We start from the raw sequence: 54099 nt of genomic DNA on the forward strand, positions 1-54099 counted from the left end.
GGGAGGAAATAAAGCTCAGGACCTTGAGCCTAGCTAATAAAAAGATTTAGGTAACTTGGTATAAATTTAGGATGAGTTTAGGATACCTTTTATGGAGTTTATTTTATCACCCTAAACTTAGGTTTCGTGTTTTTTCATTCCCCAAGGGCCTCCTCATACGTCCATATTTCGCGCTTTTGTCTTGATAATAACCATGAAAACCACGCCACGAATGATGCGGACGCTGACGGGTTACGCTGGTACGCCCAGCGCCAAGGTCGTTGGAATCCATCGTCGAAGCTTCAACTCGACCAGCGAGATGAAACCCTCAGTAACACTTGATCCTGAGCTCGCCATTGCTTAATCACGACTCAAAAGCCTTCTAAAAGGATGCGCCTCCGTATTCAGCACAAACTCATCCAGACTGATCAAATCCGGGTCCGAGAAGATCAAGTAGAAATACTTCAACGTCTCCGAGAACCAAAAACTCTCCATGGAATCAGTCTTTGACGTCTCCGTACTCGTAACATCATCAACAGCCGCATTCGCAAGCTCGGTGCTCGAATACTTCACGACCGCCTGAAACATATCCCACGCCATGTCCTGCCACTTCGCATCCCCCGTGAGGCGATACATGATGAAAACGCTCTCTATAGCTTCTGGGCGGAGAATATATCGCGGATCGCGCGCGTGCAGGAATCCAGGAGGGAGTTTTTGGTTATTCTGCGGTCTCCAGAGCGTTTCGTTCCATTCGCAGGGGGAGAGGGTTGGACATGCTACTAGGTCGAAGATCTCGGGCATTATACCAGTTGGAAAAGCGCTGTATGCACATGCACAGCCTCGTGCAAGTCTTTCTCCGATATTAACATGCTGTTCGATATTAAAGAGTTTTCCGGCGAGTGCAAACATTCCTCCTGCGAAACAGGTAAGATGTTGAGACTCTGTGCTCAACTCGATCTTCTCACCGACCCGAGCATCGCCTAGAAACAGCACGTCTTCTTGGTTCGGCAGCATAGGTCTGTAGAGCAAATGCTTTATGATAACAGCCGCTGCCGTGCGATACATAATTTCGTAGTTTTCGTCCAAACCGCCGAGAAGGGCATGCATCTTTGGCAAATACTCATAAAGAGAATCAGCCAGGGCACCAAGCGAAAACGTGTTATCATGCACAGCTTCGTTCTGAAAGTCAAGACACATAGGCCACATCCCCGGCAAAAGAGTGTTATTCTGGACCCTGAGTAAGAACCGCGATACACGATCTGTCGCATCGTAGAATTTGGGGTCGTTGGTTAATTGTGAGAGCTTTGTAAACTCCATGACCAACGAGCTCGGTGACGCTGAAGGGTCGTGAATACCAGCGACTTGTTTACCCTTCAAGGCATCTTCGAAATTGAGCCAAAAACCAGGAAGCCGATTTGGCGTGTCAAAGGCGAGATATAGCATTTCTCCGAGCTCAGTGGCTTTTTGTAATAATGCTGGTTCGCGACTCAGTTCATATGAGCTGAGAAGACCGCCGAGGTGTCGAATTGTCGTTTCGAAGAGATTCACTGCTTTTTCGTCTGATTTCCCCCAATCTATCGCCGCAGCCGCACTCGCAGCTTCGTTGAATTCCACCTTGAGATCCATTATCCAAAGGGTATCCAGCGCATCAACCAACGTAGCAGCCCACCCGCCAAAAGGATCCTTCGCCTGTCCCGTCAGCGGCATAAGCTCATCCCTCCCCCAAGCCTTTAACTTATACGCCTCCCAACCTCTCCTAAATTCCCTGCGCACCGCATCTCTCCTCTTGCCAGTCTCTCCCGTTTTTACAAATTTACGCTTCTCAGCTTGAATTTTTGGCATGCGCTTTGCGTGGCCAACAGGAAGAGGCTTGATGTCCGCCGGCGGATGGACGAGCCCCACGGTGGACCAGTCAAAAGAGCTCTTTACCAAGACCACGCTGCTTTGGTGTGATAATTGACGCCATAGAAAGAGTGTTGTGAGAAAGGCGGCGATTAGCACGACGCGTGAAGGGAGGCGTCTTGAAGCACGGCGACGAAACATGGTGTGCTGAGACAAAGAAAATAAAAACAAAAACAGAAACAAAAAAGGTGTAAGATGTGTTGAAATGGATGACTTCTTTGTTGCAGTTTACGGATTGAGTTAGAGGTCGTGGTAAGCCAGCCGAGGGGAGAAAAGAATACGAGGGACCCCGATCCTAAGGGACAAAAAGACTTAGGTAGTATAGCCTAAGGTTAGGATAACTTATGATGAGTTTAGGTTGTATTTGCAGAATTTATTTTGACACCTAAAATCAAGATCTGATGTTTTCTTGCTCCCTGGAGCCTACTAAGCCCTGTGAGGTGGTGTCTTACTCGATGGGGTTGGTGGTCCCGACGCCCAAAACGAGACTATTTCCGCTTGTGGAAATCCTGGCTTTGACGCTATACATAGTATAAGTGTTCCTTTCGCCTTGCCCGATTCCCGAGAAAATAGGTCATTGGGATGGTGTTCTTTGAGGACTTGGCTTGTGTAAGTGGTTGGCAGGTTGAGGCGTTGTTGTTGGTTAGGATGGGCACGAGCCTTAGCCCTCGTGGACGACAAATAACAATATGCGCTTTCTGCTCGCATTCATGAACATGATTTTCTGAAATACTATTTCATTTCATTTCTTTCTTTCTTTTGTGATGCCATATCCGCGATGTATCGGTTCCTGTTAACATTTCTCTTCGTGCGAGAGGCTTTCTCATCATCATGCGATGCCGAGCCCTTAGTTCTTCCGCTACAAGACGTCCAAGTCCTTTCAGATATCCCCAACTCATTCATGAAAGGAATCCCAGCCAAAATAGGAACACCGTCTCAAAACCTCGTTCTTTTACCATGGGCGTACGTTTCCACTTCAATAACCACTATTTACGACTAACAGAGACAGTGATTTGAACAACACATGGATATACGCCGACCCATTCTGCAAAGACTCAGGCATTCCAAACGACGAATCATGCGAAACCCGAAGAGGAGGAATATTCAACGAAGAAAAGTCGACGAGTTTCAAAGGAGCAAGGGATATCGTCAAAGCAGGCGGTGCACCAGACGAGACATTCTTCAAAGGGGGGCAATATGGCGTTCGTAATCTCGTCAAAAGCGCAAACGGCGCAGTTGACACTTTCAACCTTGAAGGTTCAGCTGATCTCGACGACTTTCCCTTTGGTATACCTACAAGTAAATGGGATGATACATACAGCACTCTAAGTCCCCTTGGCCTGGGCAGAAATTCAACGTATCTCAATGCTCTACGTGAAGCTGGGAAGATTGGTTCGCGAGTATGGTCTATCTTCTGGGGCCGTATGTGGATCAAAGAACCTCTGGACGGCTCTTTGGTACTGGGTGGCTATGATGAGAAGAAAGTTTCTGGGAACAATTACACTGCGCCTCTTGTGTATGGGGATTTCGATGGTTCGGATGGGTGCTGGACTGGTATGAAGGTGACTTTGACTGATATCCAGATCAACTATCTCGGTGGAACGAATGTCAGCATCTTTCCCAAGGGGACGACGCTACAGTGTTGTATCGATCCGGCGAACCACTTGCTTCTTGAAGCGCCGACGCCGTATGTACGAAATTTTGAGTCTATCAGTGGTTTGAAGACGAATTACTCGTCTAGCGGACTTCACTGGAACGCACTTCAGACAGGTCTGGACAAGCAGTACGTTGAACCAATCTCCAGTTATGGTCACACTTACTGACGCTTGTAGATTCTTGGCAGACTTGACCTTCCATTTCGACTCCGGTCTCAAGATCCGCGTCCCGAATAACCAATACATGATTCCCACCGTTGACATCGCCTCCAACGGCTCACGAACTACTGATACATCCAAACGCGACATTCTTATAACAGACGTTGAAGACGAACCGCCGATCCTCGGGCGATATTTCCTCACAGCAACGTATCTCATGGTCAATCATGATGCTGGGACTTTCACGCTCTGGCAAGCGAATGCCACTCGCGAAAGAAGCCTGGTGAGAGTATTTGACGAAGAGACGGGGAAGAAGTGCGAGAATACTACGGGCGTCATACAGCCTTCCGCATCTTACACGGGCTCTACATCCGAGGGTTCAAGACCAGATGGAGGGAGTGGTTCGAATTCGGGTTCACCCTCTGGTGCGGTCATTGGTGGCGCCGTTGTAGGGTCTGTAGCTGGAGCGGTGCTGATAGGGCTGGGAATCACTTACTTTCTGATCCGGAGGAAACAAAAATCTGGTATGTAAACCCTCTAATGTTGTGTCGTTGTGGGAGTACTGACTGAGGTTGTAGACACATACTACTTTTACCCTGCGCACGAGGAGTTGCAAAGAGCGGATATATACGAGATAGATGGAAATCCAAGAGCCGACGACGAGTCCTACATGAAAGCTGGAATACGATAGAAGTGGGCAAAGAGAGCCTGTCGTGTATGAAGCATTAGGAAGCCAGAGCGGGATGCGACAACAATCGTTCAGGATCAGGAGAAATAAACCCGTTAACCTTTAGGGCCTGTCCATTCTAAAGTCTCCTAAAGTCATCTAAGCTGATGCTGTAAAAGAGCGCATCGAGAGAGTGTACGCGCTTCGCTGCATTTGTGTAAAACCAGCCTGGGGTCCATGTGACCTAGGCTCGAGCTTCATGTTTCTTTACCTTCGACGCCAAAATTTCATATTCTTATATCCGATTTCTACGATCTGCACAAAGCTACCTGAGATCCAAACTAACAAACAGTCAAAAACACATATCTCGTGTCTAAAAAGTTGACGCAGCCTCAGATAGCACACTGAGCAAGCTTACCGCAGCGCTGCCAATTCCAACTACACCACCTCGGCCACCCTTATCATAGGCCCTCACACTGTGGTGAAGTCCATCACGCCTTGGGATTTTGGGAGCTCGATTGTAATACCTCCCGTTGAACTTCTCTTGTCTACTACCGGGCTTCTCTTGCTTCTTTTCGGCCCCTCTGCGCGGGGGATGCCACGCGACATCTCTATCACGGTCCTTGACAGCCCTCCTACGATGTGTTCGAACAACTGCATTACCCTTATAATCGCCTTCCATCAAAGGGATGAAGGATATCTCTTCGTCGTCGCGGTTTGAGCAAAAAAGACGTCTCTGTCTGGCAAGGGTTTCTTCAGGATACGGAGGTGGAGGACGGGAGGTGGTTGTCGCTTCACTTTCGCGAACGAGCTTTGCCACTTCTTCCCTGGACAAATCGCCAAGTATTGCCACATAATCTGGCCTTGCTTCGTAGCGCACCCCCGCTCGTTGAAGCGCCTCGACACTGACAAGTTTGCGTGATATCTTGGTCCAAAGGGCATCATCAGCTATTGCTCTACCGTTTTGATCTTGGCTCACAAGCCCAGAAGATTGAGCAGGACCACGCGTGCCATTCTTGCGCCCATATGTGGACAGAGACGAGACATAGTTGGGTGATGTCTCCTTGGCTAGCTGAGAGGTCTTCGTTGACCAACCCTCCAATGACATGTTCTGTTGCAAAGTGTCTGGTCCCTTTGGTGAAAATCTACGCTCGATCTGTCGGATGACTGAATCCTCATTATCTGAGGCAATAATGTCCTCCGTTGTAATGAGATCAATTCGTATACTTGTATCGAACTTGTTATCCACATTTGACTTCTTTTCATCGTGGGGGACGTAGTCCAGGGGTTTGTCGAGTGGTTTGTGAGCATGAGAGAATGTGCTGGCTGCGGTATCGGCAATATATCCAAGGTCGTTGATATACGCTATGAGAACATCCTGTTCCAGGTCAATATTTGATCAAAGGGCTTCAGATATCATATAACTAACTTTCTTCTTGCTTAGGACTTGGGAAGAAAATCCTTCTTTCTCCAGCAGCTCCTGGAAATATCGCCATAAATCATCATTCCCTCCTGAAAAGGATTCGGCATTCCAGTTGGCGAAGAGATGGGCAGCAATGTGGTCGACCTTATCCTTGATCTTTTCGAGGAGGTCAGACTGGTGTTGATCGTAAACTTGAGGCTTTTGTAACTGGATTGAGTCCAGTAGTAGCTCAATAGCCATCCTTTTGCCGGCAAAGATAGGCTCTATGGGTTTCAGTTCACCGCTCTTGGAAGCCTCCTCTCCTGCAAGAATTATCTCATCATCATGATAAGTATCGAGTAAGGATTTGACTCGCTTCATTGCGAAATCCCAATCCTCGACTAGTGAGTGAAGATGATTTGTGTATGATTGTTGGATATGCACAGGCAACTCGTCTTGTTCCTCCGCAACTTCATCTCGCAACCGCCTGAGAGTCATTTCAAGTTTGTACAGTTTAGTAGCCACATTGGAGAAATCGGGGCCATATTTGCCAATGCGTCGATACGAAGCCTGAACCAACTCCCGAATGGCGTCAATCTGAGCGAGATCGTCATTTTCAGTCTTGGTAGGCTCCGAAGAGTCTATGGACATTATGGCTTTCCAGTATCTCTTTCGAGCAGCGATTGCCATTTTATCGCCGACGAAGCGGTCCATGAAAAAGCTGAAGACGGCAAACTCATCTTTCGTCATGATATACGAGTCGGGCTGATCCTGTACCCTGGTCCATATTTCTTCCAGTGCAGATTCAAGGATATCTCTGATCAAAGGATACGAAGCCCCGTCAGGAGTTTCACGAGCGATCTCGAGGCTCTGTGCAATAACTTCTTGTCGAGATGCTACGCGCTTAGACGAAGATGGGGATGATGCAGGTTGGCCTCCCTTCATACCTTCTGGGTGAGTTGTCGATGTACCTTCCTGCTTTTCGTACTCTTCAGTGACCGGTGAAACGTCCAATTTGGCTGGAGTACGACTCCTCGACTCCTCCTGCAACAGTTGCATCTCATCACTATTGGGCAGGAACACTCGTGTGGCATTCATTTGAGCCCTGATACTGTCGAGAGTCGAACGAATAGGCATCACTTGGGCCTCTCCAAAGGCATCAATCGAAACAACATGGCCATATAATACGGAGGTCTTCGCATCGACTACCCATGAGCCGGAGTCACCAGGACTTAAAGCTGAGAGCCCGTTAGTCAGTTCGTTATAGCAGAGTACTCATTATCACTCACAACAGCCATGCTCCATGGTAAGATCGTAAACCTCAACGAACGACGATCCAGGGGATATCAGCACAGAGGAAGTATCAAGAGACATCTCTCCAATCAGCTTGGCACCTCGCTTCAGTACCATGACTTGCCTAGACACTGATACGCAAGGGTTCCCCACTGGAAACATGATGGGTTCAAGGTCGCTTTCCTCCTCAAAATCTGACGAGTCAGATTGTCCATCCAGGACTATTCTATTGGGCAATGTCGCTTGTTGATCCAAATCGATAATAGCCCAGTCATAGTTCTGTGCCATCGGGGCATCGAATGTATTGCAAAGGATGGTGCCGATTTCCAAGGTGTTTTGAGATACAGTGGTATCCAGTCCCTTATCGTTCAAGGGCTCGGGGTGCTGCAGTGAACTTTGAGTCGTGATTGTGGACTCGCCATCAGAGTCGCTTTCGCTTTCGGAAGCGTCTGATGAGGAGGAAGAGAACGGGACGTCTCCCTCATGAGCTGAGAGATGATCAGATGGAGGGCGGTGCAATTTCTTTAGAGAATGGGCAGCCGTTAAGCCAACTAGACGTTTGTGGGTGGCTTCAACCACAATGATACCGCCGAAAGTCGCCACGACAGATGCATTGCCTCGCCTAAGTCTAATCGGCGTGCCGCACCATGTTCTCTCTGGCATAGAGTCTGTCAGAATCTCTATCGCATTGTCATCCGTCAGTCGCATGAGTGCCTTTTCCAGCACAAAGACCCGAAAGTCAGGCAAAAGCTCTTCTTCAACATGACCTTGCACGAAGAATTTCCTCACTCGCTTGGCGATCTTTCTTTCGCACTGAATGACAATATGGAGTTGGGCGCCTAGTGAGCTGAGTCCCAGGTATTTCAGCTTCATAGAGATATCTCCTGGATCCTTCTTCCTTTTGAGGATGTAGTCCAGTAGTGGTTGGGTGTACAGGACTTTTATGTCGAAGAACCGTGCTTTCAGTCGGTCAGAAACAGGCCCGTCGAAGAGTCTGAGGTCTGTGCCGGGCAGTTCCGACCCTAGAGGCTCGTTGTGGCTATCTTGAGATAACGGCGTGGTGATGCCGATACCAGAATCAGACTCCTCATACTGGGGTGTTTTGGGATCTACCTGTTGCGCAGATTTTGATGTGATGGTTGGAGGTGAACGAAAGGGAACAGAAGCTCGCCAGTTTGAGAACTTGTGCCTCAGGCCTTCCGGGCATTCGACATCGGGGCTATCTTGGGTAGCCACCTGGGTTGAACTTCTCTCGCCGCCTCTGAGACGGGACGGCAGTTGCCCCTGCCATCTTTCAACAGTCGTCATTTCGGCATAAGGTAAGTTTATTCTGTACAACTGAATCTCTTGAAAAATGATGGAAGATTCGATTGACCAAGTTCAATACCAATACTGTCGAGGATATCCGCACATGTAAGACGCGACAGATGTGCTTGGGGCTCAGCTTCGAGGGCGGTGGTTAAGCATCAATAATGCATAAGTAGCTGCATGAGCATCAGCAAATCAGACCAATCACTACACAATAACCAAGTCGAGGTCTATTTTCAAGCCTGGATCTGCAATCAGGCTCTTAACACGCGAGGCTTTCTTTCAAGTCGTAATAATGTCGAGGCTCTGCGCTCTGACGTTCGACCTGAAGCTCGCTGATGTTGAGACTCTTCACCATAAATATTTCCCTTGTACGATGGCATCAAGAATTAGTAGCGAACTCAGCCAGGATGCATATCTTAATGTAGCGATGGCCTTATGGTCGTGGGATCTGTCTCAGCCCTGCAATGAACGGCAACCTCATATCTGTATCCACCAACGCTGCATTGGTGGTCGCATTCCCCAGCTTCAACGGTATTTTGCATACTACAAAGCAATCGTCTCGACTTACATGGACGCGACGTCTGCGAATACAAGACCAATAGAAACACACGAGGATCTGTTCCAAGTCGTTTCCATCTTGAAGTCAAATCCCGATGCGACTTTATCAGAGTTGTGCCGACTGGCTCGTTCAAGCTCGGGCTCACAAATGGCCGATGGAGCGAAACAAATCGATGCAGTTGCACTTGGCGTGAAGACACTGTTGATGATTGACCCTTCGGCTCTTCATCATTCTTCCGATAGACTTGAGAAGGGGACATATCGAACTCACTGGAAAGAAGACGTACCTTTCAGCAAATACATCCAAGACTCGTTTCCACTTGGCAATCACAATGTACTTAGCTACAACAATAGTGAGTTGTTTGCGGAGGTCAAGAAGGAGCTCAAAGCTGTCAACCTGAAGAAACGACTGGGTATCACCATTAGGGCGACATCGGATATTCGAAACCACCTGCATTTTGACAGAAAGAACAATTACCTCGAGGTTTATCATTACACCTCTTTTCTGAAAGAGCAGCTGAGAGTGACTCGGGATGTTGGAGATTGTTCCAGTCCGTCTTCTTCACTCAAGAGGTAAAGTTCAAACAAGAAAGGAATTTCACGGCTACTAATATTATGCAGAGGGGTATTACCACGCCAACTAGTCCTTGAAGTATTGGACTCTCTCCAGGGAACTCTGTTCCCGCTTTCAGATCCAAGGTCCAAGAAACTTCTCCGCTCACTCATAATGAAGTGCTCTTTCGATCCAGATGTCCTCAACTTTGAAGTCAGCTCAGTGAGACGAGTAGGAGAAGAGAGCGTTCCATACGTCTATTTAGCCGACAGGCTAGCAGACTTATACAACGAACTCCAGACTCCTCGACCTCGTGGCTGGCTCCAGCAGTCGATGCAGAGAAAGAGTGGTGCGAGGCATGTCATGATGGCTACACTTATCGGCGTCATCTTTGCTGTGCTCTTGGGAATAGCCTCGCTCGCTGTGAGTTCGTACCAGGCCTGGATAGCATATCAGGCGTGGAAGCACCCGGTTCAACCTTCCTAGAGCTTTAAGATCCAGTAAAGAAACATCATGGCCACCGCAACTTCCTCTGCGGCAATTCTCTCTGAAACGAGCCAAGTCGGTGCTTCAGGTGCCACATACGATCACAGCCCGTGGAGAACGCGGGATCCCCACGCCCTTGCTTGGTATGTGCTTATAGAAGCTTAATTGATCCAGCGCAAAGTGATTAGAATAAGAACAGCATTGGTTCATAAACTATCACGGAAGCCTGACACTTGCCGGGTAGATTGACGTAAGTTTAGATAGCCTGGCGAACTTAGAGGCCTTAACCGCCGTTGGAAATCGACCAGCCTCTTCACTGACTGGTGCCTTGGCTTGTCACTATTATCATGTGGTTAGTCGTGTGTAAACAAACTCCCATCAAAACTTATGGAACAAAGGCTGAGAGGCTTCTCATTCACTGTGTGTCTCTAGATTACTGGTATCACAATTCCAATAATATCACGCATCTTGTATGGCAATATCATACGTCGTATCCTAACTTTGCAATCAACTGAAACATCTAACTAAGTAGTTCATCATGATAATGTCGGCATCACTGAGCAAACCAGTGACTCAAAAGTCTTTCCGCATGATATAAATGCTAAAGATGACGAATATAGTCCGCCAAATTGATTATGGCCGAAACTTGTTTCTTGGAGCCCAGAAAGTCAGACACATCACATAGACGATCAAGTGCCTCTCAATGTTCAGGAAAGTGCATGAAGTCATCCCCTTCATGGTCTCGAAAACGTCCATCATTGAGACAGGTTCTATTCTCGCCTAGTATTAAGTACTGGCCTCCATCGCGCAGGATAGAGAGTACCCCATTACCCTCTAGACCCTCAAGCATCTTTTGTACTTCTTCATTCTTAACAGCAGCTAAGCGCCGCGCCGCCCTAGCAAATACATCTTCGCTGTTGCACGAGGTCTCAAACAAGGCTTCAGCACCTGTCATATCAATTTCCTGATTGGCGCTATCGTCAAAGGAGTATTCCATTTCGTTGATCTAGTTCGACATCTCCATGCCCACTCGCGAAGGGAACAATACGGTAAGTGCCGATGAGTGTTTAAGACGCATCGAAGATTTACGGAAGGGACCTGCCAAGCGACGACTTCCTCAAACTACACTATCTTTCGATTATACCCAGGTATGGTATTATAGTACTTAGGTATGTGTATAAGGATTAAGCGGCGTATACGAAAAGAACTGATTATGCTTGCGGGCTGATACCGTTTAGATATCCTGGACAAAAGACGTTATTTATTAAAGCCTCACTGGACTTCCCGGTGTACGTAGTACTCCTTGCTGCTGAGGCCATACTTAAACTTCTCTTCATTTGTATCATTGGGAGTCTAGTCAACACTGACCTATTCTACGTGGCCATGACTGAGAACCCGGAACTGGTCGTCTACCCATACCTTAGCACTAGGTATATGCTTCCTCTTAATGTTAAAACTACCTACGTGCTAATCCTCGGACGACGAGTAATCTGCGAAATACCTCAAGGCAACTTTACTTCTCTTACATCATATTGGGTCAAACAAATGTTAAACTTCAGGGAGGAAGTATGGGTACATCGAGCCAATGAGACACAGAGACCTGCCAAGTTTCCAAGAGCCGCAAGAACGCTTGCAGATCGGATGAACACCTTTGAGGTATTTCTGCTGTGGCTCGGACACCCATAGGTACACAGTAATATAGCATACACCCAGCAAAGAATGTACGCTCTGTTAGCGTGCCCGTTAACATATGACGTTATACTTATCGAGCTATGCTGGACTTTCGTATCGTACTTCCTCCTTCAGTAACGAATCTCGTCCATGAAGCTCGTATCACATGGAAAGCGTCATCAGAGCAGCTAAATTTTGGTACTAGCTTTTCCATGAGGAGTATCATGATTCTTTCTCAAACCCAAGTTTTCCATAACTTGTTTTTCTGTATATTATAGCTAAATGAGTGATGAACACTGCTAAAAATAACCGTTATATAAAACGTGAAACAGGGAACTATACTAAACAATCTGTTAAAGGAGAATGCTTGCTGGAGAGACAGGAATACAAAGAACGACAGAAGGAAAGAACAAACGAGGAACAAATTGAGAGAAACAGAAAGATGAAGACAAAGAAAGAGATTTAGAAGGAAGGAAGGAGAAAGCTCTGACGACTATGCTGGTGTTGATAGGATCGTTCTTAGCCTAGCACATAGCCGCACGGAACTACTTCAATTGCCCTTTTCGGTACCAATACCGCCAGGAAAAGTCTTGGATAAAAAAACAGCAGAGTCTCGTCTCTTCCTCTGTGTAGGGCTGGACCCGCCGTTCTGTCTTGCGTTCTTTCTCGCATTTCTACGTGACATTTCGGTCTCTGCTTCCCTGCATTGTGAACGTGTAATGACATGACCTCTCTGGACAAGTTCTGAGGCTTGATCACCAACATCATCCTCTAGTTGAGAAGATGGAACATGAAATGCTGGCCAAACAACTTGCATGATGTCGTCAAGTTCTATCGGCTGAGACTCGGCACTCGACCGTCGTGTCTGTTGACCCTGGTTTTCTACCCGCGCAGCCAAAGGTTCCCGAGCGGCACTGGGTGGCCCAGCCTTGCTGTTGCGTTGAGGTACCGGCGATGGTAATGGCATCCATTCCTCAGGCATATGAAAAGAGAAGACTGGGCGGACTGGCTCCAGTAGTTGCTGAATAACTAGCCAGGCCTTGCATGCCTCCAAGGAGACCTGGTATAGGCGTGCTTTCAAAGTTTCCTTCTGTGAAGAAGGGACCAAGTCGGCAATGGCGTCGGAAACTTGATCAGCAACCATCTTTGCACCAGCTTCTCTATTTCGGGCTTGCCTTGCTGGCTGGATCTTCAGCAGAACCGCACGCGTGAAAGTTTCATGCACTGGATCCTCTGTCTCTAAGTCCCGTAGAACATCTTCGAAATCACTGTTTCGAATGAGATACGTTGATTTGAAAACATGGTCGGCGAGAGCCATGCTGTAGATTCTGAGACCGGCTGCGACCCTCATTTGCTTAGCGGCTGGAGAGTTCGAAGCGGGCAGAGGGATTGTGCGCTGGATGGAAGCGTGATTTCGAAGCCTTGCCCATACTGATACATCGGCCAGGCATGTATCGTCTAGAGTAATGCCAATAGAAGATTCGACGAAGCTGAGCGCGTTCTTTAATATACTATCCAAAGCATCTCCACTGCTCAAGCATATTAGAAATTGATCGTAGTAGCAATCTGGCTTTAACATACACTTCAGCTCTTCTGGCTTCAAAGTTGTCAAGTTTGACCACAAAGGAATGAAAGGTTGTCAATCTTCCGCGCGCTTCGCCTAAGTTCGTAGTTAGACCATCCACTCGCTCTTGCATAGACTTCTGTTCACTTTGGAACGTTGCCAACTCCTTCTCTGCTTTCAACAAAGTTTCTTTCTGCGAAGCGTTAGTAGCTTCGAGGACATTGATCGTGGACTCTTTTTTCTTGATCTCATTCATTAAACTTTTGGCAGACGAAGATTGCAACTCGAGCTTTTCTTGCAGTGTCGCCAATTCAGCTTGCCGTTTCTTGACGCTTTCGTCGGCTGCTTGTTTTACTTTGAGTATTGCCTCGTTCTGTGCCTTTTGAGAGCCAAGTTGCTTCTCAAAATCAACCTTCTGTCTTTCAAACTCGGTTTGATGACGAGATAGCGCTTCAATATTCGTATCGTATGCGGTTCGGAGCTTCGTCTTTTCTCGCTTGAGTCCTTCGTTCTCTCCGATGATCCCCTTCAAGGCATCGAACCCGCCCTCGGAGCAGTACTGGTGAAGCAAGGTCACCAGTTGGTTGATGGCATCTGACGCGTCCTGGTGAGGCGACAGGTTTTCGACTCCCTGAACTCGCTTTTCGTTATGCGATGGCATTATGGTCTAGGATAAGGTCTGCAGGAGGTTGACGGGACGTTGAATTAGTCTTGAGTATGTAGGAACCGGAGGGGGATAAATTTAAACATCAGAAGCGTAGAAAACAATGGCAGCCTGGTCAGTCGAGAACTTGATCTTTGGGCAAGCTGGATAGCCAGATATGGTTATCTGGTGGGCCTCCTGCCACATCATAGATGCGTGCATATGTGAACAACTGTTGGTTGCGTTGGTCACAGCCTGCTCAACAACAAAGCCCGCCGCGGGTATACAGTGCATTTGAATTGGCCACTGAGATCGCTGACGATACAAGCAGAATCACTTTGATATGTATTGCTTTCCCATCATAAGTTAGGCAATAGATTGACAGATCAAATCATTGATATATATGACAATTTAAGAAATTTTAGGACATCTGATGGCAGGTCTGTGGAAAAGTGCACCAGTCTCCTCGTGGGGCACACTCGCACGTCTGCCAGGTGTCATACCTCCCGCATTTCAGCAAAGATGAAACGCCTGGGCGTAATTGGAAGATACCGTGGGGGTAAAGCACACGTCCCTAGTTCTAGAACAAACAAAGAGCGAGCGGAATTCGGCCACGGTTATTGCTTATTCAATTCAGAAGAAGTAGAAGCGAACAAGTCAATCTTTATGGTCACTCCAGGTTCACGTATGGCATGATTGAAGCAATGTGATGGTAGAGGAAACCGTTGCTGCATTCCTACACCAAGAGTTTAGAGAGATGGCAATAAATCCTGTTGATATCCATAAGCTAGCTTTGGACTGCTACAAAACATATCCTGCCCGCGTACGAGCATGAACATTTACATTTAAAAGCCTGACTGGATAGACTAGGGCGGCAAAGCCAGTTCAGTCAACCAGGATCAAGAGGCAGCTCCAGTGGAGGACAGGGGTGGACGTATCAGATTGGCCAGGAAAACAGGCTGAGACGGGATGTTGATCAGTATCTAAGTGATGCCAAGGGAGGATGAAGCCAATCCCCGCAAAGCCGGAAAGGACAAGACTTGAGATATCCTATCTACGTTGAAGAAACTAAACTTGGCGATCACGGCTGCATGACTCAGGCCTCACAAAAGCGCTTCTCCACTACCGTCCTCGATGAGTTCTGTCTGTAGCCCAGTTCTGCGAACATTTGTCTCACAGGACCAAGAAATACAAGGCCCACGTAGTAGAAAAAGCCAATACATCATACCAGTGCCAAACACTATAAAACAAGTAGAAAGACCACGGTACCATGACACCATGTAGCGAGATCTGCCATGCCAGCGGACTTGAAGTCGATATACCAGGGCCATGTGAGGGTTATTGCAGCACCTGATGAGAGAGAAGAAGTAGAAAAGGATAGTTAAAGGGAAGCTGAAACATGTATGCGTATGTGTACCGATGAAGAGTCTCAACAATGTACTAAGGCGTGGTGTCCCAAACAATCAAGGTGAGAAAGATGGTGGAAAATATTTAGTAAGGAGGGCTTCTGTGGCGGAATGAAAGTCGGCGGACTGATTTGGTTCAAGATATTGACTGAAGAGTCACGACTGATAGCGTCAGCAGTCGGAGATGTCAAAAAATAGTACTCTAAGGACGATCAGCTCGACCAGGAGCAGGATGCTTCGCACAGCATAACCATCATCTCATGCGGGGAACTTCGCACCCCCAGCCCATGTCTAGACTGGATCGGATATGCTCCCCGGAATGGAGTTCGATGCCTCACGCTAAAGCTCGACTGACAAGTTACAGCATTGTGGATGTTGGCTCTCACGACATATTGGTTCGACAAACCTCGATCAGACGAGCAATCAAAATTGCTTTGCTATCCTAATCATGAAGAGTAAGGATGCCGATTCAATGTATGCTGGTCAGCGGCCGTGCATGTCGCTTATTCAGGTCATCATCATACATGATTCGTCCGTGGGCCAATAAGTAAGCTTGAGTACGAGAGCTTTGGAGGCTCCCGAAGGTACCTAGGGGCCTAGAGAGTCAACTCATATTTTTAGCCAGTCGCAGACATCAGCGGGGGGTAATCATTACGTAGCTAGAGCTCTCAAAGCAATCGTTCGATTACTGCCACGGAGACAGCTCCTTCGCCTCTTATCGCTATTCTACTACATGCCATTCTTTTTCTACGACCTGTTGGTCTGGGATTGCAGCTATTGTAAATGGGGCAGGTTTCGAGGGCGGTACTACAGGGGGTATCGCAAGAGTGAGACCTGTAGAACGAGGCTTATGTTTGAAGTTCACTGACGAATTACAAACATATGTAAACAAACCACAAAGAAAACCAAAATGATCGGCAAGATGGCCAAATGAATGGTACAGCTTCGCAAATGAAACTGCTATGTCAATAACGCAAGTTGCGAAGAGGACTTGACAGAACTTGAAGTTTAAATTCAGGGGCTGGACAAGCAACATCTCAGAGGCGCGTGCTGTGAGGTCAACATTGTGTTTACGGTCCGGAAATGCATCTAAATCATACGCAAACATTGTCCATGCAACTTCTCTACACGCGAGTTTCTATGGACGCCGGCGACTCATCAACATGCTCAGCTATCCTCATCCAATCCTTTTACCATTTCATGCTTTACATATACTTAGCGGCTATACATAGCAGCCAAGCTCAATGCAGCTTTCGTTGTGCTGGTCGAGATTGAAAGGAAGCGGCTAGATCTGTCCCGGCATGTTGACACTTTTAGCTGTGAATATTGAAGTACTATGGGCGGAGTGTCTCAGAAGCGCTTGAACACGCCAACCTTCGAAGCCACCTTGGTCAACTATATTTATTATACCAAGCTACAGAAAAAGCGTTTGATATCGAGGTTTGGCAAATTTTGGTGTATGCTAATCTAGTTCGTGCAGTCGGGCACCATGTGTCGTGTTTGTCAGGCGTATCCGCATTGGGGACGTTCCGTCGATACCATGGGGAAAATGATTCTTCAAGCAAGACATGTCTGTGTGTAACTCCGTGATGACTCACTAGTCACTTTGCGCATGTCACTAATTATTGTAAGGCTATTATTTCCCCGGCGTATACCCAAGTTTCAGTATAGCTCAATCGTATTTGGCACCCAACCGTGGCCATTTCTGTCTGTTTATTACTATCCTTTGAATGGCAATGCTTCTCGTTGCAACAGGATTCAGGTGGTAATTCTGGGTTCAGTCGTAATCTTTGCTTCGTGGATTGATGTGTTTTGCGTGTTAAAGCTGCCCGGGGAAACCATGTATCGAGCTTTCTCTCTGCTAATCCCCTCCGTCCGAGCAGGAGGAGTGTTGATAGACATGCCAAACACGTCCTGGGGTCCCAATATCATCGTAATTGAGATGCAACTCGACTGAACTGACAGTGCAGTGCAGTGTTTGTTGATGGGTACTTCGGGTGACCAATTTATGTGAACGAATACAGGGTTCAACCTTGTTGTCCTTTATATGCTTGATGCTGGGAAAGACGATTCAGTTCTACAAGATACCTGTATTCCAAGATAAATGAAGCCAAGTTGAGGGGGGCGGCATCCCTTGCAATCGACTAGCGAGCACGGAGGCCATAACTCGGTATAACAAGGGCTAAGTCTGATACGCGGTGCAGTCAGAAACGAGAATCAATCCCGGTGGTACATTCGAGGAAGGAAGGCAAAAGGGCCTGTATTTACACTAACTCCAGTAATCACCAAAATGAACCTCGGTAAGAGCTTGAGCTGCTCTTCTCCGGGTCTTCTCGATGGAGATGGCCACGCGACAGTCAGCGTCAACATTGCGCTCATCAGGCACGAGCCATTCTAAGTAGCCATGTAATATCTACAGCATGTTATAGCCATCTATACCACTGGTGAGATGACCTGACCAGTTCCCTTCGTGTAACACCCTTCGGCTGATAGTGTGAAGAGTTACTTGGCGGCTCTTGCTTCCCCTATGCCCCCAACACTGGTCCGATGTAATTCGGCGTTTGGCTGCCAAGGTATTGACCGGAAGAATCGCTTTGATTGTGATACGGCCGGTGTTAATTCTTCAGGAAGGCTAAGGCCGAAGGTGGCGCCAAGCTCAGGTCTGCCAAATTCCATTTGTCCTAGCTCTTCTCATGACGGATACACTACTGGATGCAACGGATCTACCGCATGATCGACCGGAATATAAGATTCACGAGGAAAAGCGCGAGGAAACCAGCGGCTGGGCATATTCAGCTGCCTTGATTTATCTTGCTGCCTTCCGAAATCATGCCCGAGCCGGTGATTGCGTGTTGTGGACTTTGACGCCTCTGGACTCTCCACCCGTAAAGCAATGGCCATGGAGACACTCTTGCACAACCCCCATCTAGCTGTCCTCGAAAGAGCGAAACCCGTTGGCATTTTTGTGTAGACGGTGCTGGGAAAGATGAAACCTACCTTAGCGATCTAACGCGCTATTGATGCGAGAGGTATGTCCTGGACAAGGCTGATCTGGCAGCTACGTCACGCAGGATTTGCGAAGTTCATTCGACTTTATGAGAGATTCAGGATCCTAGTTACTAATTACTAAAACTTCATACAAAAATGACATTTAGAGGCCAAAGACTGATCCCCGCTCAAGTCTCGGCACTGCTGAAATTGCCCTCTTATCTTCAACGCTGTCGTGTAGTCTTTGTTCCACTCTTGAATCTCTCATATCTTGAAGAGCAGCCTCCCATGTTGCTGCATGTGTTTGAAGTGGCACCTGGATTTTGGGTAGTTTCAGCTCTGAGGGCCACTGCGAATCAGGATGCCCATAAGGTTTCTCTTGTCTGGGTTGCAGATTCGAATTCGTCATGTTCTGCGAGTTGCAAATCACAACCACACAATATCTTCGACCGTTCATCATGATTGTTATAGATTTCCGTCTGAGATTGGATCGAGTGTCACTCAGAATATCTGTGATGCGAAATCTGGGTCCGGATTCCTCAAAGAATGCGGTTGGGCCAGACACTTGGTCCAGAACTTCAAAGACAAAGACTGCGTTCTGCCATAAGAATTGAGCAGCTTCTCGATTGTCCGGGTCGTGGGTAACCAGCTGTAGATCTCCATTGATACACTGAGTGACAACTGCACAGGCGTCTGCGACTGTGTCAATTGGCATATACCCGGTGGGCATCAAGGCAGAGGCTGGAGGAACCATATCGCCAGTGGTGTCAGGAAGAGTGAAAAAGTGGCCAGGAAAGGGTTGACCAGAATACAAGATAAGCTGGTAAATACACGTCTTGTTCCTTCACTGCGAAGCGGACTCCCTGATTTTAAAGCGCCGCCGACATGTTATCTCACTTCCATTGTCCAGCCGCATCACATTGTTGGTCCCCCTTCCGGACATGATGAACCAACCCGTATTCTAGCATTGCGAAACCATCTAATGGAAAGACCTCACATACAGGTGACCCACATCACATCAGAGTGGATATCCTCAAGAAAGTTAATTTTTGGAGTCAGCCTCAAGATACAGCTCGAGAGCCTCAATAATCACTCCGTGGTTTGGAGCTCTCTATCTTGTCGCTTATCGGCTGTAGTGATTGCAGTGCCCTTCACAGAGAACCAGTGAGTCTCTTTACCTGTATTCTGAGGAAGATCCTTTCTATTAGGTGATCCTGAACCGCCTTCTTGCGGTGGTTTAGACCGACGAAGTTCTACTCTTGTGATATGGACTTGGAGGGTTGGAGAAAACGGGTTGAACAAAAAACGGTGGCACGTGGTTGCAAGGCCCAGGGCCCCTGGCATGTTTAGCGCTTTATCATAACCCTGCGCCCTTCACGGAGAGTGCTAAGCAGATCAGCATCGCCTGGCAGCCCATGGTCCGTAATGTACCCTTGCAATTGCCCACAGTCGCAGCCCTTTCGACGAATGCAGTCCAATGAAGTTTGTCCCTTTTATGGAGATGGTTCGTGAAGCTCGATCCAGGGCGTTCAGCTTTCAACTCTGTTTGTCAAAGTCTGTGCAATGACGAGCTGTGGCGTTGGAGTTAGCCCGGACATCAGTTCATTCTGGATTCTTTGAGAAATTGGCCACTGTCCGATTGGGCAACAACAAGAGGATAAAACCCTGGCTCCTCAGCCTGATGAGAGAACCAACAACACCTCCACTATCATGCGGGGCACGGCTGAATCAACAAACGAGAATCCTAGGAAGCCAAGACATTTGATCGACAGCGAGGTTCACGCTGAGCCGATAGATTCTGGCGATGCGGAAGATGAGTTTATCAACGTCGAGGTTGAAGAGAACGCAACATGGCACACCGCCTTGCCGCTCATTAATTGCTTCGCAAAAAATGTACTAAACTGAGGTCGCTACTCCAGCCAAATGACAAAAGTGGTAGGCCTGAAGAGGCAGAGAGGCTCAGCTTCTTTGCCTGACGCACGGTGTCTCCAGTGCAATCAGGCATTACCTAACGTCTTATTGACAGGTTTAAGCTAGCCCAAATAAGACTGAGAATGTAACCGGGATGCAAGTGAGCATCGCCGCGCTCCACCCTTGTGCAAACCTCCGAAGCCGCACGCCGTCTAAGGCTCCACCTGACTTGTCCGGATCGTCTACGCGAGCATCGGCAATCGACCTTCTTCTAGCCCCGCATGCTTAACTTGATAGGCCTGTTGGAGGACCAAACGTTCAACGTCTTGCCTCCAGCGGGCAGACTTGACTTTGGTCGGGGATCAGCTTTTTTTGGTGTAAGCCATTCCGCTGTTTTCCCCTACCTAAGAGAGCGTCGCCGCGTTGTCCAGGGTCGGGATCGCCTCCACAGCCGGGCCCACTTCACCCCCCCCAAGGCTCCAGTAGCTGAAGAGAGCTTTAGGCACGCTCTGGGGTAGTTATGTAGCCAAAGACAGAGAGCATTTCGGAAATGCAACAAGATCTGAAGCCATAATCGGCCATAACCACTTATACATCTGCCGAGCACTTTAAATAAGTAGTCTCTATAGATAAACCGATTTCGGTATTTGTCTGGCTGGTTCTGCCGCTTATCGTGAAACTGAGTGCCGATATCCCCAGATACGAAAGGATGTGTAGTAGCGCCTCATGAGGACCCTTTGTGCTGAAGAAAGACAAAATAAATGAAAACCACTTTGATAGCGCCGTACAATGGATGACCATTAGTCTTTGTCGTAGGCTCAATACTAGAGGCATGACGGTGTCCTCGACCCTGCAGGGGCGCTGATCCATTTAACGTCGGCGTGCTAATCTGCTTAAAGAAACATCCTATACTATAGGCTGTCAGATGATGAGATCGGATGCTATTGAGCACTCCTGGATCTTGCGTGCACCGCTCCATTGGATTACTAAGATTCTCCGTCAGTCACGAAGAAAAGCGGTTCTTTCTGTTGTCGTGGTCTATTACGGGAGGGATATGTCGCTGAGCCGGTTTCGCTGGACACGTCTTCCTTCGTACCTGCGTATGCTGAAGAAGTCGGCATGGATAAAGTCGTACTGACTGAGTCAAGATACAACAGTTCCTCCTCCAAGGCTGTCTTTTGCCCCCAAAACCCGAATCGTCGAGATAACTCAACTAGAGTACTGATCCAGTCCCGAGGTCGTGTTTGCCATAAGTCTTCGTCCCCCATCAATTTCTCAATGGGTAGAATAGGGATAGTGATGATTCTTTTCATGCAGAGACTTCTCGTGGTTACCGACAAACGATTCCCATCGAGCGACAGCGAGGAACCGGCATTCTTGAGCGACAGTTGCAAAAGCTGGCTAAAACTCACAAGGTTGGGAGAGTTTATGTCCTTGCCATACTTTGAATGATACCATGGAATCGCGTTCCGATAAACATCCTCCACCCGATCCTGGTATCTGACGTCGAAATCTCCAAATTGAAAACCGCTGGGAATTCCAAGAAGACCGTATACCTTGTCTTTAGGATCGCGACACAAGGAGTTGATAGTAATATCCACAACCTTGTGTATTAGCCAGGATCGACTGTTATCCTTTCGTAGTTTGCCCTATCGAAGCGGGAAAGTGTGCGTGATCTCGTTTATAGATGCGCTGACAGCTGGACTGAATTTCCAGTAGCTTGGCATCTGCTCCAAAGAGACTCGGGCTCTAGTGAGTAGATCCCAAGGTTTGGTGGTCTTGGAGTCGTCTCCGAAACACAAAACCAACTCTAATGCCAGGATCACCTCTTGAACTATCCAAAGGCGTCTCCAGTATGGTTAGGCAGCAAATTCCCTCTAGGCTGAGCAGATTCAGTTCTGGAGAGCCGGGGGAGGTGTGCCGGTCTGAGTAAAGACAAGATCATGCCATTTCTTGGCTTCCCAAGCTACCATATCCCGCCAGAGCTGGACCCATTCAAGTTGGGCTTCGAGAGATTATTTTAGGATCTTCCAGTTGATCTTTTTCTGCCTTTGCATGTCATATATGCTTGAGCGCCATCTGTCAGTTTGCTGAATAACCAACTCGATTTCCCATCTCTTCAGCTCTGTGCTTCGCAAGATGACTTGTTGTTTGAGAATTTCCTGTTTGATGCTCTTAACTCTCTCTGAGATTTGGATTTCCTCTTCGCTTAGAAACGTATCCGAGGTAGGATTGAGCAACAATACACCTGTCCCTAGGCTCAAATCCAACCCCGAGATCTTGATGTTGTAGTCTTGTGAAGCTCTGTAATAATTCATATTGATCAGTGATGAACTTGAGTAGGTCTCCTAAATTTTTGATTTGGGTCTCTTGAAGATTTCCCCGTTTTTCGGCTTGTCGTTCGAATTTCCCGAGCTGCGATTGCAGTAATTTCAGGCCTGCTCCGTATTGTTTGTTTGTTGATTGTTGCCATGCATGTAACTGATCCCGTAACTTGGCAAGGCCACGGCGCTGGTCCATATCAAGTTGCTGCATCTTGTCGAGCCGGCGGTTAATCTCTATGCGCAGTGGCGATTCCTGTTCTCTGCGCATATGTTCACGAAGGTCACTCCGTCTTCAAGAGAAGGTAAAAAGCTATGCCGAGCTGTGGCTCGCTAACGCCAACCTCAAATTCTCATGGTAAACCCTCTAATAAACTCTTGAAGGTTGTGTATATTGGCTAACATTGCGTCCTATACAGGCTCCCCATGGACGCTTCCAAGCTAGACATTCGCATCGACTTTTAAGCAAGGGGGAGGGTCAAGCTCTCATGTTGGCACCGATGCTCTCTCGGAGAAAAACCAGGAGAAAAGGACGATGAACCTCGACATCAACCTGAGACATTTTGAAGAGTTCATTCGTCGCAAAGTGCTTCATGAGTTTGGCCACGTACTGGGTTGTGAACACGAGAATCGTATGTATCTTTTCCGATAGGTGGAACAAACAAGACGTAACTGATATGGTATGAATAGAATCTCCACTTGCGGATTTCGAATGGAACAAAGATCTTATCTATGAGGAGCTCAGCAAACCACCCAACAGCTGGTCTCGCGCCACGATCGACCACAATGTGATCAAACGGCTTGAAAGTAGCGAAGTTAGCGCTAGTTTGTTCGACGCTGATTCTATCATGCTATACAAATATCCCGCACGCTGGTTCAAGAACAGTGTCTCTGGTGGCACAAAGAACAATACTAGATTGTCCGAGAGAGACAAGAAATGGATTGCCAATACCTATCCTCCTTGGTCGAGTGACATTGGTCAATTCAGTACGCTACGTAAGTACTTTCCTCGTAGCTTTTCCTGGTATCCAATGTTGGCAACAAGGATTGTGTAAGATATGACTGACAATTCTGCGAGGAAAACAGAGGTGCGACCGTTCGACACCTTCAGCTCCGACCCTGTTCAGCAGGATATGGCTTTTGAGCCGTCTTACATTGAACCACCTCAAGTCGCAGTTGGCTTGAGTTGGCTAGATCTGGACTACAAAACTGATATTTGCGTCAAGACTACGGCTGAGGATGTGTCAGTGGACCACTTCACTGTTGGGATAACTCCTGGTGCTGGGTTCAATGTCTACTCGGCGGCATGCTCGTGGCTAGAAGCGTCAGTCAACGAGCCCGACATCAAGGTTGGCCTGTGGGACATTGCTTCTACCTGGAGCAGCAAGGGTAAGCCCGTTGGAGGGAAGACGTCTACCTCCATCAAGTTTGACCAACGCTTCGAAGGACGTCAAGCCCCTATTTTCGTGGCGTGGTTCACCGGACTTAGCCTTGGCAAGGACTCGCCATGGCGCGTCAAGACGTACGTAACTGATGTCAGCCAATTCAAGTTTCAGCTTCATGTCGAAGCTGGACCTGACACGGACCTTCGCGACGCAACTGTTACCTGGCTGGCCATCCCAGCGGGCAAAGAGGGCATGACTGCCGGCTCCTTCTGCACCGATGATATCCCGGGGTCCGAGAACGCTGGTGCCATTGATTTCGCTCACGCTGGATTCCAGAGTGCCCCAGCTATGATGATGGCCATCAGCGGGATTGATTTCGAGTGCGGCCATAACCTACGTCTCCGCGTTAGTCACTCGTCTCTGACCAAGGACGGTATGGTGTGGCATTTGGACAGCTGGCTGGATTCCGTCTTGAATACTGCCACTGGCGTCTATGTTGCCGTGGGTGGGCCAAATGTGGATTATGAGGATTGAGGCCTCACTAAGTCGTTCATAGAGTGTTTCGTTTGCTGTTGTTCCGAACTCTTTTGTTATGTTGTCCAGAGACAGATGTTACACTGGGGCCGGATGTCGAAAGAAGATACACTCCTTCAATAGTTAGTTGTCGATCACAATCATTAAACCCGAAAGTTGTTTCTTGGCATACAACTTTCAGTGCACTACTACAGCAGGCCATGGCCATCGCATATCCCTCTACCCAGCGTCTCCGGGAATCACCCGAGTTTGTGCATCGGCTGTCACATACGACCATAGCTCGTGGAGAACACGGGATCCCGTCTGCTCTCCCATAGAGATCAGTAGTTGGGTCGGTGACGACCAGCGAATCCCCGGTGTTGTATGTTTCTTTTGCTAGTTTCTTTTGGTGTTTTGTCTGTCGGGTATGCTGTGGTAATCTTGTGTTGAGTGGCCTTTGACATATTCGAGGGCCTTAGTAGATGGTGAATGCGGGGCACTATCTCTTGCATCAACTTCCCATATCAACTTACAAGCTCTCTTGAAAGTCCGAATTTCCTGATAGTCTCTTGAATCTCGCTGAATAAACCTTTCAGCAAAATCTAGCCAAGTACCAGGTCAATATCTTCCAGATCCTGCTCTTCCCAAAGCTCCTTTTGCACATATCCACAGCCTCGTCTGTAAGCAACCCCTTCAATCCATTCCACCCATAGAACACCATAAAAGTCTTCCCAATTCACCCATTTCTGTCCGAAATTATTGTCTGGAAATTTGCGTCTACAGATTGCCACCAACTCAAGTAACTGATTGCATTCTGGAAATGGATCCCTAAATATGTCTTTTACAGCAACAGGCGTGCTTCGGTATTCTGCCCTAGGAAAGCTAAGTGAATCTTCATCTTGCGGTAGTTGGAGCCAGCCGCAAAGTCTCCTTTGCTTGTCAAATAGGCTTAACTGAGTACTCATCCACACTTGGTGACTGTGGCCATACGTCCGAACACCTCCAAACCAGGCGCGCTTCGTGCGGCACGAGATGAAGGGACCATGTCCAAGTTTTGGCGCTGTTCCATGGTTTTTTGAGCACGAATTTGGGACAGGCCACAGGAAGCTCCTTCGAGGAAAGTTTACGTGTTTGTATGAGTACTTCCCCCCAGCTTCCCTTGGTATGTAGCCATATTCCATTGGACCTTCCACGCTCCAGACTTCTGTGTCATATGAGATCTCTGAGGACTCATTGTAGACTGTTGGGTAACGCGGTATATGTTGCTTGTCGCTTCCATCACGAGATGCATGGTTGTACCACTGCGTGATGGGCGTTGTGATGACTGAGGGCCGCATCAAACTGGCCAATTGCCCACTACCCGAATCGAGGGTCCAGTCAGACCACTTAAATTGAGCTTCTGTGTCCAGCATCCCGATACTATCTCCTTGCCAACCGATCCAAGACCACGAGGGTAGGTGTGTATTTGGGAGGACTGAGTGACGTCTCTCAGATGGCTTCCGTCGATAGATACCGCGTCTTGTACGGACATCGATACGAGTTGGATCGATATTGTAGGACCACATCAAAGCGGCGTCAAAGAACGCCCTGGGGAGACCAAAAAGGAACCCACACTCGAACGAGAAGCTCTCGAGATAGGTGAGGAGACCATTGACGGCTGGAAATGCATCTTCGGGATACGTCAACTGTCGGTTATTATACTCATTCAGGAGCACGTTGAATTCTTTGAAATCTGGCCATCCCTGTTTAATATTAGGAAACTTAAGGGAGTGTGTAGGGTCTTCCAGCCCAGGGAGGTCCTCATGCCAGGTTGCACATGAGCATTGCCAATGAATCTGCTGATCACCAAAGATAAGTCGTCTTTGTGATAATGTATACTCCTGAAACGTCCACCCGCGTTGGAAGTATTTGGAGACCACTTGACTTTGCACGGACAAGGAAGGCAATTGTCGTACCATGACACTTTTGCCATCTTTCCAGGGAAATATGTGAGCCAGACTTCGCGGCGATGACTGAGACTTGAGCCCCATGATACCATTACTGGAATCTCCATCGAGCACAACAATTGTGAGCTTGGCAGAAGCATAAATACCACCCATAAGTTGCAATTGTTCGGCCAGCTCCTCCTTATTGTCTGGGGCTATGCATATCGCATCAACCCAAAAGTAGCGCTCACCGATCGCACGAACGGTGTGAATCGCGTCCCGAACAGTGGCTGTGACAAACTTCTTGATCCGTGATAACGAGCCAGGACACTTTAGTTGCTCAAACGTGTCTTTGTCTATCTTTTGATTTGTTGAAGAACCCCATCTATAGCTCAGGGCTACAAATGAGTGATTGTCTGTACCTGACACCAAGCAGTCATCCTCGGTATCAATAAGCCATGCAGGAGAAACATCTTTCTCCTCGGGGTTTTGACATTTTAATCCATGTTCTTTGGAACACCTTTCCTTCCACTCTTTCACAATGCCCAAGTCAACCCAATCCGGATCTAGCGCACTGGAAGAGTAGTCGGATCGTTTCTCCTCTTGGGAGATCTTTGAATGGAGAAGGACTTCATAAGACCCATATCTGTTGCCCATCCTGCTATATACCCGGAGCCAAGGAGTTCGGCCGCTTACACGGAAGAAAAAGATTGTACCAAGGGCGTAACCCTTATCAGCCACGATCTGGTACTTGCGAGCCTTTTCTAGACGATCGAGATGCTCGCTATAATTTGTCTCGATCCAGTGAAACAAAGGCACGTGAGCTGTGCAGGACTGTTCGCATATTTCATCCTTTTCCAGCCTGACTTCAACTTCATCGTCCGCAAGGAGCTTTTCAAGAGCAGTGCAAAAATTGCAAGATTGTATGACAGGCGATGATGCATGCCGAGAGTTGATAGCGCCAGTTGTGGCAGGGTCAGTAAGAGCCATTTCAGAATATGTAGGCGCTAGATGTTATAGCCACACGAACAGCCGATAATAGAGACACGAAAGCGTAAAAGTTGGGCGTTGAGAGAAGTGACCGCTTTCGTGAGGGCTGTCGAAGTTTTTTGCGTGCTTACGCAACCCATGCATTCTTTTCATTCGAGGTCTGATAATGCAGAGCGGCGCCAAGGCCCACCTGCAGTGAAATGGATTGGCTCCTAAACGATTTGTTGATCGTCCTTTTCTTGACGTGTTGGTTCCAGTCTTGATTCGATGTCTCAATTGGGTCGCATGAGATTGAGGCCCTCCATCCAAGTCAACTCTCTGAGCAGAATGGTATCGCGCATCAATACTTCGAACTGGTTTGTACTTCTTGGTCGTGTCAGTCATCAGAATATCTAGCTTCTCAGCCCAAAGTAAGACATTAGGCAACTGCGAAGGCAATGGCTATGTTTTATTGTTCTTCAGAGGCTTTGAAAGTTGAGTGACACTTATTAAGGGGCTGGAGGAAATCAGGATAATTCCGCGAGGTTTCGAACGATCGTTCTGATAATACTATATAACCTTACGAAGTTGAGTATCAGCTATGGATGCTTTGACCCCTTTCTTCAACAGCATTGTTAGTTGAATCAGAAATAAAATAAAGGTCTAATACTCAGCTATTGATTAAATAGTTGTAGTAGCTTGGGCCCATAGTCGACACTTGGTTTTGTGAGTTTGTAGTGTGTTCAGGTTGAGAGTTTAAAAGAGGCTTCAGCCACCAAGGCACAAAGGAACCGGTAATACTCATCGCCCTTACTGTTGCCTAAGATTTTACCTTTGGCTGAAAAGCTAGATATTCTGATGAGTCAATCTTAAGGTGTATAAATAAGTGTCTGCCTGCTGCTCCTCCATGAAGATAACCCAGCTTACAGCAAAACACACAAGATAAGGTGAGCTTAGACGTAGTTTGTGTAAGTTTTGCGGCTGAAAGTCAAAGACCCAAAGTCATGGATGAGTCAAGCGAGATCAGGTATAAAAGGGCAGTAGTAGCCGGCTTTCGATCTTGATCTCTTCAACCTCAAAGCACAGGCCCAAACCTCGAGCTGTACAGCATCAAATTCTCCTCAATCTACACGAACGGCTATCTTTGACACTCAACCTTCTGCAAGCCGGATCAAAAATGGCGACGGAAAGAATACCCTGGGATCGCTTCCCTCCCCAGGTTCAGAGTGAGATTGTTGGTCTGCTGCCAATTCTCGGCGGGAAGTGCAGTCAACTTGCGACCATCTCCCGAGCTTGGCGATCAATTATCGAGCCGCTCAACTTTGCCGACATCAGTCTTACGGTACCACGCCTTACTGACCTTAATTCTAAAGCTATTCTGACTAGAAAGAGGAACCAGATTCGCTATATCTGGTTTCGGATGGAACTGAAGCAGTACGATTGCACACAATGTCCGAACGCCGACCAGGATCAATGGGGCTTGGACGAAGTTGACAACCAATTTATCGTGGACGCGCTCGAAAACTTGTTCACAACACTGAGCGCATGGGAGACCCGTGGAGACTTGGTCCTCGATATCAGCATCTACTCGCCCAGTGACAACCAGCACTGGTTCAAGTACATAACCTTCTCCTCAGACACCAACAAATACGAGCCCTCTCATCATGGACAGCAACAAGGAGTCACCGTGAACGACCCAGCTCATGGCTGGGTTGTCGGTCAGCCTATCGTTGCTCCGGATGAACATGCCATCGAGCACGTATTTGACGAGATCATGGGTGAGGGACCTTTCCATGATGACGAAACAGAGATGCAGTGGTGGCGGAGTCTCCCCTGTGTGCCTGTCGTTGGAGTCGTGCTCTTCCGTCAACAGACTCGCAGACGATGGAAGCCACTCGCAATCTCCAATATGCTTACACGGTTCCCAAACATAAAGGAGGTCTGTTATGAACCTTGGAGAGAATTGGGTGGAATGGAAAAGCAGACCGATAAATGTAAGTGCTTGCTTGATCCCTGACAGGTTAATTGATGCAGCTGCTAACCGTCCGGAAACAGGGAACCAGAAGCTGATCGGAAGTCTTCCCCAAATTGGATCACTATGCAAGTTGACAATATTCGAGAACTTTGATGAGTCTTACACGGAAATATACCGGACTCCCGCTATCAGCCTTCCCGCTATCAGGGTGCCAAGTCAAGATGTGAGCCTGAAGCTTGCTCGCACGAGCCAACACCTTGAGACGCTATCAGCCTCGTTTATGGCCGATGCCAGAGAATTCTTCTTGGCGCCCCAGATTCACGATTCATGGACGTGGGAAAAGCTTACTTCACTGACGCTGACTTCAAACGTCCTCACTGAAGATGCAGACTCATTGCATATCAATAAAATGCTTCAGAATGCTGCCGCCACTGCACTTAGGATGCCGAGACTTAGGATAATGGAGCTTTGGAACGGCAGAAAAGGAGTAGCGATGCTCTTTCGCTACCAGAGGGCGCGAAAAGACGGACAGCCAGCTATCATTGCTACACGGGGGACATCGGAGCTTGTTCTCGGGACTGGAGTTGTGGAAGCTTGGGATATGGTTGCTCACCTGCACAGCCATAGCAAGGTCGCCATACAAACCTCTTGGATCGATCCAAGTAGGATTCGAAGCCACGGCGATGCTATCTGCCAGCTGGGACTTCTAACTGAGGTCACGAGACCTGTCTCGCTGCGGCAGATCATCAACGAAAATTCGGTTTTGCGCTCGAGACCATTGCCGCCAGCACCGTCATTGTCATCATACATCACATATCATGCGATCATCGACTCTTGGAACCAACAGGAACAGCAACAACAGTGATAAAGGCTGTTTGCAGAGGTCAAGAAGGAGCTCAAAGATGTTGGCCTAAAGAACCAAGGAGGGATCAATATCTAGGCAACGTTAGATGTCTAAAAGTTAACAGTTTCAGAATTGAATAGAGGGAATTAGGTTAGTTATATGGATCTGGAATTATTGCTTTGCAACACAGAATAAGGTATCATCTATGAACAGGCTGGGTTGACTCTCCATCGTATACCTCCTGGTGTACTATCCGTCAGACATCTATAAGTATTCTAGCGAATCATATACCCTTCCTCAAATATAAAGAAAGAAACTCTACAAGAGGAGACTCTAATTGGGCAGCTTCACGCCCGCGTTCTTTGCCAACTTCATGATCTCTGTTGTCACGGCATCGACATCGTGGCTCTTGATCGGTATCCGATGCCCACCATCCCACTCGACCAGTGTCGTCGTACCAGTTGCGCAGTAAGTCTTCAGTAAAATCTGATGCTGTTCGAGTCCAGGGTCCCGAAGTCCGTGGACGTGTAGTGTAGGTATGGTCAAAACATGGTCGCCAACATTCGACTCGGGGAAGTCCTTAAACTCAGAGCTCAACAGCGCCGCATCAACAACCGCCGGAGGATGTTGCAGTCGAGCATCCAGCGTGATCAAAGGCGCTCTCCCAGCCATGAGGACACCAAACTTGAACTGCGTCAGCGCCTCATCCGCACCAAACTGCTCCGTGACTTTCTGCTGCGTCCACAACAAACTCGCCGCAATCTTAGCGCCCTGCGAGAACCCCAGAATGCCGATCCACTCTCCGGTGCCGGGGTCGGTGTCCATAGCCCTGCGGGTCTGGCTCCGGAGTAGCTCGGCGGCGGCCTCTGCTTCAATCTCGGGATGGTCGGGCTGCCAGCGGAGCCAGCGCCGAAAAGGGCCGTATTCACCGTAGACGCTTACAATGTCGGGGTGAGGCGCTGAGATGAAGGGTGCTTGCATGAAGACTAGACGGAGAGATGAGGCGAGAGTTCTGATGAGAGCGCGGCATTGTAGTTCGAAGACTTGTGCATTGACGCCGCCGCCGTGAAGGCAGAGAATGCGGGGGAGATGGAGAGTCTCTGGATCGCTGGAGGTTTGTATTTGTGTCATTTTGTTGTGTTAGTGACAAATGTCACTCTCAAGAACTGAAGAGAATGTGCGATTATCACGGTTGCGAAATAAAGATTACAAGAGAGTGTTTCGGTCTTTGTGTAAGCTTAAACCGAGGATCGGGTAAGCTTCCCTAGCATTCCCCGAACGACACCCGTTTCGGGATCCGAAAAACAGCGATGATCTCCGGGCGCCAGCGCATCATCCAAGACGCGGTATCTACAAAATATCTAGATAATAAGTCACCATCGCCGCCATTTGAGTATTTCCACAATTTCACATGCTCCTCAACAATTTCCCTCTGGTTTACGGTGCAAGTGCTCGCATTGGTTGACGTCGTGGCTGTGTAGGACCCTGAACTTCAGCCACGCAAGCACCTTATCGCCAAGCCACCATGATGACATCAATCCCGTGCGGCTTGTCACAGAATCGGGGGATGGTTCCTTGCAGTTCATGGAACCGGTTTCGAATTGTCTCGTACGCCACTCAATGAGTCTAGAAGTGACGAGGCCTCTCATATCAGTGAATCGTCCCTAATAAATACCCATTCGTCTATTAAAGACATCTTCCACCCAGAACCTCAAGATTCAGTCCACTTTCTCTCTTATACCTGACACGAAGCTACCCCGCCATTGACTCTCAACCTTAAACCTTACAACTACAACAACACCTACAGCTTTACATTACTACCTATAATCGCGATGTCGAATCCTGAGAAAGCTCCCCAGTATTCCGCTGGCGACCAGCATGGAGGTGGTCTGCTCCCTACCGCCGACCCTTCCCAGAATCAACCTCAAGACTCCTCTCTGCCTCCAGCATACAACCAAGGATCTGCTGAGCTTCCTGGAGACGAGAAGCCCCGCGTACCCCAAAATCCCGATCAACATGTCCAGTTCGCAGGATCCCAGAGCCAGCAGCAACCTCCTCCGTTTTCGTCTACTGCCGGAACCGAGCAATATCCCAGTGCTGCAGAGGAGAAGCGCCAGCTAGAGCAGCAGTACTTCCCTCCCCCTCCTCCCGGTCCTCCTCCTGCGCAAGATCAACACCAAGCTTCCACTGCTCACCCAAACCCTCTCCAGGGCAATCCAGTCACTGTGCCTCAGCAGCATCAGGAGACTCACCAGCCTTCTGACGCTCAGCAGGCCCAGCAAAATTACGCTATTCCGCAGTACGACCCTGCTCATCCTACCTTTGCGCCCCCTCCTACAAATCAGCCTGCTCAGGCTCAGGCTTCGCCTCAGCCAAGCCCGACAGCTCCTACACATGGCCACGGTTTCGGCCATGGTCCAGAGACAACCACAACCCAGGCTTCGACTTCCGCGCATCCTGAGACACACAAGAAGCCGGGTTGGAGCGAGAAGTTCAGCCAGCTTGGTATCAAGGCCGCTGCGCCTATCAACAGCTTGGCGCACAAGTTTGGTAGCCAGAGTTTCCTCCCCGAGACTATCGACAAGGAGTGCGACAAGGCAGCTTCTATTCTGAAGTCCTTCTGCAGTAAGTTACCCATACAGCTTGACCAGAGCATCCGCTAACATACTCTAGAAAACGGTGTCTACGCTGATCCTAGCTCTAGCCAGGTCCCCACATCCACAGACCCCAAGGCACAGGAGACTAATGACGAGATCATCGATCCCACCAAAGAGAAGCCCAAGAAGAGAGTTCTTGTCAACATCCCTCCCAAGGTCATCGCCAAGGCACAAGGTCTCGCTATCTTCACAACCCTTCGTGCCGGCTACGCTTTCTCCGGTGCCACTGGTTCAGGTATCTTGATCTCTCGCCTCCCCGATGGATCATGGGGCCCTCCTTCAGGTATCCAGGTCCACTCCGTTGGCGCTGGTTTCATGATCGGTCTTGATATTTACGACTGTGTCTGTGTCATCAACAGCCGAGAGGCTCTCAACGCCTTCGCCAAGACCCGCGTTGCCCTGGGCAGCGACCTTGCTGTTGTCGCTGGTCCATACGGCGCCGGAGGTGCTGTCGAGATTGGTGCCGCTATGGACGGAAAGAAGAAGGACAAGGAGAACAAGGACGAAGAGGCTCCTCCCAAGCCTCCCCGCCCTACCGAGGACAACCAAGGCCTAAAGCCAGAGACCGACGCCGACAAGAAGAAGAAGCGCCGCAGCCTGAGCACCGGTGCTTTCAAGCCTGTCTTTTCCTACGTCAAGTCCCGCGGTTTCTACGCAGGCATTCAAGTCGACGGCACCGTCGTCGTCGAGCGCAAGGATGCCAATGCCGCATTCTACGGCGAGCGCGTCTCAGTCGAGCAGATCATCCGAGGAGAGGTCCCCCGCCAGAGTGGCATGTGGCCCGCTGGTGCTCGCAACCTTCTCGAGACTCTGAAGGGTGCTGAGGTCGGATCTCTCAAGGTCAATTCCGTGTCTCCGACCGATCGGGACCCCACTTCGGCGCCGGTGGCGTCGGGGGCTAGTGCGGGACAGACACAGCCTCCGGGATATGTGGATGATGGAGTTCACCGACCTGAAGTTGGAGATGTAAAGTATCGCTAGAGATGAGGATGGATATTAATGAGATACCACGAGTGAGGGAGGTAATATTTTGATCAGTCTCTCGCTATGAATTTCGAGTAGTTTAGCCAAAATCACAATTACATTATTTGAGCACGAACACGATCTACTGAACTCTATGTGAACTTCATGATCTGAACAGAAGCATGTATGAAGTACGTGAATAAAATCACCGATGATCCTGGTACATTGCACAGTTAGTACTCTGTCTGTCTGTCGAATCAGGTAGGATACATCTCCAATGTTTAATGATAGAGACCATCTAGTGTCTCAATTACACCATGTCTTCGGCCCAAACATAGAAACGCAGCATGACCACTTCCAGGGGAGCCAAGAAAACTTAGGACCCTTTGTTATAAGGGATAACAAGACTTAGAAGATTTCGTCTAAGATTAGAGACTCTTTACCAAGTTTATTTAGCATCATCCTCTTCTAAAGTCTTCCATGTACTTTCTTGCTCTTCGAGGGACTCCAGGGTAGCGGCTGCTGCGCCACATCGTATGTCATTGCCCCTCCAACGTGGCGCCTCCACAAGCTCCAAGCTCTGATGAAGTCATTGCAACTCTAGCCCAGCGATCTTGGCAAAAAAGCCGACTTTACAACACAAAGGCTCAAGAAGCGAACCCGAAAGTCAGGTTCGCAAACGAAGCCATGTCGTCGTAAGAAGGCCCAGTTATGTCGAGCTACCTGGATTTATCAGCTAACATTTCGTCCCTCAGAAACATCCTTTCCATCCCCTTTCGCAAGTCGGCCCAGTTGTCGCTTGCTTCGACGATTCGGCAGTATATCAACACCAAATATGATCAGCACCCGGATATGTTTAAGCATGACCTCGAGGTCATTGACGCACTTCGACGCGATGCGGTGAACGTTCGAGAGCCTCATCCAAGTGGCATTAAAAAGCTACAAGCGTATGCCGGGCAGCTTGTTTGGGTGGGGGGCAAGTTTCCTATAGATGTGAGTGTCACGCGATGATAGTCAACAGCACAAACTGACGTTGATGAAAAGATTGGCGCCGAATTCTCGTGGTATCCAGCGCTAGGATACAACACTGAGCGCCCTATGGTGCGAAACAACCTCAAGTACGAGCTTATGAACATTCTCTACAACCTCGCCTCCCTCTACTCCCAGCTCGCCATCAATACGCCACGAGGCAACACCGAAGGTCTCAAATCAGCAGCGAACTACTTCTCCCTCGCTGCAGGTGTGCTCTCACACATGCAAAAAGAGATCCTCCCCGAACTACGAATGTCCGATCCTCCCGAAGACATGGACCACGACACACTCGAGTCCTTGATCCAACTACTCCTCGCCCAGAGTCAAGAATGCTTCTGGCAGAAAGCCGTTATGGACGGCTACAAAGACGCGTCAATCGCCAAGCTCGCCGCTCGAGTGTCCGACCTGTATAATTTTGCTGGCGAAGCTGCTATGAAGAGCGAAGCCATAAGCAGTGCCTGGATCCACCACATGAGCGCCAAGCATCATCATTTCGCTGCTGCTGCGCAATACCGAGCTGCGTGCGATTGTCTTGAGAAGCGGAAATATGGAGAGGAGGTTGCGCGCCTCAAAGATGCTGTTGCTTGTGCGACGGAGGGCATTAAGGAGGCCCGAAGTGGCTATCTTGGCAAGACGGTGGTTGATGACCTCAATGGGTTGAAGCGCAAGGTTGAGGAAGATTTGAAGCGAGCAGAGAAGGATAATGATGTTATTTACCTGAGTATGTGCGCCGCGACCCTTGCTTGGCTGAGTACTAACATCTGCAGTTGCTGTACCACCAAAGTCGGAGCTCAAGATTCTTGATCGCGCAAACATGGCCGTAGCTCGGGTGCCACCGCAAGTTGCCAATCCCTATGATTACTTTGGAGACCACGCCGAGTTCGGACCAGCTTTGTTCTCTCGACTTGTCCCCTTCTCGGTGCACGTCGCCACATCAATTTACGAAGAACGACGCGATCGCATGGTTAGCCAGAATATTATTCCGGAACTTGAATCTCTCACAGACAAGATACACGAAATTCTCACATCGCTTGGGCTACCTGGATCTTTACAAGCGCTTGAGAAACCTCTGGGTCTACCGCCTAGCTTGGTCCAACATGCTGAGGAGATTAGACAAGCAGATGCCATTGGTAGAGTGCAAAAGGGCTTTGCGGATATCGACAAGTTGCGGTCTGGAGATATGGCAATCTTTGAAGAGGGCAAAGCGGCTCTAGCTTCGGAAGAAGAGGAAGATCAGCGATTACGGATGAGATACGGAACAGACCGATGGGTGCGACCCGAGAGTCGGCAAGATCCTCAGGGTGGAAAGCTTTGGCAGCACGCTTCTGAGATCGAGAGCTACTTTCAGAGCAGTGTCAGTAGCGATGCGGTCGTTAGGGAGAAGTTCGGCGCGATCCAGGATCTGCTTGCTATCCTTTCCGGACCGGACCGAGATCTGATGGACTCTGTGCCGTCGAGCCGACGGGTTGACATACACGAGACTCTGAAACCTGTCATAGGAAGATTGCGCGGCGCATACAACGACGTTCTTCGTCTTGAGAGCCGTCGTCGCAAGAAGGTTGAGAGTTTGCGGGAAAACGCCCGGCGCGACGACATCAAGCCGGACATCTTGAAGGAAGCCGCCCGACTGGAGCGAGCGTACCCTAACACAGCACTTGTCCCGGCTCACTTTGAGGAGTTTTTCGACAAACGACTTGACAAGTTGTATGAACCCGAGGTTGAAGCGATCGACAAGGAAGCCAAGGACCAGGAACGTCTGTTGGCGGATGTTCAGCGTATTAACCGCGAGTTTGAGTCTCAGAAGCGACAGATGGGTGAGCGCGGAAACCGAGAACGCGAGGTGGCTTTGCAGAAGCTGGATAACGCCTATTTTAAGTACAAGGAGATTATCAACAACCTCGAAGTTGGGCGCAAGTTTTACAATGATTTGAATAAGATTGTTGGGCAGGGTTTCCGTGATGTTATTCGCGGTTGGGTTGCCCAGCGTCGCATGGAGGCGCGAGCCTTAGAAGAGTATGTTTCTCACCAACCTTTTACGGGCTTTTTACTAATAGATATCACAGGGAAATTAACATGCCGACGTTGTCAAACCTCAACATCTCTCACCAACAACCTCCGGCCCAAAGCCCAATGCCGTCACACCAAGACCCCTCCCACTCGTATGCACCACCACAACAACCCCCTCAACCTGTGCAGAGCCCAGCGCAGGCAAACATACAGTCTTGGGGAGAGACGGTACAGCAGCCAAAACCAGTGCAACCAACACCGGTTGGTGCGATGTGGACTCCTGGTATGGGTATCAAGTTTGGTCAGTCTGGTGCTGGTTCAGGGCAACCTCCTGCACCTGGGACGTGGAATCCCAACTCTGGCATCAAGTTTGGTTGAGTGTAGTTGTATAGATACCCTGAATTTTAGAGGGATGTTTTTAGTAGACATAGCATCATGGCGAATACAAATTTGTTTACACCACTAAGGGAGGAAAGAAACTAGGACCCCGATTCTAAATTGTAGAAAGAATTAGGTAACTTATTATAAGTTAAGTATACCAAAATTGAAGGTAAAGTTAGGATCTCTTTTGCTGAGTTTATTTCAACATCCTGTATCACGCTCTGACCGATGTCTTGCTCCCTAAGGATACGGCATCATAAATGTCAATTGTGTCTCGCCCCAAAACCATCGTGAAGCTTTTCGATGTATCCCCTCCTCCAATGCCAATTCTCGGACTGCCAATTCATCGAACAGTGTAAACACCATGGCTGACAGCATGGTATCCTCTCTTGCCAACCTTCCCCGTCAACTCACTCTTCCACTCCTTGCCCTCCCCAACCAACTCAACGACCTTGTTGAACGTAAACTCCGGCTTCCAGCCCAACTCCTCCACCGCCCTGCTAGAATCATAGACCCGATCGATCCTCTTCAAGTGGCTCCACCCCTTATCCTTGAAGACCTGCACACACTCCGGCGCAACAGTCTCAAACACCTGCTTAGGGTCTCTGTCCAGCATCGCCAGCGTGTCAGCGTCGTTGGGAAAAGGCGGCGGCGCGCTGATGATGTACTTCCGAAACTGGATCTCTCTCGCTTTCTTCATAGCGCACACTGCGGCGCGGACTATGTCTTCAATGTCACAGCGACGATAAGCTAGCTCGAGCACTTTGAGGTTGTCGTCTGAGACAGCTGCTCTGCGATCTTCATCGTCATCCTGCTCTGGGAAGAAGCGGCTCGTGCGGAGGATGACGACGGGCATGTTTGTTTGCTTCTGGATGAGGAAGCATAGATCTTCTGCTGCGACTTTTGTAGCGCCGTAGATGTTTTTGGGGATGGGCACGACGGTCTCGTCGATCCAGGCGGCGGGTTGGCCGGGCTTGGGACTCAGCGCTGCGCCGAACGTGCTTGTTGTGCTGAAGAAGATGAAGCTCTCGATCTGGGCGCCGAGTTTAGAAGCTTCCTCCAAAAGAACGAGGGTGCCGGTGATGTTTGTGTCGATAAAGTCTTGCTTGGAGTGGCTCTCGACATGAGGTTTATGCAACGTCGCGGCGTGGAGGACATGCTTGATGGGGTGTTTCTGAAGAAGAGATGTCACAAACTCGCGGTCTGAGATTGATCCGACGTGTGTTGTATTCTCAGAGGGTAGGATGTCGATGCCCAGCGGTGTGAAGCCGAATGTCGGGAGGGAGAGCATGAGGGCTGTGCCGAGATGGCCGGATGAGCCTGTTACGAGGACGTTGTAAGCCATGATGTTCGGTATGGAGTTTGCAGGATGAAGTGAGGGAGGAGGAAGAGGTTATGGGTGAAGGTGAGGGTTTTGTAGATGAGGTGGGGTTTTAGTCGGCGAGTGAGTCAGGCACTAAGACCAAGAGAGGTGAATCACGAACGAGGGCGGAAAAAAGGGAAGGGATTGGGTAGTGAGGATGGATGCTGTGAGAGGGGATACAGTGGTTGTGAGATGTTGTTGTGAGATTAGGCAGGGTGAGTTTCACGATGTGGTGTGAGGCCGAATTGAGGTGTTTACAGTTGTGTTCTATAGAGGATCATGTCCTTGTTTATGCTTGTATTGATTCTGAAGAGGAAAGCATCTAAATAAGTATTCAAGAATCGCTAGATGTGTTTACATCGTTGTTGGTGATAGCTTCAGAGTGTGCTGTCAGCATACAGTCACCTTTGGTGAGTTGTGAAAATATGGTTCGATTTCACCACCCACTGTATTACATGCCGCGCGCCAATGCACAGAAAAGACCCCGAGATGATACAATGTGTCACTGAGTAATATCGGTTAAAGAAGAATGCTTTGTTCTACCAAGAATAACCATCTGAGTCTGAAGTGTCTTGACGAAATAGAAGATTTGCCAGTTTAATGCAGGCGAAAGTGAAGACTCACTCAAGCTTCCGAATCACACCCGCAATTGAACTTGACAAGATACTGACTAGTAGATGATGTTCTCTGACGATGTTCACGTCTTTGTTGTCCAATAGACTCTATATATATCCTGTGTTCACAATGCCCTCATTCTCAGCCCATGTCCAACAGCACCATCACTGCCGTAACTTGACCTTGACCACCAAGCCCCATCCTGTCTTGCCCTCCCAAATACCCATCTCGTTCTCCCGCCGAAATGTAACCTCCTCAGCCTTGACCGTCATAGTAACCGGTTCTTCCTCTTGTGCCTTTACTACTGGCGCTGGTGGTGTTGACGGTTCAGATTTCTTGAACAAGCCCCATCTTGACGCTTTCTTTGCTTGTTCGACGTGTGCTTTAACGACCTGACGGTCTACTCTTTCTGGGGATATGTACTTTGCTAGACGGACTGCCATGTCGTGGTCTGACCACCAGAGAACGTCGTCTGAAGTAGATTCTTGAGTGTCGTCTTCCCATCGTCCCCATTCGTCAAAGGCTCTGCTCTTGGGAGGTTCACTTTGTTTGACAGGTTTCTTTGAATCACCTACTAACTTGCGATCTTCTCTTACACGCACAACAGTTCGGGACTGATCTTCATCGCTAAAGAACCATCCTTCACCAACTGCTTCTTCCGGCACCATGGTCATCTCGACGACTCGTGGCGGCGGGTCCATGGCTGCTATTGATGAGAGCATATCTTCAATGTGAGGCACCAAAAGGGTGAGTATTTCACTGTCTCGTTCATCGCGCGCTGAGTTACGAACTGCTTGAACGGACTGGATGCGTAGGGGGAGGTTGTTTAGATGTGAGGAGAAGATAGTCGTGACTGACTGTCGTGGTTGTGAAGATGCTGAGGGGCCGGATTCAGTGTATGGGGGAGGAAGATCCCCGTCATCGAAGGAGTCTTGCTTAGACATGATGTTGTGTTGCAATGAGAAGAAGCCAAGTCTGGAGATTCTGCAAGACGTAGGTTTAGTCAATGCTACAACAAATGCCAAACGCCCGATGCATATACATACAGACCTAGTGGAGGCCAACAGTCAGCCCACCATCAATAGCGCTTCGGTGACCACCAAACTCAGCCTTGTATCGCCCCGTCTTCAAAAGCGTAGTATCAAAAGCGTCAAACTAGCAATCGCCGAAACCACAAAAGAAGAGGGTCACAGCCTTGGGCTGCACATTTCATCTCTGCCTGAAGGAGTGCCCGTGGTGGTCATTGGTTACTCATCGTGGCGCAGCAGAAGTGATGGTTGTTCAGTCATGCAATTTGAGGCTTGGCGGTGTCGGGACATTCCAAGAATCATCGAATCATGTTTTCTGCACGTGAGCTATTGCATTGCGGCCGGGCGTTTAGCCAAGATGCTTGATTCGGATACCGGCAGGAGAATGCTTGAGTGACAGTTTATGTTATTGATGAATTCCGCGAGGTGCGCGGAAATTAAAAAGGTGATCCGTTTACAGGGCTGTGTTGGTAGTGCTTTGCGGCTGAACGTAGGTTTGGGACAAGCTCATTGCCAATAAACGGAGTGGAACATGTCATGTGTCGAAGAGCCTTGATCCTATGTGACAATAAGGCTAGGATATTGTTTACTGAATTTATCTTGACACCCTTTGCTAAGATCCGGGCCAACTTACACGAGAGTTCACAGTTGCCCTGGAGCTTCGGTGATGCTTTAGAGGCGAACCCCACTGTAGATCACCCGAGAACGCCCAACCATCATCATCATCACGAAAGAACCTCACCAAACCCGGGCATTCCCCAAGCGGCCATCACATCACAAGCCCATCCTCTTTAATCTTATTCCCTAATCAATCTGATCACGGGACCGCATTGCATACCCGTTGTGGACATGGAATTCTTCCAGAATATGGGAATTGACAGGGGTACTCCAGACTCCGCCACCACCTCTTGGCTTGGAGCGAGGCACATTCATCATGGAGTATGACCCTTGTTGGGCTTTGAGACATGCATGTTTTGTGTTGCTGTTCCTGTGTCAAGATGAAAGCATATAAGGGAGTGTTTGTCCGCTTTGTGAGACATTCCTTTTTGATCATACTATTTAAATAATTCTCTAACATTGGTTTTAGAGATATAAACACTCGTTGCAAACAACTATAAGTACTTATACCTGGTCACATAAGACCAGTTCTATACTTCAATACCCAACTACACTTTCACTCTCTTCTACCTTCGACTACACCCAGGATGTCTTACAGAATCTCTGCCCCCGATGAGTACCTTGCCATCACTGGCATGGGCATCAAGACCGTCAAGATCACAAAAGCAACATGGGTCTGGCCTCTCCAACGATGCACACGCTTCAGGTATTCCTTCCTCCCTCCTCTTTAATTAGTCAACACTCACTAACTCCCACTCAGTATCCGCCCTCACGACTATGCCATGGACCTTCAGGCCATGACCAAGGAGAAGCTGCAGTTCTCTCTCCCCGTTGTCTTCACAGTGGGTCCCGATGTCAACCAGCGCGGGGCCAACCGCTCTGATGCAGACAGCGAAGCCGATGGTCTTGATCGCGAGGACCGGGGGGACGCTTTGATGAAGTATGCTATGCTATTGGCCAACTCTGAGGAGAAGGAGAATGTCACTCAGGGCCAGCATGTTGCCAACATCGTCAAGGGTATCATTGAGGGTGAAACTCGAGTCCTCGTGTCTAGCATGACTATGGAGGAGATCTTCACTGAGCGAGAGGTCTTTAAGAAGAGAATCTTCCGAAACATTCAGAATGAGCTGTCGCAGTTTGGTCTGCTCATCTTCAACGCCAACGTACGTCTCCCCAGCCCTGCTTGCCCGAACGATAACCAACACTCCACAGGTCAAAGAGTTGAAGGATGCCCCTAACTCAGTCTACTTCGCCTCGCTCTCCCGCAAAGCCCACGAGGGTGCGACCAACCAAGCTAGAATCGACGTCGCAGAGGCTCAACTCCGCGGTAACGTCGGAGAAGCCCAGCGCAAGGGTGAGCAAGAGCGCGAGATCGCAAAGATCAACGCCGAGACTGCTGTGCAGAAGACAGTCCGTGATATCGAGCGTGCCCAAGCAGAAGCACAGCTCGACACCAAGCGCACAGGCCTCACTCGAGATGTCGACATCGCCCGCGTCACAGCCCAGCGTACCCTTGAGTCCAAGGATGAAGATCTCAAGAAGGAGGTCGAGATCAAGCGCGCTGCTGCTGAGATGGAACGTCTTCGCGCCACAGATGTCGTCAAGGCTACCATCGCAAGGGAGAGTAAGCAACAGGCTGCCGATGCAGCTGCATACGAGGTCGAGGCCGATGCGCGCGCTCGCCAGGAGGCTAGCCAGCGCAAGGCCGATGCTGCAGCTTACCAGACCAAGCTCTTCGCCGACGCCGACGCGGCAGCAACATACGCCAAGATCACAAGGAACACAGACGCCGAGGCTTACCAGACGCGTAACGAGGCCGAAGCCTACAACTACGCCGCCCAGCAGCGCGCGGAGGCCGAGCTCGTCAGCAAGCTCCGCGAGGCAGAGGGTATCTCCGCCATGGCCGACGCCTACGGCAAGCTGTCCACGGCCTTTGGCGGTCCCGCTGGTCTGCTGCAGTACATGATGATCGAGAAGGGCACGTACGTCGAGTTGGCCAAGGCCAACGCCGCAGCCATTCGCGGTCTGGAGCCCAAGATCAGCGTGTGGAACACTGGAAACCAGGCTGGTGGTCAGGGTGGTGGTGATGCTACTGAGACGATGCGCAATGTGTATCAGATGCTGCCGCCGCTGATGAGCACTATTAACGAGCAGACGGGGATTACACTGCCGGAGTGGCAGTTTGGGAAGTTGAATGCTGGTGTTAACGCTGTTGGACAGGAGGGTGCTAATACTAATGGACACAAGAGCCATTAGGAGCTGATGGATGGATGGATATACAGCATGAAAGGAGGGACATGATGGACGATCTTTTAAGGGGCTTTTGATATCCGGCTTTGCCAAATTTCTATTTTCCTTTGTTTATAGACTTGCTTGATACCAATTTGTTAGCTTAGATTGAATACTTTACTTTAATGAACACGAGTTGCAAATACTGGTGATGTCGAGTAGAGCCACTCCTGTGAGTTGATGAGAGGAACAATATCGTAGTTGAGTCCTTTAGGGGGAAGACAAGGCAATTCAAATAAATTCTGCAAAAGATATCCTAAACTTATACTAAGTCAGCTAAGTCTTCTTTCACTTAGGCTAAATGTTTGACAAGGAGCCCTAAACCGCATTGCGCATGTGCTGCGTTGAGCGTTGGAATCCGATGTGGCTCGACAGCGCCTGTAAATCTTGCGACCTCCTGTGAGGCGTTCTGGAACAAACTGACGCTTCGAGATAGTCAGTGTCGCTGACAGAGACCTCTGTGGACTTTGCAATATCGATGGAAAGCTTCTTGATCCTCTAGTCTTGCCTCGGGCCGTGTGAGATGGTGGTTGCTCACATGTAGTCTGAAGCCGGGACCGGGGACTGAGCTTCGGCTAGCGAGCAGGATGAATCTGTGAACAGGACGTCAGAAGAGAAGCCCGAAAAGAAAGGAGATCAACCTCACGATGGAAACAAGGCTTGGTATTCTCAAGCGCTCGGTTGGGAAGATTGACCCAGGACAGCCAGTCGGAGTGTGATCGTGAAGTGCTTGCTCCGTTCAAAGGGGACTGACGAAGAACCTGCGGTATGACTCTGACCAGCTCAAGTATCTTCAGGTCGCTGAAAAGCTGTTATTGTCGGCGAGTGCACTGAGAGTAGAAACGAGGTCTGACGATGTCGGAAGAACACTGTCGGATCTTCGATTCTTCGACTTTCGCAAGGTACCCTTTCTCGATATGAGGTATTGAACTGATCTTCGTTTGTTGGAAAGGTGGCAAACCGAAGCCGCTCAGAGATAGTTCTGAGTCTCTGCGACTTGCGCCAAAATTCAGTATAGCTTTTGGCGGCGTGGAATGGGAGGTGGCTTTGCGCAACACTTACTGGAAAGAGGTCGTGAGGTGCAGCGGTTGTCGAGGGTATCATCGGGACAGGAGGAGAACGGGTTCGTGGTTGGGAGCTGCGCATCGATTGTCTGGAATAATGAATGAAAGGTTAGCCAGGTTTGCCTAACAGTGTGACGACATCACCAATGGTACTTTTCTTGAACGTGTGGGCAAAGGTTGATGTGAAGAAGGGTGACATGTTGTCGAAAGGGACCTCTTCTCCTCATGGCGAGGGCCACGAGTTGTGTTGACAGCGGTTGCTTGCTTTTACCCGCTGTGCAGGGCGGTCGGTAAGTCTGAGCATGTCCACCGAATGAGTTGGTGCGGAGAAAGATGTTCAATTCTCAGAGTGGACGGAGGTTAGTGGTAATGAGGCGGGGTGGACAGTTCACGTTGCGGAATTTACAAATGTCTCGTGGTGGGAGAAGTGTGTTCTAATTGATATCCTGAACATTAAATTGTTTGCTAGCTATGTGCGCTGACCATCCCAAACTGTCCCGCTTCGACTACGATTGATTCCTTCACCACCAACCCATCTCGCACTTCGAATCATCTCAACTCTCGCTCTTTCTGCCTGAACAGACAATTCTGGTCCCTGCAGAGAAGTGTTATTTGCAGTTGAGACTTGTGGCTGAGAGCTTATTCCGGCTGAGAGAACCTGTAATGGGTATGTGATATTGTCGAGGTGAGCGGCAGGAGTGAACCGAAGTAGTGTGAAATCTAGAGGGAGAAGACTGAATTGTAAGTTAGCGATGAGCCGATGTTAATGAAAAGGTTGAAGTGACTTACCAGTTGCTGGTGATCGCCGACAAGCCGACTTGATCCAGACTTGGATAGAGAGCGGAACTGATGTTCGCTCCTTTAGTCGTCCGTTTGGCAATTAAATGGTATGAGCTCGACGATCACAAGAACATGACTAGACAGAAATATTAGCACGAGATCGATATCGGAGAGAGGGGTGAGGAGACTTACCAATTGTTGGTGGCGTGAGATGAGTATAGTATAGTATAGTAAAAGTTGGGATAGAGAGCCGAACTAATGTTGGCTTCTCGAGTTTACCCCGGCAGAAGTGTCCTTGCTTCTCACAGTTGCGGCAGTCACAGTTGCGGCAAGTCAAGTGGAAAATACGAGATACCGTCTGGCCGCTCGGCGAATTCTTCTCTCGACACCACCCCTTCGGAGCACGGGAAGATATCGTTGATAGTGGCGGCGTTGAAGTCGCGGCACGCCAGTCTGATGGGAAATCATGATTTCATCAAGTCCTTTGTTGCGCACCCTTTGAGGTTGAACGGACGGGGTAGTCGAGTCGAATGAGTAGTTGGGTCGGTGATGACAAGCGAATGACTGCTGTGCTGCCGAGAGGCCAGGCCCCGTGGGGCTTCAATGTTGCGATCAATGGCACGGTATATATAGAGAGTCGAGAGGACACACCCCGTGGGGCTTCAATGCTGCGATCTGGCCGAGCAATGAACAATATATGACATGATTGCGGAGGCAAGAAAAGGTAAAGATGTTGATGAAGGGAGGTAAGGATGTTGGTGATGGTGGGGTGGCGACTCGAGATGACTTTGGTATCATCACAGGCTTCCCGGTACTCTTTAAGAAGCTGAGGGAGCTTTCCAGATCAAGACCGATGAAGTGATGTGTTGTTTGCAGTTGAGACTTGTGGCTGAGAGCTCAAAGCAGCAGACACAACTTAGAAGGGGTCGGCGTGTCGCAGATCTCAAAGACCGTTCCTTGTTGTGACTTTCGTAAGCTCATAAATTCGTTGGTCGTCTAGGATTGGTGCGTTCAGATGAGGTTGTTGTTCTGGGTGCCACACCAGATGCCACCCCCATCCTGGGTGGCGGCGTCCTGGGCAGCAACTCCCTTGCCGGCGTTGGCGGCCTTTTGCTTTTGCTTCAGGTGGCGGGCCTCCTCGATGGTGACCCCGAACTCAGTAGTGCGAGGCAGCATGTGAGCACCGTAGACCGAGCGACGGGCCTGGCCATGACGTGTTAGAATGAAGCGGAATGAGAAAAGAGAGGGGAGAACTTACGGCCACCATGACTCCCCCACCGCTTCTTGTTCAGGCCCCGAGAGTCAGGGCCGTCACTCACCCGCCTTGCGACGGGGGGCGAAGCGGCTCACAACCAAGTCACCAAACAATTCCAGCCAACCTGAGTCGAAACAAGCAACCGGGCCTCCCAAAAGAGAGACGCCGGCAACTTGCGCCGAAGGAGGTTGGCCATCCTTGTTGGGAATGTTCTGAAGCATGATCTGTGAAGACGTCAGTTGTGAGTGTGATGGAAGAGAGGGTGGGATGTACTTACTGTCGTCCGGGCATCACGTCCGGCGATGAGTTCGCCAAGGTCGACGATGTTGTTCAACCCACGGGAGCCACGGTGGTGGACCTCAATCTCTGGGTCCTTGTTCTCGCGTTTTCCTTGGGCAAGATGGTATTTGTTAAATCCGACCACGTCGACTAGGACACGACACTCCACGTTCTTAGCCAGGCGGCCCTTGTAAGGCGGCCAGTCACCCAGTATGTTGGGGAAGAGAAGTCACCCAGTGTGTCGGGGAAGATGTGAACAGAGTAAAGTTGGTGAAGATGTTGACGAGGCGGGCTGGGGGTTCAGTGTGAGGTTGCCGGAAGTGTAATCTGTGTCTGATTGATCTGTCAGAGGTCAGGATTGATTGCGAAAGAGGCAAGGGCAGTATGACTTACCGGCTGAGATGTCCATACCCTGGCTCAGAGCGACAAGTGCATTCTTTCCCTTGAACCTCTGATCGATGGGCTGGAAGGAAGAGGCCGTGGCCGAAAGAGTGCTGCCCTGAGCAAGGCCACCATCAACGAAGGGGTCCTCGGAAGCCTGGCTCTGGCCGTCGAGCCAAAGGCCCTTTCGGAACTTCTGCACTAGGCAGTCCTCTCCCCAGATTGCTTGACCGGAAGCCGGGCGCACCGCATATGACGTTCTCCGGCACCAGAGGGAGTTGCACTCCCTCTGGTGCCGGAGACCACAAGAAGGACGGGCAGTCACTTCAAGTGGCTGGCCCGGGACCCTAGATGAATGGTGAGTATGTGTGCTCGCGTCTCAGAAGGGAAAGGGAATCAGTGAAGCGCGGAGCACCGCGTGGATGGAGGCAAGGGAAGAGAGGAAGGGATTTGGTGAGAAAAATGAAGAGAAGCTCGAGATGTTCTCACGATAAGAGAAAAGGAAATGCAGTGACTCACTGTCGGTAGGTTGAGCCGTGCAGGACCCGGGACCAGACGCCATTTGCGGCTCTGTATATATATATTGGGATTTGTTGAGGATAATTATATTTGATGTGATAAAAGTATTGGAGGACAGGGGATAAAAATGTTTGAGGATGAGAGAGGAAGAAAAGAAGAGATGGAGGAGAAGTGGGAGGGGAAGAATATAAAGGCCCAGCAACCGACCTGCGTGAGGGCTTCTGCCCTCTTCCACTGGCAGCGTGTCTCTGCCAGTGGCAACAATGGCACTACGCTCTCATTCACTCGTGGGGAGCTCCTTGTGTCACCGGAAGGGAGCTACAGTGGTCGTTAGTTCGTTGTCTGGCCCCTGGGGAGACTTCCGGCACGTATCTAGTCACCTGCGAGCAGCTGATGCCTTGAGCAGACCCCCCAACACATTTCTCAGTTCTGTACTATTCTATTGTTCAGTTACTTGAATGTGCATCGTGTGATTGGAAGGTTTGGACAATAAGTTCACTTTGCTATTCTCCTCGCAAATGCAATTTACTGGTAGCTTGACACTCAGAGATCTATGGATACACTCCTCGCCAATGGCGTGTGGGAGGCTTTGGTTGGATCTCAAAGCGCTGCAGTTGGCTTCTCTGTGTATGAGGGCGGCCAAGGTCATTTGGTAGAATCACTCGCGTCTCTGCACAAGGTCCGTGTTCGCGTTCTGGCACTGCCCTGGACTAAGGGACACTCCGTGTTTAAGACCACAAGCAAAACGGTACCGCCCCCACTTTAAGACATTGAACCTTAGAGATCAAGATGAATGCTGTAAAAGAGTGCCAAAGCTGTATTTTGAGAGTTCGTGTTATGTCCTCTCTGCCGCCCCTTGTCCACCTCATCTTGACCGAGGTACCCCTTTTGACTTTCGCCGAACAACACACAACATTGACAACCTTGACACTTCCAATCTAGCGATCAACTGGACTTAGAACGAATACATGCACTGAATGAAAAGGAACCCTGGCTCAAACGAAGTACAAATCCCAACACCGACGGTCGTGAGCTCCGCCACCATGTTGGCCACAACCAAGGGATGAGCAACAGCCGCAACAACAGCCGCAAAACACCATAGAAGCATCTAAAATCAGTTACAACCACATTTCGTGCAATTTCGCAGCATATAATCTCATCGCTGGCATAAAAGTGGCCTCTGCCCCTTTTCACATCGTCCTCCGACCTTGACCACCTCCGACCTTACGAGACATATGGCATCAGGCGGTCTAATCACAATAATCAACAAGTCACTAGAAAGCGCGCAAGCCATTGGATCTTGCATAGAATTGACTTGGGTTGGTTGGGCGCTGCTCAGTCTCATCATGCTGAACACAGCCTTAGCCCGCGGCTCCATTGAACACTTGGACGTGGAGGGGACGTGGAGGCTTTGGCGTTATTCAGTTCACTCGCGGTATCTGACGACATTGAACCGGAGCTGTAAGATCCCCTTTCTCTGTCCCTGTTGTAGCTTTGTTGACAAAAATATCTGATGCTGACCTGGATTCAGGGGCTCCCAATAAGAAGCGACATTTCTACGCCTTATATCAATCTCACACTTGAACGAACCCAACGCTTTCGAAGACCAAGGAGCGCTTAAGACTGGATAGGCTCTGTATCATGAGGTATCTTGGACGTGGGGAGAAGGGACATGGTGTTGGCTTGCAGCAGGTAGTGGTGGATAGCGAACCTTGGATGCCGAGATGCGCGGTCTCTGAATGTAGATTTCGTCTTGAAACAAAACATCAGTACATTGGAAGATCGCGGATCTGCTTCGTCTTCGGTGGGGTGGTCAGAAGATGGACCTTTCTGCAAGCTTCTTGAATCTAGACATTACCCACTGGCACTTGAACAAGTCCACGAATATCCACTACGGGTTTGGTGATGGAGATCACAAGTAGCTCTGGTCTCACATTTGTGACAGTAGTATTGTGAATTGATCTGAATTGCTGCATTTTGAATGAGGATGCTTCAGAAACTGGTACTGCCAATGAACAGACGAGCACTTGTTCGTCTGAACGTCTTGGACATATCAGACGAGATCATCGTGTTCCTGTCTGCAGTGAGTTGATCTCTTCTTGTTAACTTGCCCCACTCATCGACCTCCATCAGTGCAGGCCAGGCCACCCAGGGGCCTTCTACTAACACCCTGCTTCCACTGACAGCCCGCCCCACGAAGACAGCCCGGCATCGATACAGGCGCCAGAGGTCCTTGATATCCCAACCGACAGACCTCTTCGCCGCCTGAATAGCTTTTCGGCTCAAGAATTCAGATTGCTTCATCGAAAGGGATCTGCGACTTTATATCACACAGTTTCACTCGGCTACCGATCTTCCAAGACGAATTGAACATTCAGTGTCACTCGAACCCTTGAGTTGAAGACGGCTTCCTTACCTTAGTTGGAGTTTGTACTTAGCATCTGGTTCAACTCGCCACGGATTTGCCGCCCGTGAGCATTTACAAGTCGTCGCCTTACGAGTGGAACTTTGCCGCGAGTGCCATCAACAAGGGTTCGCCATGGAATATGATACGGCGCTTGAAAGAGGGTCTCTCTATGATACACCTTTTTATCTCGGACTCTTAGCAATGGAAGCTCTCGGAAAGAGGTGAGTGAACATCTTCGTTTCATGTTCAAAACATGTTCTTATTAACCTTCTGTTCAGAACAACACTCGACTCAGCTGAAAACGTCCCAAACTTCGAACAATCGACACAACCGAATCCGACTCGACGATGATAGCCTGCCTGGGACAAGACTTAGAAGCATGATGAACCCGAGAGATGAGCCGACACATTCAGAGTTCTCAAGATGAGGGTCATCAACGCGGTCAAAGGCACCCGAGAGCCAGAGACTTAATCCAGGCTTGTGCGTGCCGCTATTCAGAGAGGTCGAATCCGAAGGCTCCCAACTGCTTCAACATTGAACTCTCAAAGAGTGACCGCCGCGCCTCCTCTCTCTGGGGCAAAAGACGAGACTACCATCATCTCAACGGGAAAGCGACGACGCCGTCAATGGCACGCCAACTTCACGCTGATATATTTGCCACACTTCTAATACTTTTCAGCAGATCATGAGTTCAATAATGAGATATCCAACAAGCCCAGCCAACACGACTGCGCTGGCGCCGAAGCAGCAGCCATCAATTCACTGCTGCCTCTACCGGAACCACCTCTTGACCGCTACTTCACGCTTAAGATGTAACTCAAGGAGCATCAATTATGCTTCCGAAGCCAGTAGTTCACCCACAATACTTTTGGGATAGCCTCCGCCGGCCTGCCTCAGGGGCGCTGTCACCTTAGTGACATATGCAAGCTGGACGAACCACTTTTTCTTCGTATTGTGGCTTCTTATTACGCTCCCACTTGTACTCGGTTACCAGCAGCGTACGGCTTCTTGGAGGCGGAAGGGAGTTGTCGAGCTTCAAGGATCCGCGCGCTGACCAACATTCATGGCAACATCTTCAACATCTAAACTAGAATCTCAGAGACATCGGCAGTCCCTTTTTGCGACCCCACTTCTGACAGGGCGATAAAGGTTGCTTAAAAAACTTCAAGCAGGATGGGATTCTTGACAAGAAGCCCATTTTGAAGGCATTCAAGAAAGACCTCAACGCTCATTGCCCCCTCGACTAGGTGTAACGCGAATTATGGGTGGATATCGATACGAGAGATGGCTGTCAGATCATCGAGAGAATTCGATTTCCGTGCTGCATCTCCTTCCCCATGGTCCTCCTGGCTCGAAAGGGGGTTGCTGTGTATCAGTCCAACGCACTCGACGGAAACTCGACATTGTGACCCAGAAACAACGACTGTTCGAAGGAGCCAAGATGCTATCGACGCTGCAGTCCAAGATCACAGTATGTCACGCCCCTTCTCTTTACCCCAACTTGCGCTTATTCGATAGCAGCCCCCCTCCAGAGCGCCGGTGTCACTTGGTGAGATCAAGTTCCAGTCAACTGAGAACTGTTGTTGAGAGAGTGGCGCAGGTTAGCAAAAGTACCAAGGGCACCGCCGAGTGAGAAGGTGACTGGTCTCCAGGGGTGGCCGTCTCCCGTGGCGACACGGAACGCTTTCGCAGCCTGTCCGCCTTCACAAGGGTCAAACTGTTACGCTCAGCAAAGAATTCTCCTAGCCGGTCTTGGTGATGATGAAAATGACGATGCCATCAATTTGATCAAGAGTCTTACACTAACGTTGTTGGTCCTCATAGTGTTCCCACTTCGCGTCGTTCCCGGCATCCCGCATCATCTGCACCGAGCCCAAACCCATCCCTACTGCTATCGTTTCGTCCAATTCGCCGTGGTCACGGACAAGAGAGCCTGAGTGGCTGTAGCATCAAATGAGGTCGCCCAAGGGTTGAACTTCAGCCTGCTACAGGCAACTCTATCCCTCCATCGCGCATCTTCGATATCCGCCTCATGAGCCTCTTGGAGCGCTACAAGCTGTTCATATCCATGTACCCCAGCAAACCGAGTCCTGCAGCGTCAGTAGCTCAGCCAGCGACATCGCGCAACCTTGGATCAGCTCTCCAACAATGACGGTCTCTGATCTCACCTTCCGAAACTCCTTCTTGGTGGCTTATCGAGCCTCTGCTGAAGAATGAGCCCGCTCTTTAGTCGTTCCGAAAGTATGGGGTCATCAAGCCAAGGGGTATCAGACCTCATGATGAACATTGAGCGCTCAAATACGGTTGGCCGACAATGGTTTGAAGCATATAAGACAAATTGGGGGGCTTCTAACAGGGTGGTGGCGGCGTCTCTTGAGGAAGTCGTGTCAGTTTCAAGCAATTCCCCCAGATATCTCGTCGTTGGAGACCAGACCGTGGAAGAGGATGAAGGTGTAGGGATTGATGATGTAGAGAGGTTTCGCGCTCAGGTGGCGGAGTGTCAGACATCATGCAAAGGGCCAGATAGACTTATTCACTCAATATGAAAGGTAGAACCGATGAGAAAGTGCTTGTGATATGGGGAACATGTACAAACAAAGGATGGGACTGTAAGTTATGCGCGCGGTTGTTCTGGCCAATCATGTGTTCTGGAGCGGCAACTGAACAGGGGATCATGGACTACATGTCGTCTTTGTCAACCGTTTTTGTTCATGGAACAGGATGAGGTTCTTGTCCCTTCAAATTTCTGAATAATGAATGAAGACATACTAAATTCCTAAATTTACTCCGAGGAGATAGTATAACTTCTTTTACTCGCCATGCAGTTGTGTGTTCTGTTGCAAGCTGTGTGGAGAAGAATTACATGACCGTCTGCTCTTGGTGAACCTACCCTAAAGACTGTGTGATTGTCCATCATGCCTTTTAATTTCAGGAAAATACGTTTACATCTTTGGGGAAGTCACTCGTAATGATGTTTAAGATGCTCTGCTGGGGAAGTTTATCAGACTTCATATGTGATTTCGAGTCTTTATCGCCATTATTGTCCTCATGTATCGTTTTGACATTAGTCCCGCATCTTTCTTAACCGACATTTCCTACCACTCAACCACAACACCACACTGGATCGAGCGGACGACTTAGTACCCCCAGAACATCAAACTACGCTACAGATGATGCTTTTCTCTCCATAGCGCCCCCTCTGGCGAAAGCGTGTGTCGCGACCTTCCATTGTATGCACCACGGTGAGTCTCTTGACTTCACCAACTTGACGAGACTCTACAGACGACTCTAGGGGCTCGCACCGTGTTCACACGTCCATTGCGACTGTGGCCGACGAACGGTGATTACCTAATTATCTACAGAGCGACCGATCCCAAAAGCGCCGCCACATATGCCGTCCCTTCACTTGAGCCCTTCTACTTGATGACTCAACCTCGGAACTCGAACAAAGTCCAATACCGAAGGCAGCCGGGAAGAAAACCAAACATTCCACCAACGACTCCAATGGGATCCCCATCTGCATTCGAAACATAAACAGAAACAAAGGTATTTAGTCAATATCTCTGAGCGGTAAGCCCTCTTTTTGGCTCTGAAGCAACGTGCGCCGACAACGACGTTGTTGCAGACCTGACGAAAAGCTGATCCGCTTCCAGTAAGCCACTGAGCCCTCGCTCAGAGTATCTGTCACAGTAGGGCACCCCCGGAAGAGAAGCAAGCGAGCTCAACGGCGTAGTTGGAAAGCTACATGGAGTCGGACTTTAGCTACGAGCGATCAAGAGAACCGCGCCTCCAGCGATGCAAGCGGCTTCCGCTGCCTCAAAGAGACCCCGGCAAGAAACCGATCAAGGTATCAGCCCGAGAGGCGAGATTTAATGCAGAGATCACCAAGATGAAAGATCACTTGGGTGTTTTTCATCGTTGAATCATATTTTGCAGGTACGTCACTTGACACGACAATACTTCCGCCATACTGACTTTCTCTTCTCCTAGACAAGCTGTGTTTCTTTGCTTGCAAGTTGTTTTCGGGGTGATCGGCGCCACATGTCCTGCCTTGGGCATCTAGCTTAATAAAAGTCTTTTTCGGGGGAATGATTCTTGTTTCCAACATTGCCTTAGTTTCAGGAGGTCTTGAGTGTGAGAATGGTCGACGGTTCCTCAAAGAAACAATGTACTCTATCTCCATGAACAGTAAACGCTGTCCCGTTCTTTGCTGAAAGCAAGGCACTCTCCCATGCAGCCTCCGGCCCCGCCCCAGATGCTGGAGACGTGTTATTCAGGCTCTGGCCACAAGGATATTCATGACGTCAGACAAAGAAGCACACGGTGATGTCCATCGTGGGTCAAAATCATTTGTGAATGAGACAGTGCAAAAAAGAGCCCA

General features: G+C 49.3%; 14 protein-coding genes across 14 annotated transcripts; 6 read left to right on the forward strand and 8 right to left on the reverse strand.

Annotated features, from left to right (window-relative positions):
- Positions 1–339: 339 nt before the first annotated feature.
- On the reverse strand, positions 340–2022 carry FTJAE_10175 (mannosyl-oligosaccharide alpha-1 2-mannosidase 1B; the record flags this gene model as incomplete). Its single annotated transcript, XM_037342990.1, has 1 exon — positions 340–2022. The coding sequence occupies one exon, from the start codon at positions 2020–2022 to the stop codon at positions 340–342; it is 1683 nt and encodes a 560-aa protein (XP_037202752.1).
- Positions 2023–2659: 637 nt separating this feature from the next.
- On the forward strand, positions 2660–4386 carry FTJAE_10176 (uncharacterized protein; the record flags this gene model as incomplete). The annotated part of the gene is made up of 4 exons (XM_037342991.1): positions 2660–2844; positions 2885–3664; positions 3714–4219; positions 4274–4386. The coding sequence occupies 4 exons, from the start codon at positions 2660–2662 to the stop codon at positions 4384–4386; spliced, it is 1584 nt and encodes a 527-aa protein (XP_037202753.1).
- Positions 4387–4735: 349 nt separating this feature from the next.
- FTJAE_10177 (uncharacterized protein) lies at positions 4736–8365 on the reverse strand (the record flags this gene model as incomplete). Its single annotated transcript, XM_037342992.1, has 3 exons — positions 4736–5740; positions 5792–7002; positions 7054–8365. 3 exons carry the CDS (start codon positions 8363–8365, stop codon positions 4736–4738), a joined length of 3528 nt encoding a protein of 1175 aa, XP_037202754.1.
- Positions 8366–9074: 709 nt separating this feature from the next.
- Positions 9075–9965, forward strand: FTJAE_10178 (uncharacterized protein; the record flags this gene model as incomplete). Its single annotated transcript, XM_037342993.1, has 2 exons — positions 9075–9499; positions 9548–9965. 2 exons carry the CDS (start codon positions 9075–9077, stop codon positions 9963–9965), a joined length of 843 nt encoding a protein of 280 aa, XP_037202755.1.
- Positions 9966–12186: 2221 nt separating this feature from the next.
- On the reverse strand, positions 12187–13861 carry FTJAE_10179 (uncharacterized protein; the record flags this gene model as incomplete). The annotated part of the gene is made up of 2 exons (XM_037342994.1): positions 12187–13165; positions 13218–13861. The coding sequence occupies 2 exons, from the start codon at positions 13859–13861 to the stop codon at positions 12187–12189; spliced, it is 1623 nt and encodes a 540-aa protein (XP_037202756.1).
- Positions 13862–23004: 9143 nt separating this feature from the next.
- FTJAE_10180 (metalloprotease) lies at positions 23005–24388 on the forward strand (the record flags this gene model as incomplete). Its single annotated transcript, XM_037342996.1, has 3 exons — positions 23005–23101; positions 23160–23465; positions 23556–24388. 3 exons carry the CDS (start codon positions 23005–23007, stop codon positions 24386–24388), a joined length of 1236 nt encoding a protein of 411 aa, XP_037202757.1.
- Positions 24389–25328: 940 nt separating this feature from the next.
- FTJAE_10181 (uncharacterized protein) lies at positions 25329–27282 on the reverse strand (the record flags this gene model as incomplete). The annotated part of the gene is made up of 2 exons (XM_037342997.1): positions 25329–25427; positions 25495–27282. The coding sequence occupies 2 exons, from the start codon at positions 27280–27282 to the stop codon at positions 25329–25331; spliced, it is 1887 nt and encodes a 628-aa protein (XP_037202758.1).
- A 1156-nt stretch (positions 27283–28438) lies between these two features.
- FTJAE_10182 (PRANC domain protein) lies at positions 28439–30101 on the forward strand (the record flags this gene model as incomplete). Its single annotated transcript, XM_037342998.1, has 2 exons — positions 28439–29255; positions 29317–30101. 2 exons carry the CDS (start codon positions 28439–28441, stop codon positions 30099–30101), a joined length of 1602 nt encoding a protein of 533 aa, XP_037202759.1.
- Positions 30102–30413: 312 nt separating this feature from the next.
- Positions 30414–31211, reverse strand: FTJAE_10183 (oxidoreductase; the record flags this gene model as incomplete). The annotated part of the gene is made up of 1 exon (XM_037342999.1): positions 30414–31211. One exon carries the CDS (start codon positions 31209–31211, stop codon positions 30414–30416), a length of 798 nt encoding a protein of 265 aa, XP_037202760.1.
- A 701-nt stretch (positions 31212–31912) lies between these two features.
- FTJAE_10184 (pH-response regulator palA rim-20) lies at positions 31913–37117 on the forward strand (the record flags this gene model as incomplete). Its single annotated transcript, XM_037343000.1, has 7 exons — positions 31913–32705; positions 32754–33703; positions 34305–34371; positions 34437–34693; positions 34745–35453; positions 35500–36745; positions 36796–37117. The coding sequence occupies 7 exons, from the start codon at positions 31913–31915 to the stop codon at positions 37115–37117; spliced, it is 4344 nt and encodes a 1447-aa protein (XP_037202761.1).
- A 346-nt stretch (positions 37118–37463) lies between these two features.
- FTJAE_10185 (UDP-glucose 4-epimerase) lies at positions 37464–38465 on the reverse strand (the record flags this gene model as incomplete). Its single annotated transcript, XM_037343001.1, has 1 exon — positions 37464–38465. One exon carries the CDS (start codon positions 38463–38465, stop codon positions 37464–37466), a length of 1002 nt encoding a protein of 333 aa, XP_037202762.1.
- A 797-nt stretch (positions 38466–39262) lies between these two features.
- FTJAE_10186 (uncharacterized protein) lies at positions 39263–40042 on the reverse strand (the record flags this gene model as incomplete). The annotated part of the gene is made up of 1 exon (XM_037343002.1): positions 39263–40042. One exon carries the CDS (start codon positions 40040–40042, stop codon positions 39263–39265), a length of 780 nt encoding a protein of 259 aa, XP_037202763.1.
- Positions 40043–41331: 1289 nt separating this feature from the next.
- Positions 41332–43000, forward strand: FTJAE_10187 (flotillin; the record flags this gene model as incomplete). The annotated part of the gene is made up of 3 exons (XM_037343003.1): positions 41332–41450; positions 41505–41907; positions 41957–43000. The coding sequence occupies 3 exons, from the start codon at positions 41332–41334 to the stop codon at positions 42998–43000; spliced, it is 1566 nt and encodes a 521-aa protein (XP_037202764.1).
- Positions 43001–45888: 2888 nt separating this feature from the next.
- Positions 45889–47960, reverse strand: FTJAE_10188 (mei2-like protein; the record flags this gene model as incomplete). The annotated part of the gene is made up of 7 exons (XM_037343004.1): positions 45889–46080; positions 46228–46356; positions 46410–46598; positions 46645–46703; positions 46805–47139; positions 47692–47750; positions 47841–47960. The coding sequence occupies 7 exons, from the start codon at positions 47958–47960 to the stop codon at positions 45889–45891; spliced, it is 1083 nt and encodes a 360-aa protein (XP_037202765.1).
- Positions 47961–54099: the final 6139 nt, after the last annotated feature.

The sequence above is a fragment of the Fusarium tjaetaba genome, assembly GCF_013396195.1.
Source record: "Fusarium tjaetaba strain NRRL 66243 chromosome Unknown NRRL66243_c0000236, whole genome shotgun sequence".
Lineage (NCBI taxonomy): Eukaryota > Fungi > Ascomycota > Sordariomycetes > Hypocreales > Nectriaceae > Fusarium > Fusarium tjaetaba.